Source organism: Pinus tabuliformis, chromosome 6 (genome assembly GCF_031772625.1).
Source record: "Pinus tabuliformis cultivar Carrire ecotype Pingquan chromosome 6, CPIR1, whole genome shotgun sequence".
Classification (NCBI taxonomy): domain Eukaryota; kingdom Viridiplantae; phylum Streptophyta; class Pinopsida; order Pinales; family Pinaceae; genus Pinus; species Pinus tabuliformis.
This window is the reverse complement of record NC_142292.1, coordinates 1424119689-1424191777: the sequence shown is the minus strand read 5'-3', so window position 1 is coordinate 1424191777 and position 72089 is coordinate 1424119689. Positions and strand designations below refer to the sequence as shown.

At 35.9% G+C, this 72089-nt stretch overlaps 3 protein-coding genes and 1 pseudogene across 3 annotated transcripts; all 4 read left to right on the top strand.

Annotated features, from left to right (window-relative positions):
• Positions 1-16020: 16020 nt before the first annotated feature.
• On the top strand, positions 16021-16668 carry LOC149263988 (SEC1 family transport protein SLY1 pseudogene; annotated as a pseudogene).
• A 7985-nt stretch (positions 16669-24653) lies between these two features.
• LOC149263987 (uncharacterized) lies at positions 24654-29444 on the top strand. The gene is made up of 2 exons (XM_089427205.1): positions 24654-26342; positions 28525-29444. Exons 1-2 carry the CDS (start codon positions 25916-25918, stop codon positions 29118-29120), a joined length of 1023 nt encoding a protein of 340 aa, XP_089283331.1. The 5' UTR covers positions 24654-25915; the 3' UTR covers positions 29121-29444.
• An 11900-nt stretch (positions 29445-41344) lies between these two features.
• LOC149263986 (expansin-A16-like) lies at positions 41345-42727 on the top strand. Its single transcript, XM_089388724.1, has 4 exons — positions 41345-41452; positions 41603-41672; positions 41775-42093; positions 42197-42727. Exons 2-4 carry the CDS (start codon positions 41669-41671, stop codon positions 42492-42494), a joined length of 621 nt encoding a protein of 206 aa, XP_089244850.1. The 5' UTR covers positions 41345-41452; positions 41603-41668; the 3' UTR covers positions 42495-42727.
• Positions 42728-48769: 6042 nt separating this feature from the next.
• On the top strand, positions 48770-49207 carry LOC149263985 (protein SRC2-like). The gene has a single exon (XM_089393229.1). It carries the CDS (start codon positions 48770-48772, stop codon positions 49205-49207), a length of 438 nt encoding a protein of 145 aa, XP_089249355.1.
• The last annotated feature ends 22882 nt before the right edge of the window (positions 49208-72089 follow it).

Here is a 72089-nt window from a genome sequence, read left to right as displayed (position 1 = left end):
GGCCTTCTTTATCTTCTAGGACTTCACATGAGCCTCTGTCCAAATCCAGTCCAAGCTTTTGTAGGGAATTTTATGTTGTGTTCTGATACCTGTAAACATGATGGAAATAGATATGAGTAATGTGTGTAATCAATTGTTACACTTTTTCAATGAGAGGGGCAAGAGTGTAGTTTTTTTACCTTTGGCAATTCAATTTACCAAATTTATTACTTTTTAGGAATCATCATCGACATGTAGTGTAGGAATGTTCTTTGAGATGGTAATTTGGATTAGTAATTTTAGAGAAAGAAGTTCAACATAGTTTTTTGATGTAGGACCAATGTTTGCAAAAAAGGAAATGGAGAAATTTTTAGAGAGATGCAATCTGCCCCTTACTCCACCAACAGAGGGGGTTCCTTGTGCCTCCCTATTAAAAAACCCCAAGAAGAGTGCATATGGATGTTAGGAGTGGAGGGTGTAGAGAAGGCAGATATTAGGCTTTTTGCAGGGAATGGTTTGGGAAATGATAAGACTATGAATGACATTTTTTGAAGGGGAATTTTTTTTTATCATGGAAGATGGCAACATTCCTTTCCAACCATACTCCCCAAGCCACAATGAGCGGAAAGGATTTATGTTGAGGATTTTTATGAGAATTAAACTAGAGGGATAGATATTCATTGATGCAGGATCCAAACCAGTGGAGTGGGATCCCTTCTAGATGAGAAATTTCCCTCCAAATAATAGTAATGAAGGGGTAAGAGATGAAATAATATTTATGGTATCTGTGTTCATGAATTAGAGAGGGCATATACCTAAGCCTTGGAAGGGGAACTTTTCAATGTTACCCCAGTAGGGGACTTGTTTGTTAGAAGTAGACACATGAAGATTTTTTCATTAGGAGGATATTTTATCTTTGAGATTTTTTCACTCCACCAAGGTGTACCCCTCTATGTTCATCCATTTCTAGACTTAAGTAACCATGCTTTGGTGAATATGACCCAAGAGAGCTATGAGTTCAAATCAGCTTGTCCTCAGAATTTGAGAGAGTCACTTGAGAGCATAAAAGAGCATTGATGTACTTGTTTCAATGGTTTCATTGTTCCATATCCAACCCTACTCCTTCATAAGTGACCCAATCCTATTGATTTCTCAAAAAATTGAAATAAAAAATATGGTTGAGAGTGAAGAAGCTTTCAAATTTTATTTTTTGTATCAAGGGGGGAGGATGGATATGGTATTGCTGACAACCAACCCAAGGATCAATTTTGATATAGACCTATGTCCCATTCCCTACATTGAAACAGAGAGAATTCCCTATGATGGGAAAGGCCTTGATGATGGCTTTCCATAAAATGGATCCATTGTTGTGGTTTTCCTGGAGATCAAATTCAATCACTAATCAGAAGAGGGTCCATGTATTTTTGGAAGATGATTTGAGCACAAAGGCCTTGTTAAAGCTTCTAGACCCCTTTTGTAGGTAGGGAATTTGAGAACCAAAGAGGTATTTTGAATCCCCACTCCTTGATAATTTGGGATGGCTATGTTCTTCCAAGTTGTGGGAGAAAATATTTTCCCCTCTAGTCCCACCCATAGGTAGTGAGAGGAATGCTATTTGATTTTGTGTAAAATTCTTGTTTGGATCTGGGTGACTGAAACCTAATATACTGGAATTGCTTCGAGGACAAATTTACAGAATTTAAGTATTCCATGTCGAGAAAGCCATTTGCTACACCAACTTCTAATTCTCTTTTTGAGATTTTCCAGTACTTAGTGAAAATCTGATTTTTGATAGTTGTTTTTCTTGAGTGTAAAACCCAAATATTTTAGTCAAGTAGAAATATCCTATATATGGGAGTTTAAGAGGGTTTTGATTTTTGATTTTTTGGCTTTACTCATGCCCCAAAAATGTCTGGAATTCTTTACCATGCTTATATTCATTCCTATTTCCAACTTGAAGGACTCTAATAGTGTTTTTAAAACTTGAAGACGCTCTAAATTTCCATCTAAGAAAGGGATAACATCATCCATGAATAGTATATGAGTTAGAGAGAAATGGCCAAACATAGTAATTCCCTTAAAATATGACTTTTTTGGCATCATTAATGAGTCTACTAATATTTTTAGCCACTAGTAGAAAAAGTAACGGGGATAATGGACATCCTTTTCAAAGTCCCCGATACGGGTGGAAGAAGGGAGAAGCTATTCCATTGATTAGAAGAGAAATTGAGGATGAGGAGATACAATTTAAAATACAACTAAAAAGGAATGAAAAAACCCAAGGTGAAAGAGTAGGAGCTAAAGGTAAATCCAGGTAACCTTGTCAATCTTTGAAAAAAACTGCTTGTTGTTTTTTAGTGTGGATAGCATGATGAAATTTTTAGGTGAGAGGAATGGTTCGTGATTCTATCTGCTAGAAATAAGTCAAAATTATTATGAAGAGATATGATTTGATAAGATATCCTTTTTCCTCTATGCAATAATATTTGTGATAATTTTGTAGATGGTGTTACATAGGGATATAGGCTTGTACTAATTAAAAGTATCTAGATGGTCAGAGATTGGAATCAGAGGAAGAAAAGTGTTGTTGAAAGGGCCTAGTATTTTCCTAGTTGTACAAGAGTACTCCACTACTCTTAATATTTTTTTCCCTAGGAAATTGTAGCACTCTAGGTAGAACTTGATTGGTAGGCCATCTAGGCTAGGACTCTTTCCTTTCAAAAATTTGTGTAAAACTCAATCCAGTTTTGGTTTCATGGCTATAACCATTAGGATCTCATTTTATTCCTAATCCACAATTCCGAGGAAAAAATCTGCTACTTTTAAAATGTGTTCAATAGTATCCCTTTGATCCTAATGAAAAAGTTATTTATAATATTTTCACCCTTAAGATGAAATATCATGGAAATAGAATATAAAGATCGATTTGATCCTTTGATATCCCAAATCGTGTTGACGTCTTTCTTGTAGTTTTCTATCTTTTGAAAATACTTTGAATTTTCAACTCCTACATGAAGTCATAGGGATTTTCTCTTCATGTGACATTCCTTTTCCCTATCAAGAAGGATTTTCTAATGTTTGGATTCCAGTGATTTTAAATGGAGTTTCTTTTCTATCCACTCCTAGGCCGAGGAGGTTTCCAAAGAGGATGAGATGGAATTTTTTATGTCCATAAGGGGTTTGGAGTCGTTATCATGTTTGTTCTTGGATCATTAGATAATGGAAATTTTAGTTTCCTTTAGAATTTTCTAGAATTGAATTGATGGAGATTTTAGGGAGTTACAAAAAATGACACCAAATATGTTTGGTTAAATCATGTAAAGAGGGGTCTTGAGACCACTTGGGATTAAGCTTGAAAGGGGAGGGATGTTTTTTTTTAGGGAGATAATTCAAGGAGGATCATAAAATAGTCTAAATATCCTCCAACAGAGACCCATTAGTAGACATTTAAAATTTGATAGGACAAGACTTCAATAATAAGGAAGCAATATAGTCCTTTGTAGACCTTGGCCTGCCCAAATTGATTATTTGAGTAGGTGGGGAGAAGTTTAGGGGGTAGGAGATCAATGAGTATTGTACCTTTGAGATGTTCAATGATGTAATTAGAGAGGGGGTCCTATGCAATTGAGGCTCCCCAGATTTTAGAGTCTCCTAATGTAAAATTTAAATAACCTTCAATGAAGGTATTATGGTGGATTGGCTATATAATATTGAATAAATTGTCCTAGAAGGGCCTTCGATAAATATATGGACCATGGGTATTTTTTCCTTGAAAATATTAATTTAGATCTTTCAAAGAGGAAACCTAGGACTAGACTTAAGCGAAATGAACAAGCTAGGAGAAAGCATATGTTTAAAGTGTTTGAACCTAAGATAAGACCCCACGAACACCCAAAGGCGTCTTTCAAGATGAAGTCCTAATGAGGGATCAAGGCTTTTATAAGGGATACTTCCTTATCCCCATCCAGCATTGTTTCCTAAAGAGAGATAATTTATGAATGGTGGAACTCAATTATTCATTCTAGAGCCAATGATTTTGAGGGGTTGGCTAATCCCCTACAATTCATAAAGAGAATTATCATTTGGAGACCATCTAGGGGGCTATAGTTGTGAGGGCCCCAAGGATGGTACGCTTCTTCCTAACTCAAATTTCTGATAGAAGCTTCGTTCTGAGCATGTGTGATATGGGATTTTTTACTTTTGTTAGAGGGATTATCTATTATGCAACTAGCTCACAAAATAGAAGAATAGATAGATAAACAACTTAAAAATTCTTACAAAAATGAATAATTCTTGGATGATTCAAATGACAAAACCTCATTTCTATATATAGGAGTCTAAGGGGTCACAATATAATCAGAGCCGACATAACAATAATAATGTAAGGGCACAATAATAACAATATGGGGACTACATGGGCACAACAAAAACAATAAGGGGGCTACACTGACAATAAAAATGAGGGAATACACTTTTATTATAGGGACCTAACATGCCCCTCTCCTTCAAAAAAGTGTTGTCCTCAATGCTTGAGTAGTTATGGATGCTTCTGTATAAAATTCTCATCCTCCCATGTGGAATATTTAGCGGGTAATTCCTTCCACTTGATGAGACACTCTAAAACTGATGGATTTTGTAGCTGTTGAGTTCTTGTTTCTAACTTCTTCAGTTCCAATATGATTTTTACTTTCTCTTCAAGTTTTGGCAATATTGTTTGAAATGGGAGCTTATCACCTATAACCTTCTTGAAGCATGAAACATGGAAAAATAGGTGCACTCGAGAAGATGCAGGAAGCTCCAATTTTTATGCCATAGTACTAATCTTTTGCAATACCTTGTAAGGACCATAATACTTTGGTGATAATTTATTATCCTTCTTAGCTTGCTTGAGGGACATTTGTTTGTATGGTTGTAGCCATAAAAATACCCAGTCACCTACATCAAAACTTATTTAGTTTCAATGTTGATCTGCCTATTGTTTCATTCTATTCTGTGCCAAAGTTAGGTTATCTTTTAAGAGTTTGAGAACTTGTTGTTGATGCTCGATGTGATCTTCCACTGCATGAACCTTAGAATGATTGTCCAAGACATTTTGGAGATATGGAGAAATAGATGATTTCGATGTTTGAACCTGTAGTGAACATAATTGTGCAATTACACCCCATTGTTCTTTCTTTAGAATCTTTGCCTTGCCATTAGAGCTGATTATCTTTCCTGGTTTCTCTTCGATACCCCTTAATTCAATTTCCTTTCCTTCAAAAAAAAATTTAAAGAAAAGTTCTTGAAAATTACAAGCTATCATACCCAAATATTTTAACCATTAGACTCGTAGTACAACATCAGTACCACCCATTGGAATGGAAAGCATTGGACTATTCAATACATATTCCCCCATGGATAGCTTGATATTATGGAACTTTCCAAAGAAATTTATGGTTCCTCCATTTGAAACCATCACTTGACACTCTGGTGCTAGATATAGGAAGAAATTCAATTCCTTGGCTATCTTATAATGAATAAAATTATAGGTACTACCTAAATCAATCAACACTATTACACTTTTCTTCTCCATATGTCCTTCTATCTTGAGAGTTTGAGGAGTGGTAATTCCTGCCAATGCATTACGAGATTGGTCAAATTCATTTCTTCTTTCTTTGGGGTTGGTTCCTAGTGTATATCCTCTTCTTTTGACATTTCTTGTTCCTTTTCTTCCTCCTCTTCACAATCTATGTAAATTAACTTCTTCTCAGTGCACTTATGACCTTTAGAGTATTTTCTATCACAAATTTAACAAAACCCTTTTGCTCATTTTTCTTCCAATTGTTGTGGTGTCAGCCTTATAGGTTGTGGAAGGCTAAGAACAAAAACACTTCCATCTTTATAGTTTTGAGTGGTAGGCTTCTTTGTTACCATAATTTTGCTTTCAATTTTTCTTGCCAATCTGAATGCCTTCTCCAATGAATTAGGTTTCCATAGGTGAACCTCATGTTGGATGTTATCCTTTAAAGTTCCTATGAATACATCAATCTTGTGCTCCTATAGAATATCAGTTACCCTTATATTCAATTTTTGGAAGTCTTCAATGTGCTCTGCCATTGAACCCTTTTGTTTGAGATTTATCTATTGGCTAAAGAAGGTGTTGCTCTTTGTATCCTCATAATGTGATATCATTTCCTCTGTAAAAATTGACCAAGTGAAAAGTGGTTTATGAAAAAGAAGTCATAGATACCATACAAACTGATTGGGTTCTAAATATAAAGTTGTAATGCGTACCTTTTGTGTGTGTTGCACATTATGAAGATCAAAATATTGCTCCATTTGTAGTATCCATGTTGCCGAATCCTTGCCATCAAACTTCCTCATATTGATCTTTGGAATATGGTGGGTCTTCAATCCAATGTTAGAGCCTATTAAATCATGACTAACATTACTTTTGTTCTCATCACGAGTTTCATCTAATACCTTTTCGTCATTAGGAAGCATTTCTTGTAAAAACTTTTTCAAACCTTCCTTCAAACCTTCCATCTCTGTTTTTAAACCATTCTTCAAATCTTCCATGTCTAATTAAAATAAATCTTTGTTTGCTTTTTTGTTTCTTATAGTTCCTTTTAAGGATTTAGGAAATTATTTAGATTATTCAACTGGGAATCTGCTTCTTATTGCGAGAACCCCTTATCTTTCTTTCTGGGTGGAATTCCAGATTTCTATTATTGTTCAAGCAGTGGTAGGGTTTTAATTCCAGCTATAATTTCATATTTCTAGGGTTATAATTCCATATTTTTATTATTGAGCAATTTTCCATGGTTGTTAGAGTTACTTCAAATGGCTGGTTAGGGTTAGTGTAAATTACAAATTGAATAAATAAATAATAAGATTAAAATTAAACAAATTCTCCAACAGATATTAGTATAAATGTATTTCAAATTTAGGTTATAATTCCATATTGTTATTATTGATCAATTTACAATGGGTGTTAGAGTTACTACAAATGATGGACTAGGGTTAGTGTAAATTGCAAATGATGGGTTAGGTTTAGTGTAAATTTCAAATTGCAAATTGAATAAGATTAAAATTAAACAAATTCACGAATAGATATTAATATAAATGTATCTCAAATGTAGGTTGATTACATTTAAATTTATGTTGTTATTGATACTATCACATACATATGATTTATTATTTGTTTATTGTTTTTTAATTCCAATTTTATTGTAAAATGTTCAGAAGATTGTTCGTCTTTGATATTTTTCTCTACAATCTCAATGGTCTGCCTTCGATATTTTTCTCAGCAATCTCTCTCATTTTTTCTCTGTTCTCTCTCTTTTTAGATGAGAGGGATGGTTCTGTTAAGGTTCACTGGCATCTTGATTTGCATGACAGGTAAATACAATATGCCTTCAATGTTTTCATGAACTGATCTTGTTCACTAGAATCCACATATTGGAATATTTCTGAATTTAGGCAATTTTATATCATAATTCTCTATTGTATTCTCACAGTATTAGTATCAAGAGAAGGGTTTTTAGTAGTGTTGCAAAAATATCTGTTTTTTCCAAAAAAAATCAAGTTGCTAGGTTCACTGAGTTTTCAGGTCCTTGTTTATGCATGTGAAGTTTTGCCAATGGTTTCTTGATTCTGCAAATTGCTCAAGTTAATGGCCACCACTGCTTTTTAGCCAATGCTGAGTTTTGAAAAATATTAATAGCTTAGATATTTCAGTAATCATTTTTCTCTTTTCCCTAACTACTTTTTTTATAGTTCAGAGTCATTGGAATCTTATGAGAACTTGTTTGTATGGTTATGTTTCCCATCAATTAATAGTAGAAACTACTTGATAAATGAAACCTTGTATGACATTCCTTAGGATTCTCATTTATAGTATGTTTTTATTCATGCAACACACTTGCATATTATTTTATGCACAACATGCCCAGAGACTTAGTTAAGATTAGGGAAACACTGCTCTATTATCCTGCTTTGAAGCTGATGGCCTTGTTCCTAGTACCAAGGGTTGTTTTATTCTAAGAAATGTTATATTTGTTGCTCTTTTTTATTATCCATTTGGCATGGTGCTAGAACTCCATGCATAGATTTGTTTGCTGGTATTGAACCATGATTTGGATGTCCATGTTGGCATTATGATTCTGGTTTGGCTCTATGGTACAGGTGTTGTACTTGATGGAAACTCACTCAAGTGGCAAAACTCTATTCAGGCTCTTAAAATAATGGAAAATAAGAGGTTCGCAGGTGCATCGTTCAAAAGGTGCGGACCCGCAGGTTCACCGTCCAGGGAGTGCAGACATACCCGCAGGTTCACCGTTCATAAGGTGTGGTCCCCCAGTTCACTCACTCCAATGCAGAGAAGCGCGCTCACGTGGGGTATCCTATGTTTGGCCCTTGGTATTTAGCCCGTCTTTTACGATCCTATGGTTTTGGCCCGTGGTATAGGATCTAATTTATTGAACCCCGTTTGGATCCCTTGTATTGGTTTTTGATGGTTTTGTCCCATGGTGTGGATAAGGGTTTGACTATAAAAAGGGGAAGGAGATCACTTGGCTAGACACTTGTGAAATTTGAATATCTTAAGATCTGAAATTTTGGGTGATTGGTTTTACAAAGCTAGATCTAAATCAAGGAGAAAACTTAAGGCGAATCTATTGATAAGTCGTGATCTCTCGAGTGCATGATCAGATCTGTGGATCTGACTGTCTGTGACACATTGAAGGACAGTTAATTTGGCCCTAATCAGAGGTTCGTAGGTGATCCACGACGTACGTGCAAGGGTTCACAGCGTAGGAGAAGACGCAGTGCGGGGGTACGCAGAGCAGCAGAAGGCGCAGTGCAGGGTACGCAGAAGAAAGCACATTGCGGAGGTACGCAGAGGCACAGAAGGACCAGTGCGGAGGTACGCTGTCAGACGGACAGTGAAGGTGCGTATCTGAGCTGAGGTACGCAGTTCAGCAGAAGGAGTAAGTGCGGTGGTACGAAGAGCAGCAGAAGGATCCAGTGCGGATCTGCGCAGTTCAGGCACAGAAAGGATGTGGATATCCGCAGGTTTATATTGGTGAAGTTGCAGACCTGTCTTGAAACATTTGTTGGTTGTCTTTTATCTATTGCAGCAGAGTTCTGGTTTTAGATTTTTGGTATTACTTTTCTGTTTATAGCATTATGAGAAGTTGGGTGATTCATTGGTTGATTGTATAAGGAGATTTGGTGTTTTGCATGTACTTGATGATTATTTGATCTTCTTGGATCCAGTCTGAAAATTAATGAAACGTGGTCCTTAAAGAAGTAGAAGAGAAAAGGGGGTTGTAGCTCCCTTCCAGGAGAGACTGGAAAACGAGAGAGAGTTGTAGCTCTCTGCTCTGCAAGTTGCAGCCTGCGTACTCGTAAAAGGCTGCACCAGTACAAAATCCTTGTAAAAGAAGTTTCTAATTGAAAGAAGATAGAGACATATTGCAGTAGGTGGTTTTCACCCACATTGGGTTTCCACCTTATATCTGGTGTTCTTTGGTGTGCTTATCTATTTTTCTTGTTCTTGTTCATTATTATATGGCACTAACATACAAATTAATGATCAATATCTGAAGAATAAATTAAAGTACAAATCTGGAAGGCATATTGAAAAGAATTTGATAATACTAATTCACCCCCCCTCTCAGTATTATTTCCAACAGTCCAGTAGAATATGTAATTTATTTTCCAAATTTTAGAGATATTATATTTTCTAGTTATTAGATTTTTTTTATTATTGATATGATTTTTAATTTTATTTTTATGTTAATGCAGGGAAATAGAAGATGACATTGACTCAAAGATACAAGGATATGGAAAGTGATATTAAATTAAAAGTATATAGATATGTAACTTCATGATATATAATCTTATTTATTTACTTGTAAATTATCTTTAGGAAAAAAATCAAAACTCCATATTAATAAAATTATTATTTATTTTTGAGGGAGAGGATGTTCCCTTCTCTAAAGCCTTCACTGGAGCCACGACCATGGCTATTGGTGAGGAATGTTGTTTTGTCTTTTATTTTTATTTTTTTTGAGTTTTTAAATTTATAAATGGTATTATGTAAAGGATGTCGTAATAAATGAAAATAATAATAATGTGTTTAAATATATTAATAATATTTAATAATATTATTTTATAATGTGTTTAAATTTAAAATTTAATTGTGAATTATATATATATATATATATATATATATATATATATATATATATGTATATGGTTTTGAAAATCAATTTTATAATTATTTGTAATTTAATATAAGGTTTCAAATTTATAATCTATGTGTCAATTAATTGATATTTTATGATGATGTTACAATGTGAATGCTTTTAATCAATATATATATATCAAAAATATAAATGATTAATAATATACACATGATAGTTACAATATTATATGCATAAATTATTTACAGGGCATATCAAACACTCCATTTTAAAAACATATCACAAATATTCTCCTTACATAAGACAAATAAAATAAATATCTTTAATCCCGATCGGGATGTGGGCCGACAGTTGGGACAACCTGGGTGCAGTCATGAATGGTACCTGGGCACTTAATACCGCCATCCCCCACATGCTCAAGGCAGGGGGTGCGGTGACCCTTGGCATGAATGCATGTTGGGGAGGTGGGCAAGGTGGCGGGACTGGGGGTAAGGCAGGGTATATTGGTAGGAGAGGTAACTCGACGTGCAGTGTTAGAAAGAAAGCTTGTGGAGAAGGGTGGCATTACAGTGCAGTGGGAGGACGCCGGAACGTGAAGAACCAAGGTCGACGATGAACGCCTACAGACTTTGGGTATGTAATTTGGCTCCGCTTCAACATTGTAATTATGTTCTGGTTGGGGTTTTGCCGGGGTGAAAGGAGGGTAACTAGTAAGAGAATTTGGGGGATAGAAAATTTTTGGTGGCAATGGGGAAGGAAACTGCTTGCCATTGCCTGGTTTTGCGTCCATACCTTCTATCAAACATGTATAACCCGTGGTTCGCAAAGAAATCGTTGGGGTATCTTGAACCCCTACTAGAGTGATGGCAAGGCCAGAAACTCTGGGTGGAAACCTAGTCGGGGGGAACTGAGAGGCAAAGTCACTAATCCTTGGGTAGAGGGGGTAAAGAACCTGAACTGCCGCAGGCATGTAGCCAGAAACAAGGGGGGTCTACGAGCTTGGCTTGGGCTGGGGAGGGTTGACTTGTATACAAACACTAGTAATGGGGAAGGGAAACAAGGCAGACCAAAGGGTAAGGGTCATGGACCTACCCATTGTGAGCCGTGGGCTTCGGTCTACCCCAGCATGAATGTGGTGAGAATTGGCAGAGAGGAGAAGCAGGGAACGATGTATCCCGCTGTAAGCAACAATGAACTGGCAAGGTGGTGCATAACAAAAATTATGTGTTTTAATCTAAACAATGTAAACTTTGAAACGGGAACTGATACTGTTACCCGTTTCGTAGAGGTAGCAAAAAAATGACCCGATTTTCAAAAGTGGTGATGCAGAATACACATGTTTTTTTAGAACATGGTTTTTGGTACTTTAATTTTTTTTCATGTTCAAGGATGAAATCAAGTTTTAGAATGGTAGTGATTTTCATGCTGATTTTAAAAAGTGAGTATTCTGCATCACACCCTTTTTTTAAAAGACCTATTTTTTGACTTTTAATTTTCTAGTGTGTGAAATGTAAAAAATTATCTTCTAAATTTGATAGTTTTTGAAGTCGTCATTTTATTCATATTTTCTTGTTCTCTATCTTAATTTTATTTTTTTTAGGGGGTTTTTATTGTTTTGCGTTTTTAAATTAGAAAGTCAATAGTTTGAATTTTAGATAATCTACATATTTATACATCCTTAATTAATTTTTCATTCCACATGAAATAATTGTTTCTAAAAAACAACATTTTTTAACAATGGACATAAAAATAACCATTTTTAACATAAATATAACAAAAAAACTAAACGTTTTGATAATTTTTTGCTAGAATTAACATGTCAAAATCACAATTTTTATACAAAAATATTAACTAAAAATGGTCAAATAATAGTTTTTTTTATGAATTTCATGTCAAAAAAATAATAATAACAACTTTTTTTTTCAAAAAATAATAATTAACTTAAAAATCAATGCGAAAATCATAGTTGTGCTCTCTCTTTCTTTCACATACCTTCCCGCACCCCCCACCCTTACCTACACTAACCCTACCAATGAATATATTAAAATAAACACCCTCCTTTTGAATATGAGATATTTAAATGATTAAGTTTCTAAAATGAAAAAGAGAAGACATTTATTTATTTATTAATTCATGCATGATTTTAATTGTTTACATTTAAGTGGTTACTTTTTTTTTATATTTGTGAATATCAAATTCAATATTAATCACATAAGAATACAAAATAAACTTATATGTAATAATTTATTTAACAACAATTAAATAAAAGAAATTATAATCTATTTAAATTCTAATTAAAATATAACTAACTATATACAAAGGGTTTATATGAAGAAATAAAATAAAACAAAAACTGTATTTACATAACACCCTTAATGCATATAAATGATTATATAATAAAATTAATCAAAGAAGAAAAGGCGGTCGCATTAATGCATAAGAATTACATTTTCTATATATATTTAAATAAAAAATTCCATTGTTTGATTACGATAATGAAAATAAAATTTTACGTCTCCCATTTTCACGACTCACCAAGGAATGTAGATCCGCTTTTGGTGCAATTTTGATAGTCGCTTCCATTCCTTGTTTCTTATTCATAATCGTGGGTGGCGTTGCTTTTATTTGATTTACAAAATTATCTACTTTACCTTGTACACTAATCAGATTATTATCGTGGTATAGCTGATGGATCAAGAATTACATTTTCACTAGAGAATATAAAATATTTTGGAGAAACAAATGACATACCTTCACTTCTCATGGTTGGTTGCCCATTGGTTCCTTCTAGTGAAGCTTTTGAGGAGACATGTCATTATGACGGCCAATTCCATGCGGGGTTTTCCAAACAATTTGGATAAAAGATATTTATGGGACAACTTACCGAGGCCTCAGGATCAAGAAGTCTCCGCATCTCCAAAGCATGATCTCTTTCTGACATAGTGCAAATATACACTTCAAGGGGAATAAGGGAATTTCTCAAAACTTCCCAACCAGGATGCACCCTAACAAGTACACTAGTATCTTGATTCTGAATAGAGAAAAAGTTAATGTGGTCCAATTAGATTTAAAAATAAAAAATCTTCCGATGCAGTTATTATAATATATTTTCTTATACGTTGAATTTTATATCGCAATAAAAAAGCAATAAAGCTATAGTAAAATGTGTGGGGAGAGGAAAATATGAAAATATTCAGAAGTGTATATTTGCACTATGTCAGAAAGAGATCATGCTTTGGAGATGTCCATGAGGCCTAAATATTGATAAACACGATGGGAGAAAATATTGATGAAATTTATTCCTTCAAAATTCAAAGACAAGTTAGGGTCTCCACTCTTGAGATGCCCCACCAACTGCTCAGAAATCAGGAGGCAAATAGCAAATGAAACATGTCCTCCATATGCACATCTTCAGTTTTGTGGCCGACTTTAAGATTCTGAATCCCGCACGTTGACACAGTGCACCGCGTGTAGGGAAGGCATTGGAGCGAGGTAGAAAAGGAGATAACTCGCGTTCTGATTCCGTCCAGATGCTATAAATAGAGACTTGTAATCTAACCAAACAATTCCATGAGCCTTTGGTGATCTCGCTTAATTACACTCTTCAATCTGTTTTGTTCTCAGATTTCAATAATATTATCATTGTAGGAGTTGCTGTCATAGGCAGTGTACATATATACTTCTGTTTGTTTAAGCGAAGCACTAGTATGTTGAAGTTTTGGAGGAACAGTGGCATGTCCATGAGGGATGGGAGCTTCTACCGTACAAAGCGCAGAGATTGGTACAAGAAACGTGGCGATGACGACGACGACAATCCTGATTACGACGACACTCCTGATTACGCCCCAGCTGCTTCTGATCGTCCACCTCATCATCATTACACCCCAGCTGCTTCTGATCGTCCACCATCACCTCATCATCATTTGGCGAGAGTCAAGCGCAGAAGCAACCATTTCTGCAGGTCCACCCTTGGCACAGCGAATTATAGGTACAACCCCAAGTGTTGCCAGAACAGAGAAAAGCCCATTCACAATCCCCTCTATGATTGATTCTATATCCTTGTCCTGGGCCTTGGGATCATTCAACTGAACATATGTGGAAGGCTGGGAAAGAGAAAACATACCATTTTCAAGAGTTACAAATTCGAGATACTAATCATACACCTTGGCAATCCTGTGAATGCAATCTGATTTGAGTGTCCCTGCAGCAAGCTCCTCCAGAAGAGATCGAGGCAGCGACGACGAGAAGTTCAAATGGAAGCTCTCATACACACCCCTGGAGGCATCCATAGTAATTCTATCTATGTTTGCTGATGTGGGTTGAACAAAGTATATGGCTGGAACATCCAGAATTGTTTGTCTTTCTTTATCAATTGTGAAGTACAGCGTAATCCCGTGTTTTCGAAGGTCTTTCACATGAATTAAGGGTGACAAAATGTCTCGGCAAAACTTGTCAAGAATGAGGACTTTGTACACCTCCCCATCTGCAGTACCTCCACTCGCTACAGGCTGGTTTAAGTTCAACATCCGCACTATACACTCTGTTTTAACAGACATACAATCAGACCCCGCATACCAAATTGGATGAATTGATGTTAACAGATAAAAACATTCTACATTTACTCATATGTATTGCATCATAATCGATAAAATCTCAAATGGGCACAATTAGGTCGGGCGCATCAAAATTTTAGGGATCTGGTGCGGAAGAATTCACAGATTTTACATATCCATTTAGTGTGCAAAATCATTTTGGGTGATCGTGGGCGCAGCGCCACCCCCGGGCCGCCCCGCCCCGCCCGACCGGCGGCGGGTCGATTCCGGGGAATCGACCCGCCGCCGGTCGGGCGGGGCGGGGCGGCCCGGGGGTGGCGCTGCGCCCACGATCACCCAAAATGATTTTGCATACTAAATGGATATGTAAAATCTGTGAATTCTTCCGCACCAGATCCCTAAAATTTTACAAAATTATAGCTGAATATTTACAAAATTACAGCACGCCCGGGCCGCCCTGCCCCGCCCGACCGGCGGAGGGTCGATTCCGGGAATCGACCCGCCGCTGGTCGGGAGAGGCGGGGCGGCCCAGGGGTGGCGCTGCGGGCGCACAGCGGCACCCCCGGGCCGCGCCGCCCCGCCCGACCGGCGACGGGTCGATTCCCGGAATCGACCCTCCACCGGTCGGGCGGGGCGGGGCGGCCCGGGGGTGGCGCTGCGCCCACGATCACCCAAAATGATTTTGCATACTAAATGGATATGTAAAATCTGTGAATTCTTCCGCACCAGATCCCTAAAATTTTGATGCGCCCGACCTAATTGTGCCCATTTGAGATTTTATCGATTATGATGCAATATATATGAGTAAATGTAGAATGTTTTTATCTGTTAACATCAATTCATCCAATTTGGTATGCGGGGTCTGATTGTATGTCTGTAGGATATAGTTGAATATTTCCTGTAGGAGGGTCGATTCCCGGAATCGACCCGCCGTCGGTCGGGCGGGGTGGGGCGGCCCGGGGGTGGCGCTGCGGGCGCGCAGCGGCACCCTCGGGCCACCCCGCCCCGCCCGACCGGCGGCGGGTCGATTCCCGGAATCGACCCGCCGCCGGTCGGGCGGGGCGGGGCGTCTCGGGGGTGGCGCTGCGCCCACAATCACCCAAAATGATTTTGCATACTAAATGGATATGTAAAAACTGTGAATTCTTCCGCACCAGATCCCTAAAATTTTGATGCGCCCGACCTAATTGTGCCCATTTGAGATTTTATCGATTATGATGCAATACATATGAGTAAATGTAGAATGTTTTTATCTGTTAACATCAATTCATCCAATTTGGTATGCGAGGTCTGATTGTATGTCTGTTAAAACAGAGTGTATAGTGCGGATGCTGAACTTAAACCAGCCTGTAGCGAGTGGAGGTACTGCAGATGAGGAGGTGTACAAAGTCCTCATTCTTGACAAGTTTTGCCGAGACATTTTGTCACCCTTAATTCATGTGAAAGACCTTCGAAAACACAGGATTATGCTGTACTTCACAATTGATAAAGAAAGATAGACAATTCCGGATGTTCCAGCCATATACTTTGTTCAACCCACATCGGTAAACATAGATAGAATTACTGTGGATGCCTCCAGGGGTGTGTATGAGAGCTTCCATTTGAACTTCTCGTCGTCGCTGCCTCGGTCTCTTCTGGAGGAGCTCGCTGCAGGGACACTCAAATCAGATTGCATTCACAGGATTGCCAAGGTGTATGATCAGTATCTCGAATTTGTAACTCTTGAAAATGGTATGTTTTCTCTTTCCCAGCCTTCCACATATGTTCAGTTGAATGATCCCAAGGCCCAGGACAAGGATATAGAATCAATTATAGAGGGGATTGTGAATGGGCTTTTCTCTGTTCTGGAAACACTTGGGGTTGTACCTATAATTCGTTGTGCCAAGGGTGGACCTGCAGAAATGGTTGCTTCTGCGCTTGACTCTCGCCAAATGATGATGAGGTGATGGTGGACGATCAGAAGCAGCTGGGGCGTAATGATGATGAGGTGGATGATCAGAAGCAGCTGGGGCGTAATCAGGAGTGTCGTCGTAATCAGGATTGTCGTCGTCGTCATCGCCACGTTTCTTGTACCAATCTCTGCGCTTTGTACGGTAGAAGCTCCCATCCCTCATGGACATGCCACTGTTCCTCCGAAACTTCAACATACTAGTGCTTCGCTTAAACAAACAGAAGTATATATCTACACTGCCTATGACAACAGCTCCTACAATGATAAATATTATTGAAATCTGAGAACAAAACAGATTGAAGAGCGTAATTAAGCGAGATCACCAAAGGCTCATGGAATTGTTTGGTTAGGTTACAAGTCTCTATTTATAGCATCTGGACGGAATCAGAACGCGAGTTATCTCCTTTTCTACCTCGCTCCAATGCCTTCCCTACACGCGGTGCACTGTGTCAACGTGCGGGATTCAGAATCTTAAAGTCGGCCACAAAACTGAAGATGTGCATATGGAGGACATGTTTCATTTGCTATTTGCCTCCTGATTTCTGAGCAGTTGGTGGGGCATCTCAAGAGTGGAGACCCTAACTTGTCTTTGAATTTTGAAGGAATAAATTTCATCAATATTTTCTCCCATCGTGTTTATCAATATTTAGGCCTCATGGACATCTCCAAAGCATGATCTCTTTCTGACATAGTGCAAATATACACTTCTGAATATTTTCATATTTTCCTCTCCCCACACATTTTACTATAGCTTTATTGCTTTTCTATTGCGATATAAAATTCAACGTATAAGAAAATATATTATAATAACTGCATCGGAAGATTTTTTATTTTTAAATCTAATTGGACCACATTAACTTTTTCTCTATTCAGAATCGAGATACTAGTGTACTTGTTAGGGTGCATCCTGGTTGGGAAGTTTTGAGAAATTCCCTTATTCCCCTTGAAGTGTATATTTGCACTATGTCAGAAAGAGATCATGCTTTGGAGATGCGGAGACTTCTTGATCCTGAGGCCTCGGTAAGTTGTCCCATAAATATCTTTTATCCAAATTGTTCGGAAAACCCCGCATGGAATTGGCCGTCATAATGACATGTCTCCTCAAAAGCTTCACTAGAAGGAACCAATGGGCAACCAACCATGAGAAGTGAAGGTATGTCATTTGTTTCTCCAAAATATTTTATATTCTCTAGTGAAAATGTAATTCTTGATCCATCAGCTATACCACGATAATAATCTGATTAGTGTACAAGGTAAAGTAGATAATTTTGTAAATCAAATAAAAGCAACGCCACCCACGATTATGAATAAGAAACAAGGAATGGAAGCGACTATCAAAATTGCACCAAAAGCGGATCTACATTCCTTGGTGAGTCGTGAAAATGGGAGACGTAAAATTTTATTTTCATTATCGTAATCAAACAATGGAATTTTTTATTTAAATATATATAGAAAATGTAATTCTTATGCATTAATGCGACCGCCTTTTCTTCTTTGATTAATTTTATTATATAATCATTTATATGCATTAAGGGTGTTATGTAAATACAGTTTTTGTTTTATTTTATTTCTTCATATAAACCCTTTGTATATAGTTAGTTATATTTTAATTAGAATTTAAATAGATTATAATTTCTTTTATTTAATTGTTGTTAAATAAATTATTACATATAAGTTTATTTTGTATTCTTATGTGATTAATATTGAATTTGATATTCACAAATATAAAAAAAAAGTAACCACTTAAATGTAAACAATTAAAATCATGCATGAATTAATAAATAAATAAATGTCTTCTCTTTTTCATTTTAGAAACTTAATCATTTAAATATTTCATATTCAAAAGGAGGGTGTTTATTTTAATATATTCATTGGTAGGGTTAGTGTAGGTAAGGGTGGGGGGTGGGGGAAGGTAGGGGGTAGGGGTAAGGGTAGGGTGGAGGGGGGTAGGGCGCGAGGCCCATGGGGCCAGCGTTAAGGAAGGGGGGGAGGAGTTGAGATTGGAGGGGAATGGGAGTTAGGGGGTGGGCTTATGGGGAGGAGAGTTGTGGGGTAGGGAAGGAAGAGTTGGGGAAATGGTGCATGGGTGGGTGAGTTGGGGGTAGCAAGGGCTGGCGCATGGGTAGGGCAGAAGGGGGAAGAGGGCATGGGTGAATGGGAAAGATCGGTAATGGGTTGGGGGAAGGGGGCACGACGACGGCCTACCCACGGTTATTGGGTGATTGAGTTTGAATAATTGTTTAAGACAGTTTATATAACTGACGTATGCATCATATCTTCAAATAAAATTAATGTTTTCCATATTTTGTTAAATGAGAAGTTATGAAGCATTTTTATGTTGTTGGATTATGTCTTAAGTATGATAAATTTTATTGTTTAAATATCTACAATGCAATATCAAATTAGAGATATAATGTATGTTTTATTCAGTATACAAATAAAGACTTTTGAATTCATTCAATGATATAATTTGTTCATAATGTCATGTTTTTTTAGTTTTATAGTTGAAAAAATTTCAATTTCTTTTGTATCTAGCATGTTGTGGTTGAAAACATGTTAAATTTATACTTAGGAAAGAAAAATGATATTCTACCATAAACATTAATGTGTTTTTTCCTTAAAATTTAACTTTGTTTGAGACATAAAAAATTGGTTTTATTGGCATTTTTTAAAAAGTTTGAAAATTGACCCTAAAAAAAAAATCATTATTCCAGTATCAACACTTTCGTTTTGAAACTATAGTTTGCACGAAAATTTCGTAGTAAATTTCGTAGTCACTGCCATTTTTAAAACACGTTCAAAATTGACACCTAAAAAAAAAAAACATCGTTCCAGTATACACACTTTTCGTTTTTAGCACTGTTTTTGATGTTTTTTTGGGGTTTTTTGGCCAGAGTTCCCGTTTTGAGTTTATAGTTCCCGTTTCAAAGTTTACATTGTTTCTAACTTATTTTGGATGTCATCAGTGTTCTGTAAAGCAGGTCATGGCTCATGCTACAAAAGGTCGTGGGCGTGGTATGAGAGACCCGACACCTAGGAAAGATAAGGGGTCGAGCACATCGGAACCACGCAAGGGTCGGAAATCAATAGAAAATATCATCACTAAAGCAGCAGAGGCATACCGAGAGGGGACAGATGCGGGAATCTGAAAATTGTTGGAAGAATGGGAAGAGGAGGTAAAACAAGGAAGTGAGAAAAAAGAAGAAATGGATAACTAGAGGACCCTAGTTCCAGATCTGGGTAACACTCGTGGAAGAATCACACAGTTCAAGCAAACCCTATACTTGTACTGGTTAATGAAGAGCTTATTAGGCAAGGCGATGGAGAAGATCTTCGTGGGTATGGCAGTGACACTACAGGGAATGCCGAACTATAAGAAGGACATGGAGAAAATCCTCTTCCAGCTGCATAAACAGGATATTAGGCTGGACAAAATCAACCGCCATATCCCTTGCATACTGGAGTTGTATGATATGCCAGGAGCATCCGCCAAGGATCCAACACCCGTTGCATCTGCCTCAGAGGATCAGAAGGATTAGACTCTTACCCATGCATAATTTTGTCTTATGCGGTTAGCTTTTAATTTCTATGTTGCAAATATCAGTTTTTACAGTTATGTAGTGTATGGACATGAGATAGAGACATATCTAGCTTGGCTGGAAAGATTAAGACAATATTGTTTTTGGATGGCTTACAATGCCGACCAGTGGCCAACAGACTTGGTTTCCCTTCGGGGCAAGTTGAGGCCACCTGGTTAATCTATGTGGTGTAAACTTGCTTATTTTATAATAGAAAATGGAATGGACCTGCCAAGCTTAACAATTTTTTTTTTATCTTTAATTGAAATCAATATACACTTTAATGTTAATTTATCACAAAATGTTTTATAATGACTAAAGTTTAAATATTTATTTGCTTGAGCGTTATTTTATTTGTTTATTTGTTTGTTGTATTATGGAAGTTTAAATGACAATGCAAATATCACAATACACTTAAAAAAATATAAATGACTGACAACATCACAATATATTTCAAAAATACATATTACATTGAAAAACACTTTGCATTTTAAAATTACATTACAAATATTCTCTTTATAATCGAAAGAATATTGACATATATCTTATGCAATATGAGCCTCAGTAGATGCAATTCACTCCATAATGCATAATGCATAGCATAGATAATTTGAACCTTAGGCTATACAATTTCAAGTGTTAGAACACATATATATATATATAATATCTCATGCATAGTTATTTACCATCTTAAAAACCGAGGTAGCACAATGGTTTAAAGATGACAACATAACAATTATTGCATAAAACCCACATATTATGTTCCTTCAATGAATTTAACTTGGATTACATTTATGTGCCATAATTGTCACATGTATCCATATATAATCATCTCATAAACACCATTAACATAGGCAAATCTACTCATGCATAGTGGTCACATGCAATTCATTCAATCATCTCATAGCAAGGAAAACTCAAGAAAATTCTCTCATATGCTAAATGAATTTACAACATAGAGGGTAAGGAACCAACATACAGAACATCTCATGCAAGTGAATCCAGCTAGATTAGAAGAGAGAACACCACTTGGAAAAACTGAGCACCACGACCCAACCTAGAACTGACTCTTCCAGTTCACCCCCGAGTCGAGAGTCCTGCCATGGATCAACTGCCTCTTGTTGATCTCTGCAATGGGTATTTAATACCCTCTTTCATGATATGGTTTCCATTAGCGGCATCTCGCTTTTATGGATCTTTCTTATCCATTTGCCTAGACTTTTCTAAAAAAAGCTCATCTTTCTCTCTCGTGAGGCTTTTCATCATAAAAGCTTGCTTTCTCTCCTGCAAAGCTTTTATGTTTTTCTCAATGGATATTTATCTCCAATCCATCCAACTTATCTAGAATTGAATCTAGAAGCTTTATCATGAAAGAATTATCCCTTCCCATTCACCAATGGGATTTGACAAGAATCTCATCTCTTGGTGTCTCGCTTTTCCAAGTGATTAATTATTTTATTTATTTCATAAAGTATTTACTTTTCTTGTTACACATCAAACCTAGCTTTTCTCAGCGTAGGTTTGCAAAGTTGTACAGACAAGGGAGGGGCATTGCACCTTGAAACGTAAATAACATATTTACCGTTAGTTATTACCACTATAATTTAACCAATTATTTACATAAAAAATGGATAGGAACAAACTCTAAATAAATATACCTACCAAGAGTTATTGCCAATCGTTATTTGTGTGTTCTTCGACACTTTAGCAAGTAGAAGTAAAAATATAAATACTATCCATCAAAATTTATGCAAATTCATGTTCTTTTTAATAAGAAATTATTTTTCCTACCCCATATATCAATATGTCCATTTAAATGACAAAGACTAGACTTCCCTACAACATTGGTTATTAGTTAACCATTATTTTACGATAAAATTTTCCACTTGGAAAATTAAACTCCTTAAACCTAATGGAATACAACCTAATGAGTTAAATATAATTTTCCTTTATTTTATCTTTTCTAATTGACCTCCTCGAAGTTTGGGTGTTACACCCATCAAGATTGTACCCATTACTAAGCAACTACTATTATCTTTTTTATTAGTCATGAAGATAATAAATATCATTAAAAATGACTTAAATTTACATGAAATTTATACACAAAGCATTATGACCACATACTTTAGATCTTAAGATGGTGCTATAACGGCAAAGTAGTTACGAATACTAGAACTTTGACCATGTTTGTACACAATAGTACCACCAATACTAGCACTTTGACAATGTTTGTACACAATAGTACCACTTTGTTGCATGGTCATTTTACAGTTCTAAAAATCAGAGCTAAACATGTCAATGAAATTCCTAAACATTCATTAAACACAAAACAAAAACAATAAAGTTGAAATATTTATCATGAGAACATTTCATATGTCATTATATATATTTTAACATTCAAGGTTAATACACATAATAATCTAATTCATTTTTTTCTTCAAAGTTTCAATATTTTTTATTAACTTACGAAAATATTACATTTAGTAATGTATAGTTTATATGTTTAAAAAATAAAATAGAACATTTCATATGTCATTATATATATTTTAACATTCAAGGTTAATACACATAATAATCTAATTCATTTTTTTCTTCAAAGTTTCAATATTTTTTATTAACTTACGAAAATATTACATTTAGTAATGTATAGTTCATATGTTTAAAAAACAAAATAGAACATTTCATATGTCATTATATATATTTTAACATTCAAGGTTAATACATATAATAATCTAATTCATTTTTTTCTTCAAAGTTTCAATATTTTTTATTAACTTACGAAAATATATTTTTTATTAACTTACGAAAATATTACATTTAGTAATGTATAGTTTATATGTTTAAAAAACAAAATCGAATATGTTTTAAGTGTGAATTTTTGGAAAGTTTTATAGGTGAATTTTTCATAATAGAATTGTTCTAAGGGATTTTGGGGTGCTAAATTTATGTATGCAATCAAAAAATCAATTTAAACAACACAAATTAAGATTTGGTCACAAATTTTTTCGCTGACCAAAAATCCACAAAAACTCCAAAAAATCGCACTTAAAGACTACTTCAAGACAAAACTATATAAATCAGATCTATGCTAATAATCCAAATCATATATAATATTTAAAAGTAGTCTAAGGAGACCACAATTGCACCCAAAAAATAATGGAAATTGTAGTAAGATTTTGATCAACTGACACTAGAATTTTTGGATGTCTTAGTCGTACTTGATGGTGTTGAATCCATTTCCACCATAAAAAAAAATGATTCAAACACTCTAACAATCAGATTTTTTTAAAATTTCTAACAAAATTCTGATAAAAAAATTTTAATGTACAAATGTAATTATAACATCACTACCTAACACTTAACATTTAATTACAATAATCCAAACCATATATAACATTTAATGTTTATGTGGATAACAAACCAAACTGAACAATCACTTTCATGCCACTATCATGATCCCTTAGATCTCAAATCCTTGTATGGCGAGACATTGTGCGGTGGCGAGGGGAATTGAAAACGATTGCCGACGCATACTGTTTTCCCGTTTTCCCTTGGGCATGGCATGGCATGACATGTCGCTGTCAGCATCCCTGGGTGATAAGACCGCGGGGGTCTCTGCATGGAGTTCGTCGCTGTCATCCACTTATCCAATCGGAAAATCACACACGCACACGCTCCTTCTCTCTCCAAAGGGGGCCGCAAAATAATATTATGTATACAGTTATTCTTTTGTCGGGAATGCAGAAATAAAATAAAATAAAAAATAAAAAGAATTTTCTAAATTCGCAACCGCCAGTTACAGCCGTGCAGCTGCCGCATCTGAGGAACACGTGGATGAACTTGCGGAGCGATGTCCCTTCTGATCTGTCAGTTGTATGTAGGGTTAACACGTGGCGAACGTTGAGCGCCACGGAGGGCCGAGGACACGTGGTTTAAAGGGGTCACGGCCCCTCGGCGCCATTTTGCAAGGGGAGGCGGGCCACCGGCTGTACGCCCGTGACCACACGAAACTGGCTGGGGCCGGATTTTCCGCCACGTGGAGTGGCTGACAGGGCTTACGTGGCGATTTGTTTTCTATTTCGAGTCGAACTGAATTTAAGAAACTTCCTGAACAGCAAAAAAACAAAGGGAAAAATATTAAAAACCGTTAGGCGACACGTGGCCCGGAGGACTGCAGTGACTCCCTTAGGCCGTGGATGCGCGGGGCATCGACACGTGTCTAAAGTGTCGGGACGATTTTGTTGGAGCCGGGTTTGTTAAACACGTGGCGCTCATGGTGAAAGATGTCATGCAGACTCCCGTCAGATCTGCTTTGACTTTCTCTCTCCTGCACCTCACCGCTAAATTTTAGTGGAGGGCGGGAGGTGTCGCCGCTAATTATAGGAGGTTTCTAAATGTAGCGTGGGGGCTAAGGATCGGATTAGCGGGTGAAATGGTTTAGGTGGCAGAGGAGGAAGGCGTGGTGTTTGGGATAATCAGGGTGCTGCACTTCGTTTTGGCTGTAGCCTCGTGTCCCTCTCTGGGATGTGCAGTTCTTCCTATATTACTCGCACTCAGTCTTCACGTTTCGTCTTCGTCTTCTGCTTGTAAGCCATTTTGAGCCTGAGTTGCTCTGTTTTTTTGCCCATTTATGCCTGAATTTTCATGGTTTTATTTCGTCTTCGTCTTCTGTTTGTAAGCCATTTTGAGCCTGAGTTGCTCTGTTTTTTTGCCCATTTATGCTTGAATTTTCATGGTTTTATCGGGAGTTTTCGTTGATTTGTTTGGAGAGCTCAATCAATTGAAGTGAAATCCAAGCTTTTGAATATATTTTTTTTTTTTTTTTTTTAAGGGATTATGATGGGAGAATTTGAATTTTTCTGAGTTGGGTTTAATTAGAGGACAATGTGGGCATGATTGGATGGCTCAGACAACAGATTCTGATTACATAGAGGGTTTTTCAAGGACGTCCATTGCTTTCTCCAGTGACTTGTTGCAGAGATTGATCATGGGGAGGGGTTGTGAACATGATCAGGCTGAGAAAATTGATGAAGACATGGAATTGAACTTGGGTTTGTCATTAGGAAGAGGAAACCATGGAAATGAGGCAAAGAAGGAGAAGGAAGTTCCCTGTGGGGATCCTGACATGAAGAAGAAGAATAGCGAGAATTGTGCTGAACAAATTGGATTGCAGAGAGACAGTGATGGCTGTTTTAATTTTGGGCTTGAGATGAAAAATCAAGGTGTAATGATGGAGGAGGATGTGCTACACAATCAAAACCAGGATATGCTAGAACATCAGAAGAAGAGAGAATTACATGCCTTGAGAAGACAGAAGGCCAGGAAGAAAAGAGAAGAAAAACAGCTGCAGAGGGCCAAGAAGGAAGGAGTGGTCAAATCTTCGATTCATCACACCAACAAGATGCGTAATGGGTTTGTTCATGTGCCTCCTTCCTACGTCCCATTGCCGACTAGAGGCACCGTCTTTAGTGCTAGAGAGGAAGACAAGAGGGTCCTTGAAACCCAAATGTCTTCTCACAGGGAGAAAGAAAGGGCTGCTAAGGAGAGTCAGAACCATCAGAATCAGAATCAGCCTAGATCTGATAAGAGAGACAAGGTATGTGACCATGGGGTATCTCCTGTATTGAGGACAAAAGCTCCAGGACATCTAACGAGATCAAGGTCATGGTCTCAAGTTCCAATGCCGTGGAGCCTCCCACCAGTAATGAAATCTCTTCTACTTCACACCCATCATTCCCTATTCTACCGATGCCTTACCCTTTTCCACTACTTCCTGGCAGCCAGCCTATGCCATTGCCTATGGGCTTTCCCTTCCCATACATGATGCCTTATTGGGGACCTCCAACAGCCCGTGAAACCTCCACCAAGGGTGGTGGAGTTATTCCCCAAATGCCTCCTAGTGTTCTCCAACCTGTGGCTACTCGCCCATTTCCTCTTTTTCAAATACCTGTCTCTGGAACACCGCCGAGTTGGGTTGCAGACTCACAAGCCCCGCCGATGACAGGGCCTATGCAATCTTCCCATGCTTCAGGGGCATCTTCAGGCAGGAGCTCATCGGCAATCTCGGACTATGAAAGCAGGTCTTCTCAAGGTATTGTATATTTGCACTGAAATGTATATGTTATTTCAAATAGTTTCAGTCTTGATCTTGATTGTTATATTGTTTTGCGTGCTTCTGTCAATGAAAGATAGAAAGCCTGACTGAAAGGTCGATATTTTAAAAAGTTAATCCTGAAAGGCCAGCGTCCCTGACTTAGTTGTTGCATATAATCAGTGTAGTTGGCATTTTGAACTAAAACTAACGTTTCAAATTCACCAATACCTCTGTAGCATGAATGTTATCACCAGTAGCCGTTACTACAGAATTAGTGCCATGTTGGTTGGTCTGGGATGTGTTGTGGTTTGTGTTGGTCTGCCCCTCCTCTCCGTTATGTGTGGTGGTTTTGGATGAGAAACAGTAAATGATAAATGTTTTGCTGCTTATACTAGTATCTGTCACTTTAAAATATCCTCTTCTCCCTCCCTCTTTCCCTAGATTACGGATTGAGATCGCTAATGTTGTAGTAAACGGGCTCTATTTTTGCATAAACCTGATAAGAATTAACGATGCTACTGAAAAACCTGATAATAATTCAGAATTTCAGTCCTGGTCAGTGTCCCGCCATGCTCCAAGGTCCTTGCATTATGCTTCGTGGAATGATGCACTTGGGGGATTTTGTCTACCTTACCTCAATTCTGAATTGATTCAGATCATTCAAAATTTAAACCAAAACTCCAGGTTTATGAGAAATCTAAATCAGACTCCCTCTATCACTGTAATCGGGTACCAGAGGGAAGTTCGCAATAAGATTAGACGGATTAGATAGCTTCTTTTCAGGGGCTTTTTTCGTAGTTACCGAGCAAAGCAGCATTAATTCACATATCCTGGCACATATATCATCAGGTAGTTCTCTAGCTTGTTCTATGCGATAATTGCATATGGGGTTCTATGCAATAATTGCATATGGGGGTGTGCTGGGATCATCTATGAGATGCAAAATGTTCAGAAGATTGTTCGTCTTCGATAATTTTTTCTGCAATCTGTCTTGATTGTCTTCGATATTTTTCACTGCAACCTCTCTTTTTGTCTTCGATATTTTTCTCTGTTAACTCTCTTTAGATTAGAGGGATATATTTTTCTCTGTTACCTCTCATTTTAGATTTTAGAGGGATGCTTCAATATGGGGAAGAAGTCATTTGTGTTCTGATTGTTCTTCAAGGTTCAATGGCATCGTGATTTGCGTGACGGGTAGCGATTTGCGTGACGGGTAAAGAAAATAGGCATTCATTGTTTTCATGAACTGATCTTGTTCACTGGAATCCACTTGCTGGAAGATTTCTGAATTTAGGCAAATTTATATCATAATTCTCTATTGTAGTCTCACTGTATTAGTATCATGAGAGGGTTTTTAGCAGTGTTACAAAAATATCCGTTTTTTCGAATTTTTCAGATTGCTAGGTTCACTGAGCTTTCAGGTCGTTGTTTATGCATGTGAAGTTTTGCAAATGTTTTCCTGATTTTGCCAATTGCATGAGTTAATGACCCCCTTGATTTTCAGCCAATGCTGATTTTTGCAAACTATTAATAGCTTAGATATTCCAGAAATCATTTTTCTCTTTCCCCCAAATTGTTTTTTTGATAGTTCGGAGTCATTGGAATCTTATGAGAACTTGTTTGTCTGGTTATCTTTCCCATAAGTTAATAGTAGACACTACTTGATGAATGAAACCTTGTATGACATTGCTTAGGAGTCTCATTTATAATATGTTTTTCTTTTTGGAACACACTTGCATATTATTTCATGCACAGCAGGCTCAGAGACGTAGTTAAGATGTAGGGAAACACTGCTCTAGAGAAAAAATTATCCTGCAAGTGCTTAGGGTTGTTTAATTCTCAGAAATGCTACGTTTGCTCTTCTATTCTTTTTGGATCCATTTGGCATGGTGCTAGACCCCCATTCAGAGATATGTTTACTAGTATTGAACCCTGATTTGGATGTCCAGTGGAATATGACACGTTCCAAAAACTGGGAGATACACTTTATATTGTTTGCATTTAGCCACTAAAACAGTGGAACCCTTTTGAAGTAACATACATTTCTGGCAACTAAATTGTCACTGTTCATATTCTATAAATTACTTTGGGTTACTGGTTTGAATAATATAGTTGGAGAAAACATTTAGTTTGATTTTAATCAGCATTTGGGCTGACCAGATATCTTTTATTTTCACAGGGACAAGTAGCAACGATACTAAGAGTCAATCCAGTACATCTTCTGCGTCAAAACCTTTGAATAGGGTTTCTTCTCTGAGCAATATGCAGGAACAAACTGTGGGTTCGTCAGAATTGAGTGCTTCTAGTCAACTAGAGCCTCCTAAATCCACTGAAGCTGCTCTTGAAAAGGCACCTTCTGTTACAGCTCAATCTGCACTGGCAACTTCAACCACAACAGCCACACATGAAATACAACTCACAGAAGCCTCGTCTTTCACCAAGTCCTCCCAACAAGTATCTGCTTCAAATGCTACAACAGACCAAACAGGTAATCCAAATATTTCTGAAGATAAAAGGCCTCCAATTCAATCCTCATTGCCCAAAATGCCCTGTGTTTCAACTACTGGACCAGGCCCAAATGGGAAAACAATCAGTGGATTCTTGTACAGCTATAGCAGAGATGAGGTTAGTATAGTTTGTGTGTGCCATGGCACATTCTTGTCACCTGCAGAGTTTGTGCAGCATTCAGGTCGTACAGACCTTTCACATCCTGAAAGGCACATTGTTGTCAATCCATCTCCATCTTCAAATGAAGATGCATCAGCCCTGGAATGAAAAGTTATCCAAAGAATATCTTGGGTGTAAACCCAAAAAAAGTTTCCCTGAAGGATTATCTCTATGTCACTTACCCCAGAAAAGGTTTTTGAACTTGAGTGACTAGACATCCAATTTGGAAGCACTCCTCTTCTGCTCGCAGTGCAGAATTTTGCTCCTAGACCTGACAATCCCAAGATTAGGATTCGCATGGCGATATTTACATGTTGGATTTTCCCATTGCTCCTGGCAAAGGAGTTGATTCGAAAGTGTACAGGGCAATTGTAACAAAATGACATGAAATTCTGCTTGTAATTTTTGTTGAATGCAGCTAATTTTATTGGATTCAAAGTTCTCAAACTACTGTTCACTACATATCAGCTTTCTAATATATACACCAACCATGCACTGGATTGATAGGTTGATTTTAAAGTAAACTAGTACAAATGTCTTGTTATGCTAAGACACATATATCTTTCACATACTAACAAATAACATATACACCAACCATGTACTGGATTGATAGGTTGATTTTAAAGTGTACACCAACCATGTACTGGATTGATAGGTTGATTTTAAAGTGTACAGGGCAATTGTAACAAAATGACATGAAATAACATGAAAGTCTGCTTGTAAATTTTGTTGAATGCAAAATGACATGAAATAACATGAAAGTCTGCTTGTAAATTTTGTTGAATGCAGCTAATGACATGAAATAACATGAAAGTCTGCTTGTAAATTTTGTTGAATGCAGCTAATTTTGTTGGATTCAAAGTTCTCAAACTACTGTTCACTACATATCAGCTTTCTAAAATTTATAGCCATCACAATTCAGATCTTTAAAATAAACTAGTACAAATTGGATTGTTATAGCGATCACAATTCAGATCTTTAAAATAAACTAGTACAAAATTGGATTGTTATGCTAAGATATATATATCTTAGTATCTTACACATACTAACATATAATATATACACCATACATGTATCTTAGTATCTTACACATACTAACAAATAATATATACACCATACATATACTGGATTGATAATAGTCTGTTGAATTATAAGTTAGTTGTTTAAACTTATCATCATCTTCTTCCCTGATAAATTCAACAAGTTAGTTGTTTAAACTTATCATCATATTCTTCTTGATAAATTCAACAAGTTAGTTGTTTAAACGTATCATCATATTCTTCCCTAATAAAAAGGAAATTCAAATTCATTCCTTATTGCAAACAATACCGGTCAAAACACAACTTGGTGTTTGAAAGTCTCACCTCTGGTTTAAGAATCAGTTATATACCTACAAGGAAAAAAGTCTCACCTCTGGTTTAAGAACCAGTTACATACCTACAAGGAAAAATGAATGAAGGACTTGTTTTCATTTTCACTACCAATCATTTCACAACTTGGTGTTTGAAAGTCTCACCTCTGGTTTAAGAACCAGTTATATACCTACAAGGAAAAAAGTCTCACCTCTGGTTTAAGAACCAGTTGAACCAGTTACATACCTACAAGGAAAAATGAATGAAGGACTTGTTTTCATTTTCACTACCAATCATTCCAGGCACATTTCTGCAACAATGATTTCATTTTCATTTTGAATGTTAATATATTTCTGCAACAATGATTTCATTTTCATTTTGAATGTGAATATATTCTTTCAATTTTCATTTTCATTTTGAATATTTCTGCAACAATGATTTCATTTTATTTCTGCAACAATGATTTCATTTTCATTTTCATTTTGAATGTGAATATATTTCTGCAACAATGATTTCATTTTCATTTTGAATGTGAATATATTTCTGCAACAATGATTTCATTTTCATTTTGAATGTGAATTCTTTTCTAGGGTCATACCGGTGACACATACATAATTGAACACTGTCTGTCCAGTATGATGTGTAACACTATCCGTCTGTCAACACACACATACGTAATTGAACACTATCGGTCAAGTATGATGTGTAACATTATTCTTCCGTTATTAAAGTTGAAAGTATGATGTGTAACATTATCCTACCATTATTAAAGTTGAAAGTATGATGTGTAACACTGTCCGTCCCTCATCAAAGTTGAAATTTTGCTCAGCCAAAATAAATAAAAAATCTAAAAAAAAAATAAAATAAAAAATTAAATAACTATACAAAACATTTAAAATGTGTTTTTGAATATATAAATAAATTCAATATCTTTAATTTAATTTTTCTTTTTATTATTCAAATTAAATTGTCAGTGTAATCACTATGATTCTAAACAATGTTTTGTTTAACTCTTTTACTTTTTGTAATTTTTTTTTAATTTAACAATTTTTTTACTTTAACAATATAAATTTGGAGTGAAATAATAATCTTTTGTTATTTAAAATGTGTTTTTTTTTAATATATAACTAGATCCAACTCATTATCGAATTTCCAGTATATATAAAAAAATATACAATTATCAATAAAATAAAAATATACAAATCCAAATCCCTATCAAATTTTAGGCACTTATATATATATAATGTTTTATTCTACAAGTGTAGTGAAATATTTTATTTTTAATATAAATTGATGGCTTATATTAACTTTTTTTTGAATGTTATGTATCACAAATTAAATAAAGTACATATTTTCTTTACAAAAGTAAAGAAATGTTTTTTTTTTCTTTTTTAATTATTTATGAATATAAATATACAACTTATGACATTGAAATATTTTATTATATATGTATGGAAATATTCTATTTTTAATATAAATTAATTTTTATATTAATATTTTAAAATGCTACATGTAAAAAATTAAATAAATTACATATTTTTTTACAAAAGTGAAAATATAAATTTTTTTTTAATTATTTTATTTCAATTATTTTTTTCTCTATTTAAAATTATGTTACTCAGTGTGGATATTGAATTTTTTTTTTAATGATGAACAGATATATGGCCTATTAATTGAATATATAATCAAGTTGAATAAAGGAATAATTACACACCTAGTAATTATAAACTAAATTAATATTTTTTACTTTCAATTATTTCATCTTTTTATATAAAATTAATGCTAAGTAAAATGAAAATGAAAATATTTTATTTGTGATTGGCATTTAATTTTGTTATAGCTATTTTTAATTCATTAATGTATGTAATATTTTATTATTTTTATATCCAATATTGTAGGATAATTCATCAATATATGTAATATTTTATTACTTTTATATGTAATATTGTAGAATAACATCTCCTCTATATTGCTTTGTAAAATGCCTTTCCATGCAACAATATTACTTTTAAATTCCACTTCTTCTTTTTTTTTAAATCAACACAAAGGATTTCATTGATAACAAAAGTGTACAAAGAGTACATAGAGATATTTGACACCATATTAGAGTTTATAAATATTTGACACCATATTAGAGTTTATAAATTTTTTAAAGTGAGCCATGGAGTCTATTGGAGCATTTTCCTACGCATAAAATATGACTTTCACCTTCTTTATAAAACATCAAAATATATGTTGCCTCAGCAATTCTAGGAACACTATACTTAGCATAGGAACAAGTCACTAATTATAGAAGTAGACAAACATAAACCCACATAGAGAGTATGAAAAAAACCAAGGAAAAACCATGAAGAGAAGTATAACGTCTTCTGTCTTCGCCATGAGGATGTTGGTAAGCCCTTTATCCAAAAATTCACAAGCAAACTGAGAACGACCAAAAACCAAAGATACTAGAGAGCCACTGGAGAGCTGGTATCTTAATCAGAGATAACTACTAGGGACATTAGAGTCCCATTTGTTGAAGGAGCATTAGGAATAGATGGTGCAGAGTTGAATGTTGACTTGTGGAGTGTTGATCATTGAGTGTTGATCACTGCACGAATGTGTTAGAAGCATTTTCTAAGTTAGAATCTGAATCTGACACAACATATTTCTCCACCCTTTGTAGACGTATTAGAATATTGTCTAAACAATATTGTATTCTTTTGAGAAGGCCTTTCAAGTCCTCTTGTCCTGCAAATATCCTATAGTGATCCACTTGTTTGTCCCTGATGACTAAACTAAGCAGAGAATCCAATTGTTGGTAGCGTGCAACAAAATGTAGAAAATGCAATTTCTTTTATGAAATTTACCAGGGTCTGGAATCTAATTGAATTATGTGTTACCCACTTTAGAGTCTGAAAAATAAGTTGTCTCCACATTCCTGGGACTCAAGTTGTCAAATCTCCCTTCTAACTTTCGGGGGGATTGTGTCAAACATAGTTCCACAAAATTCCACCCAAACAAATGCCCGAACTAGACCTATTGTTGGAGCCTTCCCTACGGATTTCCATTCTCAGTCAAGGTGGCATAGTCAATTGGAGATGTGCACGAAAAAGACAATGCGACTTCACTGTAATATTGCCTTGATGATCTTTCAACAGACATGAAACCAAATTGACAAGGAAAAAAGGTAAGGTATTTAAACAAAGGGCTATATCATCAACGTAACAAGAAATACACAAAGGTGGAAAACACCTATACCTCCCAAATACTCTTTCATGACAATTTCAAAGGCAGTAGAGGGCGACACAACCGAGGGGGCTAAACATAGTTTCGACTGCTAATACACTTTTAGGTCAGCGAGTGCCTTAACTAGGAAAGGGAAGGAAAAGGAAATAGTGATGTGAGGGACCGATGCTTGTGAGCAGGGTAAACTAGAACGGTTATGCGAAATGGACACGATAATTATGCATACTAGATTAGACCATATGAACGACCAAAACTGTGTAAAACTTAATAGAAGCAAAGACTTCCCAAATCTACATATTAGGAAACAGAGTAAACCCCTTAGTAATTTTATGGAAACGAAGATAGAGACACCATTAGAACCAAATAGAAAAATTACCTAGGTACCAGACCTCACATAGCAATATTAAATAGTTAAAAGAGATACCTAGGAAGTCAAGGCCCTGAAATGCCAATGAGAGTAGCACAACCACCAGTTCAAAGACTGGCTCGGAGGCTGCAGGGTACAAGAATAGAATGAAAAAAATTGACTGCAAAACCTTTGGAAATATACGTAATCTCTGTCCTCAAGGTCTTCCCTCCCCCAAAGATGGAAGAGTGATTATCAACTCACTGAATAGGTTGTGCCAAGCATGAGAGAACAATATAAAACCAAAGGCCTTACAATGTTACAGACCTCACTGCAGGATATTACGTACCAGCGCCACCCCTTGCATGACCCAAGCCATTTATAATCACGCAAAGAAGAGACGTTGCATGCTTTTGAGCGACCACCACGGTATCATGAAAGGAATGAGGTAGGATAGGTGTGTAATGCGGCACACAACTTAAGAAAAACATTCTCTCTGTATTGCGAGGATCCATTAATGGCTTGCAAGAAACCTTCCTTCTTTTGCATGGTTGATCTTGTTAGAACAATTAAGGAAAAAGCTCTAAACACTGAACAAACCAAAGGTGATGCATAGAACGGAAACCAAAAACAATGGCCACCATCTCCCACCACCTTCGTACTTGGAATATGGATCACCACCAAATGATATATCACCATTTTTTTCTTACATGTTACACCATGGAGGTTGCACTTGGCGATAGTCATCCACATGCTCTAGATCCTTTGGTCATACGATGTCCGTTGATCTAGTTTTGGTAGCTAACACCCCCAAAGGGGATTCTCTACTCCATTTTGTCCTTTTCTAACAACGTCTTGATTTCATGATTCTCCACGTCCCAACCCAGAACTGGGAAAATTGTGTCCATGTTCAAGCCCTGCATATGACAACCAAATTTTCCAGGTAGTCTGCCAATTCATTACCCTAACGTCTAGTATGCTTAATGAGGACGTAGTCAAAATGTTGCAGGCACTTCGTGACAGTAGCGACTATCTTTTCTAATCTCCAACTGAGAATGGTTTTTTGGATTTACTTTCCATCTAGGAGTTTACGAACACACTGTATCACCAACAACAAGTCTCCACGTATCAACTTGAACCCTGAATGAGCTGCAATATGTAGTGCTCTCTCCGTCGTCAGGAAATATAAGAGGTTATTTGTTGCAAAACCACAATCAACCACAAAAACTCTTATAGGTATGAGTTATGCTCTCGCAATATACCCCTAAAACTTGCTAACCCCGAGTTCCTCTTGATGCTTCGTCGAAACTCAACTTGATGAAGTTAGTTGGTGGTGGCTAGTAATATTTATTTACCATTACAATTGATTGTATAAGATTTATTGGGTTGGAAGTGGTCATACTGATTCCAATTGCAACCTTATTAATATTCCCATTTTCATATCATTTGCTTCCCAATCTCCTGCTGACCATGCGATTGATAATATAGTTTCTTGCAGGTTTTCCAAAGTAATTGTTTTGAGTATGTCTGATGTTTTGGACTGTCGTTTAAAAATTCTAAGATTATGTTCCTTTCACAGCTTCCACAAAATGAAACCGAAAATTAAATGCTAAACTTTTTTTACTATAATGTTCTTAAATTGAATAGTAGTCTAGTGTTAAAAGTAGAAAGCATATCCCAAAATATCAGAATTGGACACCCATAACATTGCATAATGAGTTCCCAAACCTTAGTAGAAAAAGTGCAAGAAATAAAAATATGCTCGACTATTTAATGTGCTTCCATGTAAAGGAAACAAATAAAGGATCCTTCAAATCATCTTCGTATGATCTTATCCCAAGTTAACAATCGCCTCCATGGAATTAACTATAAAATGACCATGTTGCTCAGTGCCCCAATGTAATATGTCCTCTCTATTTGATAGACGAATCCTTCTTTGACATAACTCCTGCATGATATTTTCCCATGGGAGTGGATGGAGGGATAAAGGCCAATCCTTCTGCTCTTTCCATATCCTTCAGAGGGATGTGTCACTAGATCTCTTCCAATAATCCTTTACTTTCGTCAAACCTAGAATTTCCAAATATGTCTGCATCTTTAACAGTTTAGGATTGGCATTGAGTCTTGGCATTTGTTGCCAAGACTCGTCCCAATAATTGACTTTATCACCTGATTGCACATCCCATAAAGCATATTTCCTCACCATTTCTCTATTGGCTTGAGCCCAGTTCCATAGGCTCGACCCAACCAGAGATTCATTTTTTCACAATCTTTCCTCTGGTTTCACCGATTGGGTATATTTGCAGTTCCAAATTTGTATCCATAATTGTTCTCCTCCTTTGATTCACTACCACCAAATTTTTACTTCAAGTGCAATATTCATGATATTTGGATCTCACAGCCCTAATCCCCCTTGAGACTTAGGTAGAATAAGCTTATTCCAGCTAACAAGCATCCATCTTTTTTTTAGCCGCTCCTTTCCATAAGAAATCTCTCCAAATTGTTCTGAACTTACTACCTATAGTTTTGGGAAGTGGCATAATTGTCATATGATATAGAGGAATAAGCTGCAAAACTACTTTAGTTAATGCTATTATTCTTGCAAAATTAAGTGCTCGAAACGTCCAATTTTGTAATTTTCTCCCCAAGTTGTCTACAAACTTCTGCCAACACCCTATGTGTTTTTGATAGAAGAGTAATGGTACTCCCATGATTACATAGGAAGAGAACCTCACTTAAATTCCAGAACCTGGGTCAGGCAATTTGCGACCAAGTCCTTGCATTAAAAAAGAAAATCATGGTTTTGTCCTTATTGATCTTAGTACCTGAAGCATCCCCAAAGATTTGCAGGATATTTCGATTTTTTTTTGCCTCGCGTAATGTTGGAAACCCAATAGGAAAATATCATCAATGAATTGTTGATGTGTAACTTGTAAGTCTCACCCAAACAAAGTAAACCCTTTGATAATTCCTTTAGAGTAAGAGAGCTTTAAGAATCTGCGTAGGCCTTCCATTGCGAGGATGAAAAGGAATGGAGATAAAGGGTCCCATTGTCTTAATCCCCTTGATGACCTGAATGTAAAATAAGGGGAACCATTGACTACTATGGAAAATAAAGGTGAAGATATTAGTGAGAAAATCCATGATATCCATTGCCAAGAGAACCCAAAAGCATCTAAGATGTGGAGTAAATAATCCCAATTCAGACAATCATACGCTTTAGATAAATCTAATTTTAGTAACATACCAGGCTTTTTCGTCTCTTTGAGTGAATGTATAATTTGTTGAGCTGCAAATATGCCATCCATGATCTGTCTACCTTCCACAAAGCCAGATTTCTCTGGCGAAATAATACTGAAGAGAATAGGCTTCAGATGCTTTACTATAACCATTGATATGATTTTTATAAATAGGATTTCATAATGCAATAGGTCGAAAGCCATTTGGATCCTCTAAGCAGCCCTGTTTAATTACCACAGTGATAAAATTCATGTTTAATCCTCCCCATAATGACTAAGTTTGTCTTGATTCCTCCACTAACTCTTGAATCTACTGCGCCATAAAAGGCCAACAAGTGTGGTAAAAATTAGAAGTAAAACCATCTGGTCCAGGTTCTTTATTCTTTGGAAAACCCATAACAACTTCCACTTCCTGAAGGGAGATCAACTACATCAAGGCCATATTCTATTCCTTGAAAATGATTTGTGGAGTCCCTTTTCATACTTTATTGATATGGTGTTGCCTTTGAAAGGGGTTTTTTTTTAATAATTGTCTAAAATGATGTACCAACTCGACCTCAATTTTTGAGTGAAGAGTCTTTCTTTGACCATTTCTACCCAAGATAGAAAACATCATATTATTGTGCCTATGTTGCAACATTGAATTATGAAAAAATTTGGTGTTTCGTTCACCCTATTTTAGCCATCAAACCCTAGACTTTTGCTTCCATAGCAGTTCCTCCTATTGTCTTTGTTTTTCTAGCTAGTTTAGTGTAATCCCCTCCTCCACCACCAGATCCATAGTTCTCCCTTCCACAATGATGCATTGTTATAGGTCTTGCATTTTTCCTTCCAACTTTAGCTTTTCTTCAAAAATATTGCCAAAGTGTAGTTTGTTCCAAACCTTGATGTTGTGTTTCAATTTTTGTAACTTGAGTTGGAAAGTATGCATTTTATTTCTACCTTGAATGAATCCTTCTTGCCACCAAGCTTTAACCTGTTCAAGGAGGTGAGGGTTAGCTAACCAAAATCCCTCCAGGAGAAAAGGCCAATTTTTTGGCATTTCTTTTAGGTCTACCTCTAATGTGTGTGGCCAATGATTAGACCCAAAATAGGGCAGAATAATGGCCTCAACAAATATATCCATGTGTAACACTTCCTCCGTCATAAGGAAGCGGTCTAGCCTGCTAGCTATCTGATGACATTCCCCACTTTTGTTGTTCCAAGTAAAGATGTGATTTACTGTAGAGATATCGACTAACCTGAAGTCCTCAATGAAATTGTTGAAGGTTTCTAATATCAGTTCAAGTCTACAAGAGCCTCCTTTTTTCTCTACTAACGATGTTATTATACTGAAGTCTCCGTCCACGATCCAAAATTGGTGAGGAAACCACTGTCTACGATAACGAATCTAATCTATACATTTTGTTTTTTTATGGGTATAGAGGTCCACACACCACTGTCGAGACTACTAGGTCTTTTGTACCCAGATACCTGAAAAGGCCTGTTAAACGCGAGCGCTTGCCACCAAATATTGGAATATTACCTCTCCAGGGTTCCATAGTATTTCTAATCCCCCAACGCTATCTTGAGAATCAAATGCCATAAAATGGAAGCCTTTCCAACAAAAATCAACAATCTTGTTCAATTTGTCCCAGACAAGGTTTGTTTCTTGTAAAATTAGGATTATTGGTTTCTCTTTATTTATTTGTTCCCTTGCATGCCTTTGTTTACCTTTTCCATTAAGGCCTTGTATTCCAAGTGAGTATTTTCATTGAGATTATTTGGGGACAGTCAGATAGTGATCCTCAAACACCATGGCTTGTCCATAATTCAATAGGACAATCTCTGTCTCCTGCAAGGAGTCCTTGTTTTTCCTTCCCCATATTTTTGCATCCTTAACTAGCTCCTTGACTATGATATTGTTACTTTTTTCCCAAAATTCTGTGATGGAGTGTATACCGAGTCCCTTTGATGATTGTTTCCTTCTTTGAGTTTTCCAAGAAAACAAGGCCTTTGCATATTGATCGCGTTGCTCCACAGACATGTTTGCTAGGTATTTTTTTCCCGTAGGTTGACTAGAAAACTTTCTTCCTTGGACAAAGACTCATAACTCTACTTTTTCAACTGGGAAACCTCCTCAATATCTGGCAAGTTAGTAACCTCAATCTTCTCACTTACCCCTTTTGTAGTCTATAGTGTTTTTCACTTTGTTGTTTGCTTTGTATCCTTCTCCTTCACATACTAGGTGCTTTCTTGCATCTGAACATCATTTGGTAAATCCTCTGGCGGATCTTCTTCCATCACTGTTGGGGTCTCAAAACTATTTTTTTTGGGTGGTGTCAGTTGAGTATTATTAACACGCGACCTAAAATATCTTCTACGATTAGTTGCTTTGGTAAAGCCTTCTGTGTCAACCAATCCTGCACTATCTGGGTCCTTTCTACGACTGGGGCAATCCCTGAATAAATGGCCATGTTCATGGAAGATCCTTCAACGAAAGGGAACATGTTCATATTTGAGTGTTTGAGACCAGATTTCCCCTTGATAATTTAAGGTGATGGACTCCAATAGAGGTTGAGAGATGTCCATATATATACAAAGACAAGCATATGACATGTTTTGAACTTATCTGATAATTTCCGAGACTTTCACAAAATGTCAGAGTACAGTCCTGATGCCTTCTAGTATTTCTGGGATCGATAAATAAATTGGAAGTGAATACAACGGAACCCACGCCAGTGTAGACAATAATTCCTCTTTATCAGGGTTGAAGCACTCCTCCTAGTGCCTTATGTACAAGGCCACATTATTTTTAGAAATAAGGCCCTCCTTAAAAAATTCTAGCTTTATCTTTCAAATTGGATAAAATAACAGTGAAGAGGCCTTTAGGGCCCAAGCGAAGATCTATTTCTCCTTGGGTCTGCCATTTCTATGAGATCCATCATTCAAGTCTCTTTTTGAGGGCCACCCTTTCCGCACACTCATCGTAGGAAACCCAATAAAACCCTACAAATTGGATTTCACGGGTAGAAGAAGAGAGAATTGAGGGAGATTCACAATCGAATCCTATCTAAAGAGTTAGCTAGAGCGCAAGATTCTAAAAAATATACAACTTGATTCCTCTACTCCAGTATTTTAAATCCCACATGTCAACTTTAGAATAGTGAAACATTTACATATCTTTTTCGTACTAAAAAATAGAAACAATTATAAACTAAATTAGATTTTTTTTTTTTTTTTTTTTACTTTCAATTACTTTATTTCTTTATCTTTTATAAAAGATTGATATAAAATTAAAGTAAAAATTAAAATATTCAATTAATAACCTATTATATTGTTACTTTTATTTTTATTAATGTAATATTATTTTATTATTTTTAATTATAATGATATAGAAAAACATCTCTTTTATAAATTTCACTAATATTAAATTAAAATTAAATTTAATTAACAAAATCAATATTTATTTGTAATCACTAAAACTATATTATAGTTAAAGCTCAACCCTCACTCCATAATATAACCTCTTTTTCATTAAAACTTCAGACATATTCCTAAAAAAAAAACTATATATATATATATATATATATATGACAATTTCTTAAAAATACCTTTCATATATATAAATTTTAAATTTTAAATTAAACTTAAAAGAAGTATTATTTTACTCATGAAAATATTATTTTACTTAGAGAGAAGATTTAAATTAAAATATAAAACATAACCATTATATTCTCTAACATTTGAATTAAATTAATAAACATAATATTTATTTATAATTATCAATATTATATTAATAATAATCACCAATACCATATAATAATTAAAACTCAAGACTAAGTTTCATGATTTGTTTTTGAAACTCCAAACATCGCGGAAAAAACTTCAAATTCCAAAATAAAACTTCCCATCTAAATATTTTATATATTATTACGCCGTAAGGCGTTCCCTCTGAGAAAGACATGCCTAAAATGTGACGTGTGCAATCTTGACCCATTGATTTTATGTGTTAGATGATTGGAGTGTTTTCTGCCGTTCGTTTAATCTATTTTTTCATAGAAAAATAGTTTTTTTCTCATAGTAATGGGCCATGAAAGGCCAGGCCTACTCTGCTGGCGATGATACTCTTCCGCTGGCAATGAAACTCTTCGCAGAGACTGCCTGCTGGCGATAAGACTCTTCGCAGAGACTCTTCATGTCTTTTGCGACCAAGGATCCAAAGCTGTTCGATAAAGCGGATGAGTTTGTGCCCCGTCGGTTCATGGATTCGGAAGGGGAGAAGATGCTCAAGTACGTTCTCTGGTCCAACGGCCGCAGTCTCTATCATATTCATCGCTAATACCTTAGTTGCTTCATCGCTAATACCTTAATTGCTTCATCGCTAATACCTTAGCAGCAGTCTCTATCATATTCATCGCTAATACCTTAGTTGCTTCTCAGGATCTCAATGGCGGTTGGAAGTATGCTCATGCTACTTTCTATGGAGGTGCAGATGCTGCGGGAACCATGGGTACTAACCATTTCCGGTTCTTATTCTTTTAATTCATCATTAATTAGCTGATAAGCTCTCCATGATTATTTTTTATTGATATGAATGTGTTTAATGTTGCAGAGGGTGCCTGTGGTTACGGCAACTTATACAGTCAAGTCTATGGGACCAACACTGCTGCTCTAAGCACTGCTCTCTTCAACAATGGGGCATCCTGCGGCGCGTGCTTCGAGATAAAATGTGTGGATGACCCCAAATGGTGTCTGCCAGGCAGCCCTTCTATTGTGGTCACCGCTACCAATTTCTGCCCCCCCAAATTACGCCCACCCCAGCGACAATGGCGATGGTGCAATCCTCCCCGAGAGCACTTCGACATGTCCATGCCTGCATTCCAACATCTCGCCATCTGGAAGGCTGGAATCGTGCCAATCCAATACAGAAGGTATAATATATTCAACTTTCTCTGCTTTAATTCTGAAGAAATCTACGCCTAAGTTTTGAAAGGTTAAATGATTATAAGGTAACATTATGATGATTGTTTGCAGAGTGGCGTGTGTGAAAGGAGGAGGAATGAGGTTCACCATTAATGGCAACTACTACTTCTACCTCATCCTCATTACCAATGTCGGCGGAGACGGCGCGGTGGCAAAGGTGAAGGGGTCGAATACGGGCTGGGTGTCTCTGAGAAGGAACTGGGGGCAGAACTGGCAGTGCAATACCAATCTCAAGGGCCAAGCTCTCTCCTTCCAAGTCACCTCTAGCGGTGGCCGAACGGTTACTTCGTACAACGTGGCTCCCTCCGACTGGCAATTTGGACAGACCTTCCAAGGAAATCAATTCTAGAAGCGGTACGGCTAGGGCTACGTGGATATATATATAGTTTTGTCTAGATAGTTGGTAGGGCAGAGGTGCGTTCCATGCAGCCACCCGCTCAAAAAGAGTCCATATCGATATATGCGATAGTGTGCTATGGTATGTGTTCGGTTAAATGTTCGTTTGTGTAAGAACGTTACAAGCAAATGTTCGTTTTTAAAAGAAGTGAACCGCCAATGGCTCTGCGTTCAATACAATATATATCTCAGAATTTGAAAATGGTGTTTGGACTAAACGTTTTCCATTATTATTTATTATAGGAGTTGTTTTTAGTGTGATATTTTTGAAAGTTTTTACAGTGGATTTTTGTCAAATTTTTCTAAAATTCGGCAGTAATTTATGGAAATCACAAATTTGATGGGTAATCCCTGCACAATCAAAGTGTCTTAGGGGTGTTTTAGGGTGATGAAAACCAGTTTAAATAATACAAATCAAGAATTCACCTCAAATTTTTCTGTGGCACTTAAAAGTCCAAAAAGTCCACTAAAGACAACTCATTTACTTCATGGAATGCAGTTTACTTTTTTTTAAACAATATTGAAATATATATATATATATATTTCACTGGTCAATACCAACACAAAACTACTTTATTAAATCTGGTTTATTTATATAAATAGGCATATCAACCATATTATTAGGTGTATAGTAAATATTTATGAAGCTTAATATTAAATATAGAATTTGTAATAAGTAAAGAGTTCATAGCATGCTTCATAGGATCCGGCTTTAGCAATAGGTTCTAGGTTCTAAGTAAGGTGGATTAGGGTTTATAATATAAGGTTTTTAATATTAGGGTTTATTATATAAAATTTAATATTAAGTTTTGTAATAGAGTTTATATGGTTAGGTTTAATATTATAAACTCTAATGTTAAATTTTATTATAAATTTAAAATTTTTAAATCATGACATCATAAATCCATATATATAGATTGTAATATTGTAAATCTTATTGATTGTAAACCTTATTATATAACCTCTACTTTATAAATTTTAATATTAACTTTTATATTATAAACCTTAATATTAGGATTTAATAATGAGTTTAAAATATTAGGTTATTATACTAATAAATTTAGTAATAATTTAGTAATATTAAGTTTAAAATATTTGATTTTTTTATTATATTTTAGTATTGGATTTTAATGTTAGAAAATTGTATTGTCTTTACTTTAAAATGAAAAATAGAATTAAAAAAACCTAATAAAGTAATCTGTTTGTGATTTTTTAGATGGGTTTTATGTCCAGGAAAAATTAAATTTTAGTTTATTAACATATTTATGCTCTTTCCTAAATATAAACCATTTTAATTTATATATTAAAATTACATTTTCCTTTAGTTTAATATTATTTCTGTCAATTTGATATCATTTCACCTCTATGTTGCGGAGGAAAGAAGAGAAAAAAACAGACAAAAACGAAACCATCCCAATCAAACACTCATCTAACGTCCAAACGAGGAGCATGAAGTAAATTTCTACATGCGATCGAAAACTAACCCTGCTTTTAAGATAATCTGCGAACCGCCAGAGAAAGTGGAGCCCAATTGACAAACATGATTTGCACTGTAATGGCTTTGTTTATTGTTTGCTTGCACTGATCGAATCGCGGCCACAGGCTCAACGCCGTCTTAACACATAATTTTGGATATAATGTCACCTGGCAGGTAGATTTTAAAGAACAACAAAGATGAGAATAGTTTGAAATGGTGAATTGAGTAATGGAAGACACAGACCGAACTGGAAGAGTTAAATATTTAGTAAAATATCAATTGGATGCCAATATCTATAATAGATCTTGAAACTGAAAAAGGGATAGAGAATTTTATTTTTTTCATCCATTAAATTGTCAGGAAAAAAAATTATTTCATTTATTAAAATGTGTATTAAATTGAGAATCATTTTATGGAATCTACGCCCTCTACATTATATTATTTTTTGAGAAATAATGATTTATAAACTCCAATTCCAATATAAACCACCCCCTGCCCTCATAATTAGCCAGTCTTTTTTGACACAGTGATTAACCCGTTATCCAAAAGACACTATCAACCACATGTATATATATTTTAATACATAATATAAGTATATATATTTCAATACATAATATAAATAGGTTACATTAATATTTTTATAATTATTTTTACTTTAAAAAATTAATAATATTAAAAAGTTTTTAGAAAACCATATTTACGCCGTAAGGCGTTCCCTCTGAGAAAGACATCCCTAAAATGTGACGTGTGCAATCCTGAGCCATTGATTTTGTGTGTTAGATGATTGGGGTGTTTTCTGCCCTTCGTTTAATCTGTTTTTTCATAGAAAAATAGTTTTTTTCTCATGGTAATGGGCCATGAAAGGCTAGGCCTACTCTGCTGGCGATGAGACTCTTCCGCTGGCAATGAAACTCTTCGCAGAGACTGCCTGCTGGCGATGAGACTCTTCTGCTGGCGATGAGACTCTTCGCAGAGACTCTTCATGTCTTTTGCGACCAAGGATCCAAAGCTGTTCGATAGAGCGGATGAGTTTGTGCCCCGTCGGTTCATGGGTTCGGAAGGGGAGAAGATGCTCAAGTACGTTCTCTGGTCCAACGACCGCGAAACGGATGAAACGTCCGCCGATAACAAGCAGTGTGGGGGCAAAGACATTGTTGTGATGGTGGCGCGGTTGTTTGTGGCGCACTTCTTCCTGCAATACGATTCGTATAGCATAGACCAGTCGTCCTCCGTCACGTTTATGGCGCTGAACAAGGCCACTTTCTAAGATTAGAATACGCGAATGCTGGGTTTGCAGAAAATAGTATTTAAATTCGTTTTAGATATTGCAGGTTCCATATGGATTTTAAATAAATTCCCTAAACTCTCACTCTGTGTGAAACACATCATTGTATTGCATATATATATAGAAGTTGCTTCTTTCTACTGTCTTCGCGTGTGTTTGCATTTGTGATCTATTATTTATATAGGGCTACAGGTGTTTACATCCAGGAGGGCGCACAACCCTAACCTGCTTTGAAAGCTGAGAAATTGGAGGTTGTGCCTCAAGAGTTTGAGTTCCTTTTTCGGTGACTTCAGGTATTCTAGAATTTTAAAAAATTTGATATTGCCAATGGCTTTATTGGAAGGGATTTTAGTGGATTTTAGGAATATTCTGGATTTTAATATACAGAGTTGTAGTGACAAGGCAGAATGGAAAAAGTAGGTCAAGTAATAGACTAATATTTTTAATTGATAGATTTCTAATTTCAAAAATATTTTAGATTTTAATATCCTAAATGACAAAAGGCAGGTCAAGCAATTCACTTTTTATTTTTAAATCAACAAAATATAGTTTTAAACCAGCAATTTAATTAAGTTCAATAAACATTAAATATTAAAATATTCTTAAACCGACATTCTAATTAAATTCAACTCGTTAAAAAATGGCATTGCTTATCTACATGCAGGATTCTTGAGGTTTAGAAGTGTTTAAAACTTGGCGTAATCAATGCGTCGCTAATTTCTCAAGGAGAGGAAATCCTGATTTTCTTTTAAAAGAAATAATAATGATATGATTCTTCTTTCATTTTTACGCCGTAAGGTGTTCCTTCTGAGAAAGACATCCCTAAAATGTGACGTGTGCGATACTGAGCCATTGATTTTGTGCGTTAGATGATTGGGGTGTTTTCTGTCGTTCGTTTAATCTGTTTTTTCATAGAAAAATAGTTTTTTTCCCATGGTAATGGGCCATGAAAGGCCAGGCCTGCTCTGCTGGCGATGAGACTCTTCTGCTGGCGATGAAACTCTTCGCAGAGACTGCCTGCTGGCGATGAGACTCTTCTGCTGGCGATGAGACTCTTCGCAGAGACTCTTCATGTCTTTCTTCCCTGCATGCGTAGCCTTGTGCAGATAATGATAAGGTGTATGTACTCTGTTTTTATGACATTTTCATCGTCTTATGATAATGTGAAAAGGAATTACTATTTCTTTCCTTCTGTTATCAGCAGTTCAAATCCTGTCTAATTAGGAGGAACATATCGTTACTCTTTTCCGATGGTTGAGTTTACAAATTGTTTCAGGGCTTTAAACGGATGTTCTATGATCTCTGAGCTCTCCTCAGGATTATTAGGTACGACAAGATCAATAGCCTGTATACTTCAGAATTAATTAGAGAAATTTGTCATTATCAATGCCAGTTTCAGGATCCGGAGTTCTGACCAGCCACAGCCATATTCATTAAGTCAAGGTGGTGTTTAGGAGAATTGAGTATTTCATTTACATCGAGGGATTGATTCAGGAAACGTACAAAATTGCTAGCATGTCCCTAAGAATTATACTAAAATTGATGCAGCAAGAGGCCTTCTGGTTACTGATATCAAAGGCGAAAACATCCTATCCCACAAGGGCATCTGTCGTATCCCCCTCTATTTGTTGGTGTTGGTGTTTTTCTTCTTGGACAAGAACTGGCTTTTTCCTTTCAGCATATTCTATAGGAAATATTTTCTCCAAGATATGGTCCAACTTTAAACAAACAGATGGTCAATCTCCAGGGTGTATCCATTGAAAAACTTGGCAGTTAAGAGTTCTCTCTTCAGTGATATTAATGCATGATTGAAGTACCACATGACCATAATTCAGGACCATAAGATGATACAGTAACCTTTTGCAGCAACAATACAAAACATCATCCACTGTAACTTTATTACATGAAATAAGACTTGGTGTATTTGGATGATCTTTTATTGTATTGGAAGACACACCTCCTGGACCATCATTTCCTTTAAGAATGTTAACGATCACTTATGTTTCAACATCAACTGATTCACTCTGATGACAGGAAGATTTATGCATTGACTCAGTTCCCTTCCTAATAGCACCGATGAGTAAATACTATCCGTGCTTTTTGTTGTAGTGCTCAATTCTAAAAGTGATTTTTCTTGTAAAGATTCCCTAAAATTTGTAGCAGTTTCTGAGCCATTCAACTTTGAACCATACATGATTTTAGCAGTTTCAGGATCATCAAGTTCGGGAGAGAATATCTTCATTTTTCACTCTTCTTCTAGTATGTGTTCTGCTTTTTGTCTATAATCCTTAAGAAATTCTTTCAAGAGAATAAAGTCAAGAAATTCACACTCTTGGAAAATGATTGTATGGACTCCTACAAAGTGAAAAATATGACTCTATGATAGTTCATGGCACAGTGAACACACCAGAAGCAGAAGACATGATCGCAAGGTTGAACTCGATGATCATGACGAGGTGGAGGTGACCTGCTAATACTTCGTCCCCATATAGGTTTGAAACATCAACGTCTTAGAGAACGACGACCATAACTTGAACTACACCTGTATCGAGGACTGAGACCTCGATGGCGACCACTTCCTAACCCTCCATTCTCGTACAAAATGACCAGGCTCACCATATTCATAAATTTTCAAATCATTAACAAGATCATACGGAATAGGTGTCTTGGTCTCCAAAACAACATTATCTATTATATTTGAATTTAAGTCAGACCACATATGGCATCATCTTGCACGCCATTGCTGTGAATTATTTCCCATTCTCTCCAGTTCTCAATTCAAATTGAAGTTTAAATGTGTTGTTCACGCAATTTGTTTTGAAATTTAGGCTCCAATTTCAAACAAATGTTAAACAATTATGCCTTTCACTCCAAAATAACTAATGCACCATACCAAATGCCAATGAATAAAGCAGCAACGCACAAGGGGACATCTCTCAGGGTCGTGTTATTATTATTATTATTAATTTTGTACATTGTTTTTATGAATATGAGAGCCTGAGACTATAGGTGCAGGTGAAGTAATGGAGTTTTGAAATGGAAATCACAACAATAAAATTCTAAAATGAAACAACAAATGGATTTGGTACAAATTTGTTTTTGCTTGTTCCATTATTGTTGTATCTATGAATGGGTTTTTCTGCTTCTTGGCTTCGATCATGACCATTTGGGGTGGCCTTCTGCACTGATTTCCATCTACTTTCATCATCATGAGCTAGAGAGTCTATGATGTGTTTTGTCTTATAAGTCAGTTCTATACAATGTTCAGATTTCAAAAGATTTCATTCATGGCGTTTCTTCTCCTGTAATTTCAATCAGGGTGGTCTCTGAATATTGCGTTTCCTTGTGCAGTAAATTCACTCTACATCATGGGGGAAGCTTACACACAGCTGGAGCTTAACATCATCTCAGCTCAAGATCTGAAGGAGATGCATCTTGTTGGCATGATGTAGACCTACTGTGTTGTATGGATCAATTTCGAGAAAAAATTGACGACGCAATTGACAGAACAGGGGGCGCAAACCCTACTTGGAATGACAAGGCCATATTCAGAGTGGAAGAGAGTTTGCTCTGCTATGAAACCTCTGCTGTGATGATGGAGATATACTACGTGGGTTGCCTCAGGGATACCCTGCTAGGCACTGTGAGGGTCTTGCTTTCCACTCTCCTCAAGGGCTACGGGAGCACAGATTTCAGTGGGATGAGTTCCTTGGCACTGCAGGTATGTCGTCCTTCTGGTCACCCACAGGGCATTCTCAACCTTGGCACCATGATTCTTGATGGAGTAGATCTTCACAGAATGAACAGATTCATCCCTGCAACTGGGGGTTGTGGGTTTCAGAGATTTGATGGGGAATCCTATCAAACCCAGGCCTTCATTTGTGAGAAAATTACTGTCCATTAAACCTAATAATGTTGTTGATGCCCAAGAACAACAATCCTGCTGTCAAGACTTCAACAGTAGTGCATGCAAGGAACAGGGAAAAGATCAAGAAAAGCAGAAAGATGGTGGTGAGATGGTTGAGAAGGAGAAGAAGAAACTTATTGGCTGCTATCAGATTCTCATGGACCCAAAATTGAAAAGGAATAAAGTTGGATTGAAGAATGGGGCTGCAAAAATTCATCTCAGTCCATCTGACAGTAACATCTGTGCCAAGGAAGATCAAGATCCTGCTGTGGCTTACAACAAAGCAATAGAAATTTATGCATAGTGTTATCATCAATAATATTATTGTGCAAGAATACGTTGGTTTTATGTTATTATATTCTTTGTGCAAGTGCCTTCAATTCCTAGTTGATTCGTGAAGTGCTTATTATGGCATACATAAAAATTTTGAAAATCACGAGCCACTGTGGATGAAAGTTTGAATAGATATATGAATCTGATAAGGGCAAGTTCAGTGCCTTCAATCTGCTACTTTGATATATATTCTTAGCCTATGTGGATGAACATTGGTTTGTGTAAAAAGTTTGAATAGATATGAGTCTGAATTTTGCAATGGGCATGTTCAGTGCCTTCAGTCTGCTACTTTGATAGATACTCTTAGCCACTGTGGATCACACATTGGTTTGTTTAAAAATTTGAATAGATATATAAGTCTCAAATGGCAAGTTCAGTGCCTTCAGTCTGCTACTTTAATATATACTCTTAGCCACTGTGAATGAAATATTGGTTTGTGTAGAAATTTGAGTAGATATATGAGTGAATTGGGCAATTTCAGTGCCTTCAGTCTTTGATATATACTACTCTTAGCCACTGTGGATGAAATATTGGTTTATGTAAACATTTGAATAGATATATCATATATGAGTCTGAAATGGGCAAATTCAGTGCCTTCAGTCTGCTGCTTTGATATATATAGAGTATATATATTTGTTTACAGGATGATCACTGCATTTTTAACTTATGTCCATTAATCAAATCGATCTTTCAAAGACACAGTAGGCTTTCCTAATCTTGCAGAAAATGGTCCGTCCATATTAAGCCATAAGGATGAAAACCAAGCGAGATAATAATCATATGATGCAAGTGACTATTGTTGAAAAATATTTCTAACTCTTGTTTTACTTTGACATTATTTTATAATCAAGAAAATGCGGGAAAGAAGGCTATATCACAAGCCCATTAGATGAAGTTGGGGTAGATTTTATGGTTTGAAACTAACTCAACCAAAATTTTCTACATTGTTTTTATCAATATGAAAGCCTGAGAAGATAGGTGCAAGTTAAGCAATGGAGTTTTGAAATCAATGAAGGAGATATTGCATTTTCTAGGAAAAATGCCATCATCCACAACCGATTAACCAATTCTTTCTTCCTATGTAGCATCCTTGCTTTGACATAAGTTGGACAGAGATGAGGACTTACACCGACATTCCATATTCAACAACTCTACTTAGACATTGACATAACTCATATAGACATCTCTATGATTGGGACTCAACAACAGACAAACTCTGTTGTCAAGTCAGCTGCTTATGAAATGGCCAAAGTCTTCTTAAAAATTTCAATATTTCTACAGTTGAGGATTGTAGCAAAGCTCAGGGATCAAACTTAACTCCATGCTTATGAGGCATCCGCGTTCTCACAGTTATTTGCAGCTCATTCTCAGTTTTAATGGGAAGGTGATATATGGTGTATTATTGTTGCAGTGGCAGGGGATGGATTTTAATTGATGGTTGGACCAAAAGAAATTGATGCAAATCAATATTAACTAGTTATTGATAATTTTGCCCACTGAGTTCCCTGAGGTCGAGTATAATGCTTTCCATGCTTATCAAAGAATATTGCTTATCAAAGAGTATTGTTTCCTTTTCAATAGGAGTAGCATGTGAGTGTCAGTTTTATAAAGAAGATTCTTTTTATTATTAATAAAAATATAGATAGTTAGTTTCATTTTAAAGGGTTATAAATATGAGTTATAAATACAAGACTTAAAAGGTTGTAAATATTTCAAGGGTTGTAAATATGAGTTATTAATTGTTTTTACTCAAAACATGATAAATAGCAATTTAGCAATTTCTTTTTAGTTGAGTGACTCAAATTCATGTTTCTTTAGGTTGACGGTAAACCCACTAAACTGGAAAAAATTGTTATTCCAATAATTAGAGGGATTGTCATCATGGGGTGATAAGAAATTTAATATTCCAAGAAGAGGAGGTAGTAGTAGATTCTAAATAAATTAGCAATGCAATAACATAAATGTTTGCAACAAATTTAAAGAGATCCACCTTGTTGAATAATGCACACACTACATGGATAATGGATTTCCGCACTTTATGCCTTACGTCGTTTTCTTTGCAACATCTGGTGCAAATGCTAGTTATTTTTTAACTATAAAATTGTGTAATTATTATTAATAATTGACTCCCCCCACTATGGATGTGTAAACTCGACGTTGGTTGGAAAGTGTACCAGGTTGAAGGAGGGCGAGAGACACCTGACCATGCCATTAAATTCTCGGCATGCTAATACTGAATTCAACATGCTTCTCGTTCAAGGTAGTTGTAGAGATTGTAGTCTGCAATTCGTTTCACTTGCGGGAACACCAAGGGAATTATTCACCGATTCATCATGACTCATAATAGCTTATTAGTGAGTCATAATGGAGCATTGCAGGCTTATATCATGTAGTACAAGGTTGGCGTCAAAATGAGCCGCCGTTCCTTCTTGCACCATTTTCTAATTATGTCAACCTCTGTAGCGAAAATGATGTCTAAAGCAATTGTGAGTACAATGGTAATTACAGGTAGAATCCATGCCTTTCATGATCATCCTTTCCTCCCAATCGAAAATCGGTACATGCTCAATCCTTCTCTGGTTGTCTAGCCGAAGTAACACTCTCATTGTAGTCGACATTACTCTTAGACCCTCCAGGCCTCAACTTGTAGGTTGGACATGGTTCTTGCAGTGGCCTCCCAGCCTCACAATTTTCATCTCCTCCTCCAGTCAACTATTCGAGTTCTTAATTATTCGAAGGCTATAAGACAAAGGAATTTACAAGATATTGAGCACAAAGACATCCGTCATCCTCATATGTACATGACTCCGAGTTCGTGGGTAACTGTTGAAGGAATCTCTCCTTGTTCCTACCACAGAGCCAATTTGGTCAACGACTTTGTCCCATGCCAGGAAATTCAACCAATTTGGGCATACAACAATCGACTTCATCATTGGATACCCTGACATCATAACTGTCTGAGAACAAGGGACACAACTATATTTTCCCCAATTGGGACTCGGAAATATGTTCCTCCTCCTCTAGGGCACAGTCATAAGAGTTCTATGGTTAATTCTTGAGCCGAGGTTCGACAATTCAAGCCTCCTTATGTTTGGTCCACTTTAGATTACTCTACCATAGATTTGAAGGTGTCAATGCCAGGGTCATATGCAAATTTGTATCCACCTCCTCATTTTGGGGTTAGTGATTGGAAGCACGCTCATGGCGGAAAGTAGCACCAAGCCTGTTAATTCTCTTCAGGTGCTCATCCCACTACAATTCCCATGATCACCTAAGTTTTCTATTATGTAATTTTTTGTCCATGTCAAATCCTTCTCAAGTTTTTCATACTCAAGCAGACTCCTCCAAGGGAGACTATCCTTTTTGTAAATAGCATTTTTGTAGCCATGATTTGCACTGTTGATACTTCTTACTAGATAGGCTAGTTCAGGGAAACCTATGTAATCTCAGGAAGCTCTATATGTGTTATTGGGAAGGTTTCCCAACAGGGCGACCCATAACACCCGAAAAAACATTCTGTACAATTTTGGAACTTAATATAAAGTCGAACCATTACACAAAAAAATGATTATTAATAATTGACAAATTAATATCTGACTTGTAATTTAATAAAGGTTGAGATATTTGGAGACATTTCCATATGGAGTATTACTTTAAGGGATACATAACTTTTAAACCAACTTATATCCATCTTAAATCCAGATGTACCGAGCGCCGAGAGAGATCAAATCTATTTTCACTCTAAAAGAGATTTGCACCTCAAAAGATTTGATCGCTCTCAAGATAGATCTAGGTTGGTATATATATATATATATATATATAATACCATTGGAAAAAGCATAGGATGTCAAAAATTGGAGCCCAAAAACTCTGAAGGATAAATTGACTATTTTAGTTCAAATTTATTTTAATTATTACTATTTTTAATTTTAATTTTTATGTAATTTGATTGAGTCGAAATGTTTATAGGATAGGACATTACAACATCTCTTTCATACTAGGTCGAAGAGTGCATCTTGACACAATCATATTATAATGGACATTACAACATCTCCTTCATACTAGGTCGAAGAGTGCATCTTGACATGGATCATTAATTTTTCAACATAAACAAATTATTTTTCCTTTTAATTTCAAATATATGATTTGTTCAATTCGAGTGATTTGGAAGTTCAATTCGAAGGAATTGAACTTCCAATCACTCGGATTTACAAGTGATCCGAATCAGATTTTAAAGAACTCTCTAAGTTTCATAACTTTGTAAAATTCATGCTAAAGTTTCAAAGTCTTACAAAGATCGAGCTTATCAAAAATATCCTTGAACAATTGTAATTTGTGAGCAGCGCCGAGCAACGAGGACCCTCGGTCAAGCGCGTAGACCGTTGGCCCATGGTAACGCGCATTGCCACGGAACAACAAAACAAGAAGCCTTTTTGAAAAATGGGGGAGGTTTTTAATATGCGATTAGTGACAAGTCGCTAATCGCATATCGCCGGGCAAACCCCTCAGAGAAGAAAAAGCCCCGAACGACCAGACCCGGAAAGCCAAAAACCGTATGGAATTTGCAGATTTCGTCAGAGGCGGGTCCCACATCAAAACCGACAGGATATCAAAACGGCTTCGAGCGGTAAGCGGTTTCAATTGAGTCCCGCCTGATGCCACACACTGGGTGCCACGCGTCCGGCGGAAGAGAGAGAAAACCGCTCACATCGGATGGGTAAACGTCATGCAACTTACCCGCCCGATATGGACGGAGACTGTAGGATCTAGAGGCTCCAGATCGACAACGGACATGCAATCCGACGGATCACTAGATTCAACGGGGTAAACAGGCTGAAGTTGTATAAGTTTGAAGTCCGGCATGAACGGTGAGTTGGTAGAGGAATTATGTTTGCGGGCAATCTGGGAGTTAAATGGAAATAACGACAGTTCAAACATTTCCAAGAGAATTGACACTTAGTTCGTTATGAAATAGGTGGCCACCTTTCTGTAAGGCGTTACACAGTGATGATGACGCCGAACAAAGGAATTCAAATGGACAGAGGCAGGAGAACTAGAGTGTCGGGAAGCAGAAACGAACAGACAGAACGTAGATTGGCTTTAAAGCCATGAACTGACAGAAGCAGAAGAAGGCAGTGAGTTAGTCAAGGCAGAAAGCCAAGAGCAGAGAATAGAGAGAAGAAGCCGAGTTGACCTGAAGGCAACATCGAGCCAGACAGAGCCAGAGAGAATCAGAAAGAGTCTATGTACTCCAGAGAGGGCTTGAGAGGTTCAAGAGAACTCCTCTGTACTTCCCTGTCATGTATGAGTCTCAAATTGGGCTCATACTACTGCGACCAATAGAGGTCGAGAGTTCAGTAAAGAGAGTCTGTGTACTCCAGAGACTTGGGGAATCCAAGTCCAGTCCTACTGATTTATATCTGTTGAGTGAGACTCAAATTGAGCTCACTGTTGTACAAACTCTACTTTGAAAACATAATAGAGAGGCCACCACTGAAGGCTAGACCAGGGGACGTAGCCCAAAAGCATTGGGTGAACTCCTTATTAAAATTGTTGTATTTACATGTTTTACTATTGTGTTTTCTCTAACTGCTTCAGTGTCTGTGTATTTTGCAATTTTATCGATCCGTTGCATAAAGTAACATAGGCGCATCCATGCACATGAGTCTATAATACCTTTAATTCTTTGTCCTGGATAAATTCCAGATCAACAAGGGCTTTCCAACATGTTTTTTGTGTCTGTAGGTGATAGAACAATTGGTAAAAAACATGTCGGCAAGCCCTTATAAATTTGAGTGAATGAAAGTTCAATCCCTTCGAATATGTCTCACCAACCAAACCTACAAAATCATTAAATCAATTTAAATCATATTTTTTAAATTTTAAAAATATAAATATAAACTTAAACTCATTCAAATTATATTTTTAAATTTAAATAATATAAAAATGGACTTTCATTCAGTTATATATACTCAAATTATAAACTTATATATAATCAAATTGTAAACTAATTCTCATTGGAATCACCATATGGTTAACATCTCCAATAATATTTAAATACGTTTAAGACATTTGAGATGGACAAGTCACTTATTGCTCAAAGTCAATACAAGTCTTATAAAATTAAAAATGGCTATGGAAGTAAAACACATTTGTTCCTTGAGACACAGATTGCATAACCTTAAGTGGATTCTAGTTCATTAGACCAATCAACTATGGGTCATTACGACTCATCCACATAATCTCCATGGGTGTTCGAGTTAATAATTTCCACAGAGATGACTGATTGGGAAATTAAGGTGTAAGCCTAATTTTACTTTAACGACAATTTTATTTGTGTAATCGGGGCTTTTTTGAGACTATATTGTATGTGCAAAATGTGAACTTGAGTTGAATATTTTAAAATAAAACATTTTAATGAAACAAACACATTTTAAAAATCTTTCTTGATAATTTTTTAATCATAAGAATTTAAATCATGAATCATGCTTTTTAATATGTGAATTTTCAATTCAACATTTAGGTTCAAAATTAGTTTAGGGAGTATCTATGTCTGATCAAGTTTTACATAATTTTCGTAACAATATCTTGTAGGTGGGAAGATTGTTTTTTCATCCAACATTGGGATTAGCCTTGGTCTAGGCTCAACCTAATTGAAAAAAAAAATTCAACCTTTAATCCATGGAAATTGGTGAACCATAATAATGCACAATGGTACTTTAAGGCGACTAGTTTAAAGACCATACATCATTGTACTAGATGAATCTCATGAACACACAAGTTGTAGAATTTGGGAAATTTAGGGACACAAAATGTGGTAAAACACAAAGCCAAGAATTAAGTAATTATAAGGGACATGGGTTTTGCTAGCATCATAAAGGAGGAATTACGAGACAATATAGGGTTGAAGAAAATTGTTAAAAACAATCATTGTTTGGCTTGAAATAGAACATTGAAGAGAATTGAGAAAATCAATATGTTTTAGCTAAAATACAAGAGGGAAGCACCAACATCTTATTGGTAGTGTGTTACTATCCACCCGACTACCCCACCCCCATCCCACCAAATACACACACACCCCATTAAACCATAGTTTTATTTAAGAAAACAAGCACTAAACAATGAAGAGTCACATTGCCACGTATTAATGGACACACCATACTTTAAAGAGATGTAGGACATAATGCTAGTAGGAGACTTCAATGGAAGGAAAATAATCCTCCAATGATGAGTTTTATAGAAAGTGCATACCCATTATGGCTCATTGAAGATTGTTTGACTTGAAATAGAAAATTGAGAAGTCAATCAATATGTTTTAACCAAAATACAAGAGGAAAGCACCGACATCTTATTGGCAGTGTGTTACTATCCAAATAACACCCCCACAAACACACAAACACACACCACTAAACCATAGTTTTATTTAATAAAACAAGTAGTAAACAACGAAGAGTCACATTACCACCTATTAATGGGCACAACATACTTTAAAGAGACATAGGGCATAATGCTAGTAGGGGACTTCAATGGAAGGAAAATAAACTTCCAATGATGAGTTTTATAGAAAGTGCACACCCATCATGGCTCATTGAAGATGATGGGATTTGGAAAAAGGAATTTGTAGATAACAACAATGAATTTAGACACTTTCAAGAAGAGGTTATGTGCAATGCATACATCATCATTACGTGTAATGACTTTGATTGGTGAAAGAGGTTAAGGAGTGCACGTGTCACACATAATCGTGGCAAAAACTTAGTGGATTACATAATAATTTCAGCAAAAGTAATAGATAAAATAACCACTTTCATGATGCACGATTCCACAAGGAAATGTCATTGAACAATGACCCATTTTTTCTAGAAATTAAGTGGATGGAAAGGACAATGGGGAGAAAATGCTAGACAACAATTGCCATCAAAAGAAATAATTATTATTACACAGAATACATAAATATTTAGAGCATACCTAAATCGATCATCTCCCATCCAAGTTTCATGAATTATATATATATGTTGGGTTGTGTTATATTCTTTCCATGACTAGCCCACATAGTTAACCGGGGGGTTAGAGGGGGGGCGAAGCCCCCCTTCGTTGCGCCGATTGTGTAACGAGGGGGGGTCACAGGGGGTTTGAGGCATACCTGTAACCCCACTTTATGGGCAGACCCACCTATGGTTTTGTGCATGATTTTCACACATGTTTTTGGACGCAATGGTTTTCGGTCCATGGTATTGGATGCGATGGTTTTTGGTCCATGGTATTGGACGCGATGGTTTTCGGTCAATGGTATTGGATGCTTCGGCATGTATAAATATGTATTATAACATTGAAAGGAACATAATGAAAAATCAAGCTGGTAGTCCTGGTTTTGGGATCCAGGGGAAAATTTATGTGTATATGTGTTTTATGTGTTATGCTCTCACATTGTTTATTTTCTATGTTTTTTAGAATTCGTATGCAGGTAATTTATGTACAGGGTTAAAACCTACATTTGGTATCAGAGTTGTTTTGGCTTCAAGGGGGTGCCTTTGTTGTTGAGGGGTTTCGCTCAGGCCTGTGGTAGACCTTGTTCAGTGGGAGATCTGCGAGATCGATTCTGTTGGTAAAATAAGATGGCGAGTAGTGGAAACATAGAGATTGAGAAATTTAATGGTTAGAGTTTTGAGTTGTGGAAACTCAAGAGGGAGGATCTGTTGGTGGATAAAGATCAGTGGATCGCGGTAGATCCGAGTACTAAACCAACGGGAGTGTTCGATGAAGAATGGAAGAAGTTGGATTGGAAGGCAAAGAACACAATATGATTGTGTGTCTCAGATTCAGTATTGCTGCATGTATTAGGGGAAGCTACGACGAAGGCTTTGTGGGACAAGTTAGGGACTTTGTACCAATCTAAGTCTCTGGTGAATAAACTGTTCTTGCAGAAAAAGTTGTATAACTTAAGGATGAAAGATGGAGACTCGGTGACAGAGCATCTGAATGCATTTAATACTATGGTAAGTCAGTTAGCATCTATTGATATTAAAATTTCAGATGAAGATAAGTGCATCAGTTTGTTGTGTTCTCTACCATATTCGTGGGATAGTTTGGTTATTGCAATAGGTAGCAATGCAACTGCCTTGCAGTTTGATGAAATAGTCTCAGCCTTGCTAACGGAGGAGATGAGACGGAAAAATATGGAGAGCCAGAATGGTGATGCCTTGTCTGTACGAGGACGGTCCCAGAACATAAACAAAAATAAGTCATCGAGTGGGAGATCTAAATCTAGAGGGAGATCTAAATCTCCAGGAAAACCTATAAAGGTGGTGTGCTGGAAATGCGAAAAGGAAGGGAACTTCAAAAGGGATTGTAAATCTAAAGCTCTTGATAAAGGAAAGGGATTTGATGATGCTCCTTCTGCAGAGGTGAAAACCACCTCAGATTAAGGTGGGGATGTGTACTTTGCTTCTTCAAGTACACATGTAGATCATGAGGCATGGTTGATTGGCTCAAGTGCATCCTTTCACTTCACTCCCCATAGAGAGTGGTTCTGCGAGTATGAGAAATACGATGGTGGTGATGTCTTCTTGGGGGATGATAGGAAGGCTAGAATCATTGGTTGCGGAAAAGTAAAGTTGAAGTTGCAAGGTGGAAGGGTTAGAACACTTCCAGGTGTTCTGCATATTCCTTCATTGGCCAGAAATCTGATTTCTTTAAGCAAGCTAGATGATGCAGGTGTAAAAACAGTGTTCGAGAAGGATACCTGCAAAATGGTTCAGGGAGCACTAGTATTGATGCAGGGAGTTCGAATTGGAACTCTATACAAGCTGCAAAGTAGCACTGTTATTGATAGGTGCAATAGTTCTGTGGTTCCTAAAAGTGGAGCAGAAAATCTAGTGGTCTCTGGAGAGAAGACCATGTTGTGGCATCAAAGGCTTGGACATATCGGAGAGAAGGGCCTTCGAATACTTCATGGTAAAGGTATGCTAGAAGGTATGAGTAATAGATCTTTGGATTTTGATTTCTGTGAAAATTGTGTATATGGGAAGAAGAATCGGGTGAGTTTCCCCTCTGGTAGTAAGAGGGTGAAATAGATATTAGAACTTGTGCATAGTGATGTGTTTGGACCTGTGAAGGTTCCATCACTGGGTAAGTCTGTGTACTATGTATCATTTATCGATGAGTTCTCAGGGAATACATGGATATATTTCCTTAAGAAGAAATCTAAAGCCTTTGACAAGTTTAAAGAATTTAAGGCTCTCGTGGAAAATCAGACAGAGAAGAAGATAAAGGTGCTGAGGACAGATAATGGTGGAGAGTTTTGCAGCAAGGAATTTGAAGAATTTTGTAAGAAGTGTGGTATAACATGACAGAATAATACTCCATATACACCTCAACAAAATGGAGTTGCAGAAAGAATGAATAAGACGTTGATGGAAAGGGAAAGAAGCATGCTCAGTGGTGCTAGGTTAGGACAGGAATTTTGGGCAGAGGCGGTGGATACTGCATGTTACCTAGTCAATAGGTCACCTTCATCAGCGTTGGAGGATAAGACTCCATAAGAGGTATGGACTGGTAAGAAACCCTCTCTTTCACCTCTGAGGGTATTTGGATGTGATGCATATGTACATGTTCCAAAGGAGAAATGAACCAAGTTAGATAGTAAATATGAAAAGTGCATCTTTATTGGGTATAAGGATGGTTTAAAGGGTTATAAGCTTTGGAACCCAGTCACAAGGAAGGTTGTGTACAACCGAGATGTGGTGTATTAAACATGAATTCCAACCAAAGGAACTTGAGAAGATAGAGTTTGAGCTTAAGGAGGAAGAATCAGACTCTACAACAGAGGAGGAATCAGAAGATGAAGAGCCACAAACTCCGGGTGTGAGAAGATCAGTTCGAGAAAGAAGGTAGCCGGAAAGGTATAGTCCATCTGCTTTCTATTCAATTTTTGCTTTATCTATTACTGACGATGATCCCAGAACTGTGAAGGAAGTAGTAGATTCAGAGGATGGCAAACTCTAGAAAAAGGACATGGTTGATGAAATGGCATCTTTGCACAAAAATGAGGCTTGGGATCTGGTGGAGTTGCTGGCTGGAAGGAAACCCATTGGCAGCAAATGGGTGTTCAAGAAGAAGACAAATGCAAAAGGAAAGGTGGAGAAATACAAAGCTCGGTTGGTAGCAAAAGGTTATTCCCAGGTGCCAAGAATTGATTTTGGTGATATTTTTTCTCTTGTTGCCAAGGTAACTTCTATTAGATTACTTTTATTTGTTGTTGCTGCTTTTGATTTTGAGGTAGAACAGATGGATGTGAAGACAACATTTCTTCACGGGGATCTAGAAGAGGAAATATACATGAAGCAACCTAAAGGCTTTGCGGTGAAGGTTAAGAAAGAACTGGTATGCAAGTTAAAGAAGTCTTTGTATGGGTTAAAACAGTCACCAAGGATGTGGTATCAGAAATTTGATACATTTATACAGGGACTTGGCTTCACTAGAAGCAAAGCAGATCACTGTGTGTATTTTAAATTAATTGGTGACCATGTCATTTATCTGGTCTTGTATGTGGATGATATGTTTTTGGTTGGAAATGACAAAGAAATTATCAATATTTGAAGACCCAATTGTCCTCCAAATTCGACATGAAAGATCTTGGTGCTGCAAACTATATTTTGGGCATGGAAATTAAAAAAGATCGGGCAAAGAGAAAGCTCTGGTTAAACTAGAGGAAGTATGTTGAGACAATACTGTAGAGGTTTAATATGTAGGATAGTAAACCAGTGAAGGTTCCTATTCCTGTAGGTGTGAGGTTATTTGCTGAATAGTGTCCCAAGATACAAGAAGAGGAAGAGGACATGTCCCGTGTTCCATATGCAAGTGCAGTCAGTAGCCTGATGTATGCAATGGTCTGTACTAGACCAGACATTACACATGTAGTGGGAGTATTGAGCAGGTTTATGTCAAAACCAAGGAAGGAGCACTGGACAACAGTGAAGTGGGTTTTCAGGTATTTGCGTGGCACTAGTGATCATGGTTTGTGCTACCAAGGAAGATCAGGATTGGACAAAATGTTGGATATTCGTGGCTTTGTTGATGCAGACTGGGTTGGAGATTTGGATCAGAGAAGATCTACAAGTGGGTATGTGTTTAACCTATTTGGAGGTGTAGTTAGTTGGATGAGTAAGAAACAATCTGTAGTGGCACTATCAACTACAGAGGTAGAATACATGGCAGCCACTCATGCAAGCAAGGAAGCAATTTGGTTGCAGAGATTGTGTTCAAGTATGGGGTTAGTATAGGGAGCTATAAGGATAGAATGTGACAACCAAAGTGCAATTTTCTTGCAAAAGAACCCCGCATATCATTCAAAGACAAAGCACATTGATGTTCAGTATCACTTTGTGAGGGATATGATAGAAGACAAAAAGGTGTTGCTGGTAAAGGTGGACACTTTGAAGAATACTGTAGATGCATTGACAAAATCTGTGAACTCTGAGAAGTCCTCTTGGTATAGAGAGACAACGGGCGTTTCAGGGTTGGAAAAATGACTAAGCTCTCTTGTGGCCCCCTGTGGAAAGAAAACAACAAGTGGGAGAATGTTGGGTTGTGTTATATCTTTTCCATGACTAGCCCACGTAGTTAATCGGGGGGTTAGAGGGGGGGGCAAAGGCCCCCTTCGTTGTGCCGATTGTGTAGTGAGGGGGGGTCACAACGGGTTTGAGGTGTACCTGTAACTCCACTTTATGGGGTCTGGGGCAGCGCCCCAGAAAATTTTGGTTTTGGACCCTATGTTAGGATGGGCAGACCCACCTATGGTTTTGTGCATGATTTTCGCACATGTTTTTGGACGCGATGGTTTTCGGTCCATGGTATTGGATGTGATGGTTTTCAGTCTATGGTGTTGGATGCTTCGACATGTATAAATATGTATTATAACATTGAAAGGAACATAATGAAAAATCAAGCTGGTAGTCCCAGTTTTGGCATCCGGGTGAAAATCTCTGTGTATATGTGTTTTATGTGTTATGCTCTCGCATCGTTTATTTTTTGTGTTTTTTAGAATTCGTATGCAGGTAATTTCTGTACAGGGTTAAAACCTACATATATATATATATATATATATATATATATATATATATATATATATATATATATATATATATATATATATATATATATATAATGGAGCCAATACAAACAATGTTGGAAACTAGGGAAAGGAAAGGTAACATCATACAAATTCTCAATAAACCCATGGTTCAATGAAGAGTGTCATGGAAGGGAAACATAAAAGGGACAAAAGAGTAGTGATACTCCTACTCTATATAAGCTAATTTTGAAGGAGTAAAAATGTAATTTTGTGAAGTAATTACTCTAATGATGAAGGAGAGCCCAAAAACATTTTGAAGGGAATTGTAAAGACAAAATGAAATTGTAGCCAATGATATCACTTTGGATTAATGATTATCAGATGTGAAAATTCTATATGAAAAAATCCAAAAAGAAACCATTAAAAATTAGCATAGAGAAAGTTGTCTTCACATATGAGAGTTGTAATAGCCTAGTCTTTGATTCCCCATAGATATTATAATTGTAACTAATTATGTTAATGATGCCCGTATGGGAAAGTAAATATAAATGAGTCAAAAGAACTAGAACAATCGTAATATGATTTTTTCTATATATATTTCTAAATACTGAAGAAGAGAGAAACCAACACAGATATCAATGCTTGAGGGGGAAAGCTATAAGGGGGATTCAAGAAGTTCTCTATCTTACATGAATTAAATGTTCCTAATTATGATTTTATATTTGAACCTCCCAACTGCCAGTGATTATGGGAAGGAATGGGAGTGGTATCAAGCTACTCTAGGAGCATGGTCACATTCCCATTTTGGAGACTTCTAATTAACCATGCAACCTGATGAGGGATCCTAGGAAAGTATCATGCTGGGAGTGTGCGTGGAAAAGAAGAGAGCAAAGGGTATAAATGAGCAGTGGAAGGGGGAATGCATGAGAGAGACATGGAAGTGTATGCTGGCGAAATTGTGGAATCTGTGAATAGAAAAATTGAACCATATGAGGGGCTGAAAGTGTGATTATGATCAAGGGAAACAAAGAATCCTCAACTCACAACAAACCTATGTGGAGTTTGCTAACTTAAATTAGACAAAAAATAGTGTGAAATACTTCAATCAAAGTTAGAGGCCAAAAGAATTTCCAAATAGTTGGTCTTAATTTAGCACATAAGGCTCTTTGAAAGGGAAGTATTGAGGGATATTGGATTAGTGAAGAGCTCCCTTTATGTTGTGCAGGGCCAATGTGGCCTATTGCAGCGAAATCTTATAAAAAATATGCACAAAAAGGATTAAGAAAGGGATTTATTGAGGGGATATTTTGTTAATGAAGAGCTCCCTTTGTACTGTGAAGGCATAGAGTGGCCACACAATCAAAGATAAGATGCCTTCACTTAGTGGCTAAAAGGAAACATATTAAATTGTTGTGTATGAAGAAGAGTAGACTTCATGTCCTTTACCTTGATTTAAATATGTAGAACCTTGAGAGAAGCTTCCTCTTAAGGCATTAGATTTGGATTGGGGGTGGCCAACTGCAAGAAATCTATAATGTAGTCATGCCTACATGATGAATAATGGCCCCCCTTTCTTTAGTTTCTATCAAGCTATTGTGAATCATATAAGTGTATAAACTTATACCTATTAATAAAATGATGTTGTTATTTAGTGTTTTATGACTAGTGATGACATGGACTTTGATATTAGGTGTGAATTGTTGAATGTTGCCTCCAGGTCATCACTAGTCATATATATATATATATATATATAATTTTAACATGGATAATTCTTGGAATGTATATGTTTTATAGTGAAGAATATGTTGGAAACTTATTCATAGAATATCTGAATTAACTAATTGAAGGAATTGCTAGTAAATTCATGAAGCTTGTAAGTCTACTGTAAAACTAAATTGAAGCCTTTAGATCCTATGAGTTGTCATATATCTTAAAGAACCTTTGAGTGTCATAAAGTTTAAGAGCCATTTTGGGTTGTCGTGAATCATGGAATTATCCTTTGCTATGTCGAGAGACACTCTCCATCTCAGTATGGTAGATATGTTGTGATGTTATATAAACATTTTGATTCAATCAAAATAAAATAAAATAGAAATAACCCTTCTTTAAAATAGAAATAACTTCATGCTACAATAATAAAAATAAATTTTCTACATTATTATTATTATTATTTTTATTAATTTTTGTTGGGCAGTTAAGGTAAAATTGACTTGGTCAAGTTACCCATGGTTTTTGAGCTCTAGGTTTATGAGAACCCATGGTATTAATGTGGAATATAACTATTTAAAGGGGGGGATTAAACCATCCTATATCTATCTTAACTCTGGATCTACCAAGCATCAAGAGGGATCAAATATATTGAGTTGCAAACCTCTTTTAGGGTGAAAATAGATTTGATCTCTCAACGCTTGGTAAATCCAGAGTTAAGATGGATCGAGGCTGGTATTTATTTTATGGTAGTAAGTGATATTTATTTTCATGAGAGCACAAGCATGAAACATGGGTGTAAATGTCTTTGGATGGTTTATTTTGTATTCTCTTTCACCTATACAAAATCCTAAGTTTTTACTTGGTTGAAATGTTTTAAGGCCTAGTGAGAATATTTTAATATTTTAAATGTTATTTATGCCAAATTCACATCCTCTCTCATTAAGTATGGGTGGTGAAATTTGCACAATGCAGAAATGTTGGTGCAAATTGGTTGATGTTGGAATGCATTTATGCCCTCATAAGCAAGAGCCCATTAGAAAAATGGCAGAGTGTAAGTGAATACAAGGAAAATAATGTAGGTGAAAAGTATTGTGGAAGAGCTATCCACACTTGTGAAAGGTGGATATTGAAGTATTATATAGTTTGGAAGTGGGGAAAAAAGATTTATTAAACTAATATTTGTTTGGGAAGTGGTCTAAATATCTTGACTTGACGTAATTCGTAAATAATAAATTTTATGGTAAATAAAGTGAAGAAGTGGGTAATAAATTATCATTTATTTTCTTTGGAATTTGGATCAATTATTTAATTGGACATGAGTTAATGAAATAATTAAGCTAAGGGTAAAAAGGTAAAATCCTTCCAAGTAAATAAATAAAATGGAAGTAATCCATGAGGAATGTAAGGTATCACATCGTAGGGCTAGGTGGTTGTAAGTGCTAACAAGATATCACCCTTGAGGTGTCATGTGGCACTGGTTGTCATATCATTTTGCATGTGTCAAAGGTACATACTTGTTGATGCGGCACTAGTCTAAAAAGCTTCTCATGGCCATTTGTTAGTGTCCCAAACTTAGAATGGGACAAATTTTATATCATCCGAAAGCTCTCAATGAGTAGAAGATGATTTAAGACCTTAGAAGAGGTATTTGAATTGATTAAAAGAAAGTGAGAATTTATAACACTACCTCCTTAATGTGACTTAGGAGATTGAATCTTTTATAAGAATGTGGAGTGAACTATATTTGATATTGACAAATCAAAACACCTTCGTTAATACATAATATTATGAATCAATATTGAAAATAGCAAAAGACTTCAAGGACTGCAAACATACTTCCTGAAATGGGAAAGGTCTCTCTCAATTGACACATCGCAACACTACTCAATTAGATGGTAAAAAAAGGATTTCCATGCAACTAATTAATACACCTCCAAACAACATAGGGAACTATAGATCCATCATAATTAATGTAGTGTTTCCTAAGCTCATAAGAGAGAGATCATGGAGAAAAAGGTAAGAAAATGGATAGAGAAAAGGGACAAAAGTGCTAAAGGGTACATGCTTAAACACTTCACCATGGACATAATATAAAAGACACAGGGAACTCTCGGATATGAAAATAACTAAATGTTTTGTACTAAATGGCACATTTATTGTGCATTTTATTAAATTATAATTAATTAATTAATTTTAACCATATTAACCAACTAGTTACCCAAGAGGCATTAGTCATTTGAATATAGTAAAATTATCATATTGTAAAATATATCAAATAATCCCTCAAAAGGGTTGGAAAAATACTAACTATACAATTTTAGGTTTTGAACTTTGCTTGGTGAACTAATAATAAAGTTGATATCTCTTTCTACTAGGATGGGTTTTCTTTGTTATCACTAGTTGTTTATAATGAAATTCTAGTGTCTATGGGTGGTTTCATCAACATTTAACCTAAGATAAATAATTAATTTTTCTTTATTTTTTGCATAGTTATATGTTTATTCCTATTGATGAATAGTGATTCTCACTAATTATAATAGATCTTTTGTTGGTTTCATTATCTTGATTCAATTTTCTTGCTTATTGAATAGTGAAAATTATGTGAGTTAGCTTGATTGTTGTCAATAAATGTATTTTTTATTATGTCACAAGTTGGACCAAATTTAGGTTCAACATTTAAGGGGGCATCCTTAATTCCAATAGATTTCTAAACGAGAAAAAGTGGTACTATTTAACCTAAGATAAATAATTAAATTTTCTTTATTTTTTTGCATAGTTATATGTTTATTCTTATTTATGAATAGTGATTCTCACTAATTATAATAGGAATTTTGTTGGTTTCATTATCTTGATTCATTTAACTTAAATAATTAATTTTTATTTTATTTTTTTACATAGTTATATGTTTATTCTTATTCATGAATAGTGATTCTCACTAATTACAATAGAAATTTCATTGGTTTCATTATCTTGATTCAATTTTCTTGTTTATTGTGAAAATTATGTGACTTAGCTTGATTGTGGTTAAGAAATGTGTTTTTTATTATGTCACAAGTTGAACCAAATTTGGATTCAATATTTAAGGGGAATCCTTAGTTCTAATGGATTTCTAAATGAGAAAAAGTGGTACTAGTGAATTGTAGCTAAGTTTCTAGGGGTCTAGAAACCGCTAGAGGATTCATCTAAGATGTCTAACAAATATCCAAATATTTCAAAGAAGAAGAAGCAAGCAAAATATTATTGCACCTTGCTTTAAGAGATAAATAATAATATATACTATGTATAACAACTACAAATGACCTACTAGAACATGCATAAACCCAACATATATAATATGCCAACATTTGGTGACAAGGAGGGAGCCCAAGACCACTTGATCACTCTAAACACTAATAAGAAGGGTGAGCGGAACATGAAAAACTTAATCAAATGGACTCAACACAAAGGGACTTAATGTGACACAACATTGCAATATATGGAACCAGATAATCAATGAACATTCTTTTTTCAAGAAATGATGATGTGGTTCGATAGTGTTAGGATGATTATAGATATCTAGAGACCAAGAAAAAAACCTTTATGAAGATATGGTGGATTCATAAAAAATTGTGAATAAGTTTTATATTATGATACAATGTTGAGCGACTCTTCTATCAATATAAGTATACATTTCGTAAACTAGTTTAGATAGATTGTTTTATCCATGGGCTTGATAAACCTCCAAAAATAAGTTCATGGAAGAAATCTAAAGACATATTGAGAAGCAATAGACACTACTATGGAATTAGAAAACGAAGTTCAAATGCTTAAACATGAAAAACCACAATTTGAGATGAAATATAATAGAAAACATTAAAGAGGTCATGCATGAACCAAAGGTGAGGGTGTAGGGAAAATGCCTTACTACTTAGAAACTACTTGAAAAGTGGATTAATGCCAAACTCAAAAGGGGGACCATTACATGTTTCTCCACAAGCATGATAACAAGGCTCACGATTATTTCAACTATGAAATGAACTCAAGGTATAGGTTCAAAACTATGACAATGAAGGGGCCATGGTAATCATAATCACAAGTGACACCACCATAAGTAGAACCCCCTTGAATACCAAAGTTCCTCCCATGTCTAGGCTCAAGGGTTAGGTTCGATAGTGTCATTTTCAATTGGAAAGTAGGGACACTCAAAGAAGTATCAATGCATGTACTATATGGACTCATAGATGGTTTTATGTACAAATGGTATCATGATAGGGAGAGAAAGCTACAAACCACCTATTGGGGTGTGTTTTGAAAATAATTCATGTCTAATCTAAATGAAATGATAGTCTTATAATGGTGAAAGTGCCATGGAAAACACATGAGTTTTCTCAAAACATATTTATCAACATAATGAGACCCCTCCAAAGTTTTTGGATTTTAGAGGTTTCATTTAGTGGTTTATTTTACCCCCATTTCATGGTGTTACCAATGGAACCTTTTTTTATGAGATAATATTTTGACATTTTGAATCTTCTTAGTTATGAAGTATCAACAATTTTCTTCAATTTGTTTTCCAATTCTTTTGAAGTGTTTTTTTCTTGAAAGCTTTTTTTCTTTTTCTTTTTTCAATTATTTTTTAACATATATTTTTAAACCTAAAATTTAATGCTTTTAAGATTATTAAAAATACTATATCTCATTTATTTTTTCAAAGTTTTTGTTTTCAGCTAATATTAGTTACTTTAGAATGCTATACTTTTTAAATATAATTTAACATATTGCATTATAACACTTTTTAGCTTTATTCGATACATAGTTGATCATTTTAACTAATTAACACAAATTCTAAAAATTTACCAAAATAATATACATTTAAAAAATAGTTATTTATTTATTTTTCTATGTGGTTCACTAATCTTGGAGATCATTGACCACTACGTCCATGGAATATTTGTACCAAGCAGATCCACTCGAAGGGATCAGATCCTACTAGCTCAACCATAGAGCCTAACCTTGAAAGTGTCAGAGAATTGGGCCCGTGACATCTTAATAGCAAAGGTGCCTTAACAACAGGGATTAGACCAATTGAATTAATCCTCGGGGCTAATTTAAAAAATAGTTATAATTAAACAAACATACATTTTGAATATGTATTTTGTAAAGGTTATGTTAAATAAAATACTTTTATGTTCATATTTGGGAAAAAAGAAAAAAAAAAAAATTCTTTGGACATTTTTCTTATAGAATTATATATAAAAGTGAAATCATTGGTGCAAATTTTGAGGTGTAAAATAGACCTTTGAAGGAAAATAATAAAATAATAGTTAAAATAATAAAATAAGGGTTATGAATTTTTAAAGAAAAAGAAAGGAAACTATTTTTTTTATTGTATTTTTGGCTTATCTCATTATTGGTTTACTGGAATGTCAAATGTAGACACCCATTGGATGTAGAATTAAATTCCACATCCAATTAGTATCCACTCTGCATACTTATAAGAAGACCCACATTGAAAAAAATGAAGATACATTCAAAAATCCTGTTGAACACAATTTTTTAATGTCTCTTCAATTTCTTCGATGTGGGTCTTATCAAAAGTAAGTTGAGTGGGTACTTGTTAGATATGGAATTTAATTCCACACCCAATAGGTGTTTACACTTCACATTTGAGTAAACCTATAAGGAGATAAACTAAAATGCTATTAAAAAGAATAATTATCCTCTTTTCACTCCAAAATATTTACCCTTGTGGATGACATCGTCATCTTGAATCCTATTGGTTTTCTTAAATTTAATTTTCTTAGTACATTTTTTGTTTTGAGGTCAATTTTTTACCTCAAAATTCCCCTAATAATTTAATATGATTTTTCATGAATCAATAATTTATATATAAATAAATAAATAAAGCAACATGACAAAAAACATATAAAAAAGGATTCACCTTAAAACAACTAACTATATATTAAAAAGACAAAATAAACTAAAAAATATAATAAAGAATATATTAAAAGGATTCATCTGAAATTATAAGTTTGTTTTAAATGTTTTTCCCAAAGTAGAAAAACAACTTACAATACTCAAGGCCATCTAAGATTGGAATTTAAAAAATACTTTACCTATAAAAAAGATGGTTTTAACCATGTAGATATTTCACAAATTGATTTTTTTTGTTTTGGTGGGGGAATAAGTTGATACAAATATTCACATTGTTTAATAGGAAAAATGTTCCATGTTTGTTAAATTATATCACTTGGGTACCATCCTAGATTGTATTGTTGCAATACTTTGTTTTTTATATTTATTCAGCAATAGTTTGCTTTTTAAACTTATTTCCACATTCTTCTTAGTAAAAAAAACTTCTTCCTTCATTAAAAAATTATTCAATATAATATGGTGTTCGAATTTGGGGATGAACCCATGGAGTGCAACCTTGACAAAGTGCATGATTTCCATGCCTAAGAGAAGATTGGTGCGAGGGTTGGCAATATTAAATACCTATCCAACTCTTACCATATGTTTGTTGGAATTTACCGTGTGGCACCCAATAGAAACCAAGTCTCTGAGCCGCCTTGCCAAGTCTCATCATTATAAATGCACTTGCTTGGTAAGTGTTACGGGGAAGTACGAGAGTATATTTGTTTCCAGGTTTTATCACATAGTAGTAATGGTTTCTATACTACTAGACTAATGGGTGTACTCTCCCAAAATTACTTCCATCATGATCTCTCAACTCATTGATGTGTGCATGATGTCTGCATGGATTGGAAGTTTTGAAGGGGCTGTCAGGCATGCAAATTGTCAATTTTGCGGCACGACAATCACCATAAACAATTCTCAGGTGTAAGTAACTGTATTCACATCTGAACTTTATAGCTGCATGGATATATATATATATATATATATATATATATATATATATATATATATATATAGAGAGAGAGAGAGAGAGAGATATATTCTCAAATTCAAAATGTTTACGACTATTGGGGTGGGGAAGATGGTCTCACTAGCTTCTGTGATCTATGGTATATGTTGCACACTTACCCTATTTCATTAACTAAATGCTTCATTTATGATTTGTCTATGTTTATGGTGTTAGATTTTTCAGTCAAGTTAACTTGCGTCTCGAACCCTATTGTTAGCTCCCTAACATCTTGGGTGGGTCAATTGTCTTCGTACTATTTCCATAACACCAAAACAAGGTCATATTGTCAATTGGTGGCAATATTGTCACCGTCATTGCTCCAAAGCTCCAAACCCACTGGTGTATCCTTCAACTGCCCTTTCTTTGTCTACGGATGATATCCATGTTTTTTCTCCATCTGGTTCTAAGCGGGTGAGTTGGGTGTTGGCCCTCATTGTTTTTCCTCTCCCTATGGTTTTCCACTAGTTAAAGTACCAAATTTTGGCTATTCATTCTTCCCAAGTATGGTTGTTCGAGGCTCTCCTTGTTTCTTAGTTGATTTTCATCTCTTTGCCACTAGTTACACTTGTTGTTTCATTTTCCTTCTGGGGTGATAGTTTCGTTCTTTAGGCCTTGGTCATCCCACCCTTTATTGGTGATCTCCCCACCTTCACTTGTATTTGGTTTTGGTTCTCTGCACTTCCCTTTTTTCTAGTTGTACCTCGACATTTATGGCTCCTTGACAACACATGCAAAGTCGAAGAGGAGGAAGGCCAAGTTCCTCCTCCTCCACATGTAGGCTCTTTGGATGGGAGTCTTTGGTGAATTTATTCAACTCTATTCCTTTGGAAGTCAGAAGAGAGATTCTTCTATTGGAATCG

What these genes read in the sequence shown, in the direction of transcription:
- LOC149263985 (XM_089393229.1), top strand. Translation starts at nt 48,770, where the DNA reads ATGGATCAATTTCGAGAAAAAATTGACGACGCAATTGACAGAACAGGG.
- LOC149263986 (XM_089388724.1), top strand. An exon ending in GTGCCAATCCAATACAGAAG is followed by an intron (nt 42,094 to 42,196) that starts GTATAATATATT and finishes GATTGTTTGCAG; the next exon opens with AGTGGCGTGTGTGAAAGGAG.
- LOC149263987 (XM_089427205.1), top strand. Translation starts at nt 25,916, where the DNA reads ATGGTCTCAAGTTCCAATGCCGTGGAGCCTCCCACCAGTAATGAAATC. An exon ending in TGAAAGCAGGTCTTCTCAAG is followed by an intron (nt 26,343 to 28,524) that starts GTATTGTATATT and finishes TTATTTTCACAG; the next exon opens with GGACAAGTAGCAACGATACT.